Here is a 72,089-nt window from a genome sequence, read left to right on the forward strand (position 1 = left end):
AGAGAGTTTTCAGTTGTGCATTATCATAACTCCTACTCATGCAATGAGCAGCACTCAGTACAAGATCAGGGCCAGTACTTGGTTTTGATTCCTTCCCTGAACAAACAAATACCGAAGACTGTAAGGTTGGTTTTTTTAATACAATAAAGATATATTTTCCCTATTGGCACAAGGAAAACCAAACATTAGTCCTTAATTTTGTAGTAAGATTAAATAACACATTTAGGCTGGTGAGTACTCAGACAGAATACCCTGCCAGCAGCCTCTTTGTCTTTTACAGTCAACTCTTCAACTCATCATGTGTTGTCTCAACCACAGAGCCCTAAAAGGACCACATACTTCCAGGTAAAAAATCCTAGCCAAGGCACTGTAGGTTAAACTTAGACCCTAATGTCCTACCTAGGACTCCAAAAGCAGTACAAGCCAGCAGAGCTCTAGGAGTATTAGTTGCAGGAACACATTCTTTAACAAATGAGCTTCCATGTTCTGAACCAGCTTCACATTTGTGGTGTGTAATGTTGAAACATGGTGTACGTGGTAGCCCAATTATGAGTGAGAAAGGTCTGGATGTCAGCTGCAAGGTCTAGGAAAGCAACGAATGCAAGGTCCTAATTGTATCGAGATACACAAAGACACTTTGCTGGTTGTAGCAAAGTTTTCAAGTCTGTCAAGCTGTTTTCAGCAGCAAGTAATCCCAGAGGCCATATCTACTGTTTTGACACTGTCCAATTACTATGGTAGTTTGGCTGTAAGGCCAAACTTTCTGAGAACCTGCGCTGTCAGGGCCTTAAAGGCCACTGTCATGGAGCACCAAGGGTGGGCTGCTCCACAAGGGAAGGCAAGCCAGCAGCTGAGTGACAACGCAGGTAGGGCAGTGACCTGACTGGTGAAGGTGCAGTCCCACAGTACCTGAAGAAGAGCAGAGCAGGTCTGATGATGGTAACCAGGTTCACCCAACAGTCCTGCGATCGCTGGACAAGTCTATGGCGATGAGGGATATCCCAGGTCAAACCAGGAAGTCTAGTCAGCAAGGCAAGGGCAGAATCGGGAAGGTGCCAGGCTGGGCACAGGCATACCTGCAAAGTCAATTAGGCAAGGACCAAGGGCAAGGACCTGGGCTTAAATGCAGCTCATGAGCCAAGGGGCAGAGGCCTCCCATGAGACATTTCACAGCTCTCTCGCACAGGGCTTTCTCACACACCAGCTGGATCCAAGCACAAAACGTCATGGTAACCCTACACTCTCAAGCATGATATGCCTACGTGGCACAAACAAGCCAAGGTTTCTGCTTATTTACGGGGCTGACCATGCTTCTATATCATCGCCAAAAGATACTCTCTAAGAAGGAGGCTCTGCATCACAGAGGAATCTCCCATCAACCTTCCTAGGGAAGGAGCATATACTAGCATGCCTCCCAGCTTAGCTGACAAGAAGAGGTCAATGGTTAAACATGAACACTTAAACCTTTGATCTTCTTCCCCAACATTTCATTAAAGACCACCTTTGCAAAATAATACCATGTGTTTGATTATCCTTATAACTTTGCCCAGACACCATGGCACAAAAAGGTTTGTAGAGCTTTAGCACTGCTGTTTCCCTCCGCCTCAGTGCAGCGCTTGCTAAGGTATTAAAGCAATTAAAACTGTAGTTTCCTGTTTTACAGAACAGGCATAATCTATATATTTTGATACTTACAGTGCCACAGCATCATAAGATTAACTCAGTGTTTCAGTGTTTTCTGCAGTCCAAAGTCAGATTCCCAGTGTGATGGTGTCACAAATGAGGAAAGTAATGTAAGATGAAGGATACATAATAAGAGGAAAGTTGACAAATGTCTTCCTGTTGGTCATTCTTTCTCTCACAGTGACCACATCATGATTTCTGTTCAGTCACAGTTGACTAAGTTATTGCTATTAATGAATGTTCTCTGAATCCCCTTCCAGAAGGGCAATAAATAAAGCTAATAAATAAATCTGCAATTTCAGTGAACATCTGATGAAACGCAGCTACCCAGTGCACAGGCTAGAGAAGACAGTGAGCAATATAGCCAAACAAGACATAAGAATGCTTTTCTTCACAAACACAGGTTCCTTCACTTCAAATCCGCATGTCTGTTTTTCCTCTGTCCTGTACCCATTCAAAGTAACCCTGTAGTCCACATATTAAGTAAACCCTGTTAGACTGGAATCTTTAAGGTCATGTTCTTGTATATGATTTCCTCGTACAGTCCAAAAGCTTTATAGTACTCTGACCAATTTAACATTCAGTGAGACAGGAAAGTAGCACCTCTATGTTGCGACTTCATGCTTCTGCTTTTGCTCTATGATTCCTGGTGGGAAAAAAAATATCTTTTGGCTTGGAAATAATAATAAGCAGCTTCTGTTTATGGTCTAACATTAGGAGGAAAAAAAACCTCACAGAGAAGCTAACAATTCTTCAGTAGTCAGGGTAATTATTACCAACAATTCATAACATACCAGAACTAGCACAGCAAAACTCCCACTCTAACTGTATTTAACTTTGTTTATTGAGGCCAACAGAAATCTTTTCTCATATCAAAGCCTGAAGGGGGAATTACCAACAAATCCTGGCACACATTTACATTCTTTTCAAATACACTATTATACATCATGAGATTCCTGAAACTAGAGAACTTTCCATAAAACTCAGACCACATTATTCCAAAAGGTTTGGGGGAAAAAAAAAAAAGAAAAAAAAAAAAGTGGTAGTACAATTACAGTCAGTGACAAATCAATAGAAAAAGGAAGCAGGAATGCCCCTATCGTGACAGGATCCCTGGAATGCAAATCAGACAGTGTCGTGTAAAAGTTATGTCTGTTCAAACTTTTAATAGAACTAGAAATACTGTATTGCCGCCAATTTATTTGATTAGCTGGACTGTTGCTACATGCAGAGTATGAAAGAATGTATTTATTGGGTTACAAATAGAAAAATACATGCGAGGAAATTATAGTATTGAGTTATGTATGTCTGACAATACTGTTCACTTTGACATAACATGTATACTAAATAGGAACTAAGTTCCACTGACAGTTGACTCAAAGGAGTTATCTGCATGAGGCCTAAGAAACAACATGAACTGAACAATAATGGACTAAAACCAACAGAATTTAAATCGGTAATCATTGTACCATAAAGATAAGTGCAAGTTGTAAAATAGCTATAATACTTCTTCTGAAAATAGGTTTCAAAATTAGAGCTAAATTTTCTCTTTAGAATATAAAAATAATACCTTTCCCTCATGCTAAACACTTCTAAAGATATTTGATTTCAAGTGTACTTATGTACTACTCTAAAAACACACGTATCTCCAAAGTAGTAATAAAGTCTGTGTGATGAATAATAGACCAGTGAAAATTAACACAGGAGATACCCGACTGCCCTACCTGTACTCTGTCCATTTACTTAGATGTCTTGGGACTACCTTATCAGGATGGAGTGAAATCACAGTGCCACTAATATCTGCAAAAGATGCACCAGTGATGTCAAAAGGGAAAAAAATTTACCCTGTGTGCTTCAAACAACTGCCACTTCAGAGAAAAAAAAAAAAAAAAAAGAATGCATTCAAAATGTCTGTTAGTTTCCCATTGATTTAGAATTTCCTCCAAAATTATACTGGCCAGAGGCTCACACTGACACCTTTACTTTGAGGCTAAAGACAGATGTAAGGTCTGGCATAAACCTTAAATGTTTCACAAATGACTCACTACATATGGAGGAGAATTCTAGATATTCCAGAAAAGGACTATGCATTTGACTCACCTCTGAAAGGCCCCAGAATAATAGGATATTAAAGCTGTAGCAGTTTTGTACACAGAAACCAATTTTATAACTTTCTGGAATGTTTTAGCTACCCCTTTCTCATTCTCTGAGACTGAGAAACTATGAAAGTAAGCCACATGATGGAAAAGTAACATTTTTTAACCGTCATATGATTGTAAACACTTTAGAAGTACCCTTTTTTGTCCGAGACTGAGCACTTTCAGCCTCATCTACCATAAACATTTAACAGAAGAGACACAATAGATTTCACAACAGAACCAGATGAATTAATTAAATTTTTGCAGCCGCCTTCAACAGCTAGGACTGGTCTCTACTTTTTAGACATAATTTTTTGATGACCATTTTTCATATCTGTGTCAACAAGGTTTTTGTAAAGTGCTCCAAACAATACTATCTGGAACCTAAATTATATAATAATTGTTTCACAACATTCCATAAGCTATAGGCTAGAAAAAAAAGTATACAAAATAAAATGGAACTGAAGATGAGGCATGATAAATTTCTGATTAGAGCCTTTCTACCACCATTTTTAAAAACACTGATGAAGTTTTTATGATCTTCAACATACAGCATTTCATAAAAATGTGTCTTTTCCTATCCATTTTCATCCACTTCAGTAATGAGTACAGTCACCTGGGTAATTTAAAAGACAAACAGTTGTGAGGAGCCAAATATGACACATGAATATCAACACTGAAACATTTTTAGAAGTTACAGCCTGTTGCAGGGTAAGATTTTGTGATCTGTATTATGCAGGTGATTAAACTACCATAATGATGTGTTCTGGGTTTAGTGATCTATGTATTAATTATCCAGATCAGCACTTATATTTTGAACCTTAAGTTCTGCAAGGCTTAATGCAGGCATTAAGTTTTATAGCGTCTGCTACTCTCTATTAGTATGGGTGATGAGATAGTTTTCAGATATAAATTTAATTTTCAAATGCTTATAAAACCAAATAATCCTGGCAGTAACACAATAAGAAGCCTAAGACTGAGATACAGTTTCCATATCGAGGATAGTGACTATGAGAACTACACTAACAAGATACTAATCAATATTATTCAAAACAAAAAAGAAAAATAATCCAACAGAGTGGATTTGCCAACATTATAAACATTAAGGCCACAGTTCTCTGTAAATATAAAGTTTAGTCCCTCTGCAACACCACTGACTTCACTGTTTTGAATAGTCATCATCCTCAGTAACTAAACATGCTCTTATGGAAATCTGCAAACTCTCTCAGATTTCAAAACTTGCTCTTAACATTTTGCCTCTATCTTAGGATATCCTCTTTTTCTGCTGCTCAGTCTTTTTTGAGAGCAGGAAGAGGACATCAGGCTTTCACTTTTCTTTCATCATACACCTTCTGTATGAGAAGAAGAGAGTATATTATATAACTTCATGTACTGAAAATGCTGAAGTACAAAACTAACCATACTGTGATTCCAAAGCACATAAACAGACGAAAACCCATCAGTTCCATAAATATCCACTTGAGCCAACCCCATCCAAAAATTGCTAGAAACCTCAGAAAAGCATGAAATTGTTGAAGATTACATAGATGGAGTCAATTTTCAATTAGGTTGAGATGCAGATCAGTAAAGAGAGAAACATGTGTGTTACCCACTTTCTATGTGACATAAGTGTTGTTGACACTTTTTTCCTCTGGTACAATTTTTACACTTCATGATTTAAAATGGGATTTCTACATAACTGCCTCATTTTTTTTCCTGAAGACACTAATTAAGTAAAGTACCTCTGATTATTTTTAACTGAATGGGTATGCAAATGGAGGACATAAGAAAGCTGTTGTAATCTCTAAAACAGTTTCTTAAAAAACACAATGACTTCAAGAGGGGCTTTTGTGGTACCAATTTACCAATGTACGATCCTATGGTGCTGTTAAAAATTGCATGTGCTCTGTTATTTTACATTTCTTTAGTATTATTTATATTAACTCTATTTAAAATGAATTAATTTTATAATTAAAGAAATGCATACATCACTGAAAATGAATCACAAAGTGAAATATATCAGTTTTAAAAAAATAATTCTGAAGAAAAGAGTTTAAATTAGAATTCTGGACAGGAAAAAATACTTAGTTCTCGTAAGTATTATTTATTACAGAGGTAAAACATGACAGATTCCTGCTCTCCTCAGCAGTGATGTGGTTCACTCCACAAAGTCAGCTGAGATAGATAGAAAAAGTTGCTTAACTAGAAGTGCCAAAAGTAATAGCAATTTTTGGCTCTTGTAAGGAAGCGCCACATTTTGCAGGAAGTAATTTTGTTTCACTGGAAGATGATGTTTACATCAGTAATGTCACGTTTCAAACTTTTCAACAGGTTTCAGTAACAATGGTATAACCCCTAAGATAAAGATATAATCCACAATGAAGACACAAACCACAATTCAGCATGGGTATGCCACATTATTCACGGTAAGCAAACTCTTGTAAAATACACAACTATAGCAAAAATATGCAAAACTTATAGTTTAAGTCTTAAAACTTATAGTCAGGAATATCTCACGATGTTGTAAAAACGCTTCAGACTTCCCAGTGTCAAATGGACAAAACAGTGTAGCTATATTGGGATGCTACTGTGCTTCAGCTGGTTTCTTTAACTTAAGTTTTAGTGATTCCGGTCTCATAGCAAGCTTAGACCTAACATGAAAAGTGATTAACAAGCTGAATAGCCTCAGCTTTGAGTGATTTCCTCTGCAGTCACATGGTTCAGTTACTCTGTAAAATTCATAAAAAGATGCTCTCATGGACAAAAATTATCTCAATGGTAACTCTCCCATCATCTCATTTTGCTATGTGTACACACGTATTCTTTACCGAGGAGGAAGGTGGAATCTTCTCCTCCGGTCTGGATGTCCTGATCTATATTCTCTACCTGGAGAGGGTAGAAAAGAAATTAAACATTTTTAATTAGCATTAAAGCAGGAAAACAAAAGCTTATTCGGATAGTCTGCAAGAAAAATTACATTTATACATATTTTGAAAAAAGAACATGTCCCTCTCAAGTTGGTGTATAATTACAGCTAGTATTTTGAGATGTTGGAGGATGAAGTCCATGGTGGCATTGCTCTTAAAGCTCTTGGGCCACATAACTTTTAAATCTAGTCCAATTAATGGGTTGGGATAGTGAATCATATAGGTCATACACTGTGGTTGGTAAATCAGACTGTGTGAATTCAGGAAAGGAAAATACACTATTTAGAACCAGAGCTACACTACATTAACAAACATTTTCATACTGGTTTAAGTGTGCCTGTGTACAATACTGCTTTAGTTACAGATTCCTGTAAGCAAAGTAGTACTCAAACTGTAAATGAAATATTTTTTTCAGCACTGAAGTTCTAACAAGTCCCACCTACGTTACAGTTCTATCAAAATCCTATTAACCAGAAACATGCTTGAACACAGAGTACGCAACACGAGTGTGGAAGCCTTGATTAAATACCTAGCAAATGAAAACTTGCTACAAACTCAGATCCTTCAGTACAGTTGTATTATGTTCAGCTATATGGTTAGCAGTGTGCTAAGACTGAAGTGAATGTACCCTTCTGATGCAATTACATTCCATGAAGAAATGGGACTCTGGATAATTCCCTTTTGTCTTGGACAAAAGATGTTCTCTTGAGTGAGACATACCTCTAACAATTCTATTTTTAGCATATCTTTCCTTGACACTCATCTTTCCTTTCCCCTGAAAAAACTGCTTTCAATTTTCCATAAAAGCTTTTCTCCAAGACCTTGTTTTAAAAGAAAAATAAATCACTTTTGAAAAAGTGATATTTTCTAAACTGAATTCTTTAAAACACCCCATTTCCCTTTTTCTCTTCTTTTCCAATAGAGAGATGGAAGAAAAACAAGGCAAAGGTGGATAGAAACAAAGAAAGCAAAACTATTTTTTTGGAGAGAACGTAAGTTTCTTAGGCAGAATATAGTTGACCCCCAAATCCAACAACTTCTAAATGCAAGCATGAAATTGCCAAAATGCTTCACCATTTCCCCATCTCACTGTTTATGATTCTGGTAGTAGACGACTGGTAGCCAAAATTATCATCCATTCCTTCTAGCTCTCTGACAGCTCTTACTCATTATGTTCTCATCCCTCCTCTAGGTCCATCATACAGAGAGTTCTGATGTTTACCTTATCACTGGCAGAAATTCTATGCCCTTGTCAATACCTTTCACTATTTCTAATGTATTAGGGTATCCTTGATTTCAACCATTGATGTAGCTGTTACAACCAGTCCCACAGACACTCTCTCCCCTGTCTCCTTCCATTATCTTCAGCTCACTTTTCAGACAGGTTTTCAAATACTAGTATGAGAACCATTGTCCAAATCACTGAAATTTTAAAATATAGCTATAAAAGTATATATGACAATGCATAGATAAGGTTAGACTTACTTCTTTATTTTCTTTTTTTGCTATCTTTTGTATGTTGATTTAGATCTAGGTGGTAACTTGTATGTTTTGACAGACAATCTCAAGCGTTTATCAGTTGGACTGCTGAAGAGAGTGACAGACACATGATACTCAATAGTGATTTCCATAGTTCTTAGTGCTCAGTTTATTTTTAGCTATTTGTAGAATGAGGTAACAATGTGACTCAAAACAACGTATTAGCGGTCTTAACTGCTGATTAATGAAGTTTTGTCTACCAATAGGCTATACGGCATGTGGTGTGGTGTTTCAGCCATGAACCTAGAATGCATGAAGTCATGCTTTATTACAGACATCTATGCTACCTCAGGCAAGACTTTTAAACTCAAAGCACACAGATTACAAAGTGCTGAATGCAAAGTTTTATATCTCAATAACAGAAGCCTTAACCTTAGCTTTAAATTAGACTCCTATGGTCTGTTTAATAAGCATCAGAATAGACAGACACTCAGAATGGGATACACAAAAGTCAGTGTGCGAAATAGGAAGTCTTCTAAATTAACAAACAAGAAACACTAAGGGAAAAATCTACCTCCCTGTGAGGCTTAGATGTCCTGCTCTGAGTTACATGGATGCACTCTCCATTTGTGATGCACAGCCAAGAAATTTATGAAGAGAACTTAAATAAATAAAATCAAACCAAACAAAAAAAAAAACCCAACCCCCTGAAAACCCAGAAACCCCACAGCTGAATTCCCTCCTCTCAAAATACAGCTAGAGGATGAGATGTTAATTACAACAGATCAGTGGTTAGTATTCACCATAAAATGAGGGATGCTTAAGTTCAATTCTTGTTCTGCCTGAGGGGATCCAAACCATCGCCTCAAAGAAATACCAGTGCTTCTTAGGTTTATGCTTTCTGGGTGGAGGCACTCTTTCCTCCACTGTTGAAGTTGAGACATTGTCATGGAATTCTTAAACATTAACTGATAAGAGAGAGCAAAGGCTGCCTAATCATTAGGTACACTCCTGCCACAGAAGATACGGGTCCCGTGGTTACTGTTCCATTACTTTTTAATGCATTTAATCCAATGATTTATATATAATATGCAACAGCAGGAACCATAACAGTATACCATGGGAAGGTATATAAAGGATGGAATAAACAGATAGCAGTAATATTACTAGGAAATTTTATCACATCAGCTATCACGGAACACAAAATCGCTACTTGTTTGTTCTTCTTTTTTCTCTCTCTTTGGTGAGACACACACATATAGCAGAGACAACAGCTACATAATGAAGGAACCCAAATACCTGTCTTAATATTAGCAAACTTAGGCATAAGAAACTTTGTCAAAACAAGTCATCTTGGCAGATCAGTTTAAAAGGAGCTCTAAAACATTGTAGGGCTCTTTTGTAAGGACAGATATATTTTTCCAATAAATCTATTTTACTTATAACAGAGGCAATTTAACTGCAATTATGGGATCATGTTTTAAGAGCGTCCTGAGGGTAGTAAATAGGACTAGTGTAGAAGAAGCCAAGATGTTTTAATAATGCTACTGAAACACATTTATAACACAGCTCAGCACAGTTACTGTGGAACACACTTTGTGGAATACATCTAGTTATAAGATCTCTAGAGCTCGTCAGAGATGATTTGACCCCTGAGTAGCAGGCTTCTTGAGATGGTCACAGTAACAACGACTAGTTTTGGTTCTGCTCACGGTCAGCATACACACTCTGTATTTTAGCATTACATTTTACATACACAATCAAACAATCTTATCTGTGAATCAAATGGTAGTATCTCACTCTCAAGCTTACAACAGTGGCAGCTGAAACACATTAAAGATTTTACTGTATCTATTTATCATTTATCCTCCCTAATCACATCACCAATATTCTCTGAAAACCTCACCTGGAAACAGAGAAGAAATTTAGGCTCTGCAGACTTAATAAAATAACTGGTCTTTCTTAGGCACTTCTCTTCCTTTTGCTTATTTTCTTTGATCTGCGTGTATATGCTTTAACTCAATGAGGAAGTAAAACTGAATTATGTCAGCTCAACGTGTCATCCACAGTGATGCTTCATTGAAATGTCTGTTCTGTTCAAGAAGTGAGATTGGTGAATGACTTAAGTTTAATGACAAGACAGAACTTGCATTTCTATTACTCAGGCAATGATCTGGAAGCTGAGACCCTGATCTAGAAAACCACTTGAGAATGCGTTTAGCTTTATTCATATGCTTAAGTGTTTTGTTGAAGTATGAGGTAAGATCTGCAGCTAAAGACTTCAGACAGACATTTCTGTGCAGCCGTGTCAATTTGGTTTAGAACTATTACAATTTTAGACACAGTTCAGCTGAGACCAAGCATGGAAAGTTTAAATACCACATGAAAGTTTTTTTCCCAGAACACTGTGAGTAAAAGATGACTCCAGATTATAATGCTACACTCTACCTCACCTTGCAGAGTTAGTTTTTGCTAATGGTAATACAGAACTAGAACTGATACAAGTTTTGTTACTGACTGCTGTGGCCACAGGGTACTGCATATAGACACAGAGCTGTTATATTGTTGATAGAGACAATTCCAAATATACACATGTGCACACATTTTTTACCTTGTGGTTGAGGATTTCTCCATAGAAATCCCCTCATCTGGTTATGATATGGAGGAACAAAAGAACTTCTATGTGTTTGTTGGAACCTGGGATTAAATTCTCTTCGTTGTGTTCCTGAAAAACAGTATTTACTAAGCAACGCTGACTGTATATAAGATTAAATGAAGAAAAAGAGAGACAGCATATTCTTTTTCGGGAAACAGCATCTCCTAGTTTTATGCCAAAATACTTATGCACAATTACGATTTTTCCAAACTAAAGTCAGCCAAATAAGCATGGTTCTTGTCCTCATTTCCATCTATGCACATCATGATTACAAGCTGTTAACAAGTGTATTTAGAAACCAGATCAAAATTTTATGACACAGATTTGGAGACTGTAGTCATTAAAACAAAACAGAAATCTCTGTCCAAATTGGAATCACAAATCATAATTAAAATGTTAAGCACAGCTCTCAAGCAATAGCAGATGCTAACAAGGTCTGGTATCATAAATCACCAACAGATACCCTTAGTTTTGAATGTCCAGCACCAGTACAGTGTAGTACCACATCACAAGTATTGCTGTCACATAATGCAAAGTACTGAACTATCAGAAAATCATTCTGTCTGTTGTAATTTGCTCAAGGAATTCTGGAGGGGTAATTTTTATCCTCACAGACATTATAACTGATCAGGTATTAAGCAGGTAATAAACATAATACAAGCATAAAAACTGAGATTCAGTGTGAATTATTTCAAAGCCTCAAAAGCCTCAACATTCAGGCTGATCTGTCAACGATGCTGAAAGCCTTTTAGATGTTTTTTTCCCTGGAAGTCAGGCAGATCAGTTGGGGAAAATAAATGTCTTTAGTAAACGAAGCCATAAAGTTTGGGGGGAAAAAAGCAAGGTCTTAGGCAAAAAAAAGCTGTTCTCCAGGTTGCCCAAAAACTTTCTTGTATTTTGAACTATATCAGTCAGTCCAATAAGAAGTATTCTCTCTTCAATGCCTCACTCAGACCTTCAACTATCAATGTTAAAATAGCTCCCCTGAGAGAAAGGAAGAAAAAAAAACTCTGAGTCATCTAATTCCTCCTATAAAAATAACTTTAGTCACTGAGTAAATAGCAGTGATGTTTCTGTAGTGAATTGTATTCACTGCATAGATCTCACTAACTATGTAGCGAGATGGAAATATTATTCTATCCAAACTTGGGTAATTAAATTCAAATGAATTCCTAAAACCAGGAAGTATTTTCTTAGATCTCTCCTTTGGTTTCTTGGAGAAAGACCTTACGATTTACTTAGCTTGATGGGATGTGTATGTAAATGCTGCTGCTGTTGAAGGATAATTGAACTCATCAATATATTGACTTTAGTGAGAAAATTAACACAATGCCAACCTGTGATAAACGCATTCCCTCTTGGTCTGCTCTGTATTGTTCTTTTCTTCGCCATGCAAACCTTGCAAATGAAAGACTTCAGATTCTGGAAGGGTGTATACAAAGACTCCTGCAGACAATGGGATTAAAAATTAATGACTGTTCTGCTTTTCTCTCTTCAGGTGTAGCACAGATCAATCACATATACAACAACTAAAAGACTTTTCTTAGCCACACTCATACATATATGAAGGTGGTAGATCTGGTTCGCATTTTTTCAGGAAACAACGTTCAAACATTTTATATTGAAAGTGAATCCTTGGAGGGATGATTAGGAGTGCAGAAAGAATGTTTTCCCCTTTCTCAGTGAAGTTTGTTTTTCTTCTCTGCTCACATCTGTAAATCACTTGCCTTCTTATTCTATTAACTTGCACCTGTAGATATACTTAACTAGACTTCTATCAGACCTCAGGCAGAGATGGTTAAAGCCTCCAGATAAGGACTGATAAACTCAAGGGAAACACACCAGTGAAAATCAAAGTATCTTAATCTCATACATTAGAAACAAAACTTAAAACAATAGTAATACATCAGCGCCAACTCCTGACTAATAAAACATAAGCAAGCCTCAGGAGAAATGGGGGAATTAAATAATAATGTTTACCTTGTGGTGTGATGAAAAGTTCTACTGTTAAAAGGACAAACTGAAGCTATTTAAAGACACAACACTGAGACATGTGATATACCCTTAACTTTCGCTGATTTCAGTGAGCTTTGAAGAAGTGTCAGATCTTAGAATCTTTCTCTCTTTTATTGATTTGTACTGGGCATGTGGGCAGTAGTACACATTGAATTGAAAAGAATTATGAAAAGACAGATTTTAGAGCAATAGCATAATTTGTGATTTTCATAAAGCTGAACTGATTTTTACAGGAAGACAACTCCTTTTTGTAACCACCAAGGCAGAGGGGGAGCAGCAAGGAGGGGAGAGGATTACAGCATAAGGTAAAAATCCAATAGGTGGCAAGACTGCAGCAACTAGAGAGGTTTCTTAAATTAGAGAGAGTCTGAATCCCTGAAGCCTCCCGCGAACTTTCCCAGCACATTTTTTCAGTTAACAAACCTCTTTATAGAGCCTTAAGCAAAACCCACAGATTTTTTTTTTTCCTCCACACAAGCTGAGTACAGTCTGTGAAGAACACCCACTAACGGGAAAAACCTTTCATTGTATTCTTGGGAGAATAAATTCAGAATGTGTTATGAAGGTTGGATGAAAGGCATGATCAGAAAAGGACAAAACATAGCACTTATGCTGACCCCATTAGGTAATTTGGTTTTAATTTAAAAAAATTGATCATGAACATACTCATTAGTGAGAAGCACAATAAAAAGGCTAATAAAGTGATAATATCATTGCCTCACTGCTTTATGAGACTATTATATCCAATTTTCTGTGTGGATAAACAAACTAATATGATTACTGTTATTAAAAACAGAGAACTAGCATAATATGAGCTTAGCATATTTTTTAAAAAAAACAACATGGCTCTATTTTTGATTCTTATCAGAAGCTTTGCATTTTTTATCTTTAACAGCTGCTAGGCTACAGAGAGCTGAGCTACACAAAAACTTGCCCACAAATATATCAACTGCATTTAATTCATACATTTTCTTCTTTTGGTACAAGAATCTGTGGGAAGCAAACCCTAAAATGTTCAAAATTTCTGGATTACATGTAAATATTTAACCAAGATTGTACTTCTATTGTAATTTTCATAAAGCTATTAACTGTATTTAAGCCCATCATAATCAAAACAACACTGATTCTGAGATGTCCTGAACTCCCTGAAGTAATGTAGCTGTCCAGGTCATAGAGAAGGGACATTAGGAGTTAGGAGACAAGCATCAAACACCAAAAGGAGTAACTTTTTCCTATTACTTATCTTTTCTGTAACAAAACATCCCATGTAGAATAACTTTTTCTGAATACAATGCTGTCTCTATCATCAGATTAGATTTATGGTGCTCAAGGGTAGATTGTCAACAAACAAGTGCTGAAAGATCTTGGCTTCCAGCAATACATTAAGGTCTGCCAGGAACTAAGTACCAGTTTTATTTATTAAAGTTGAACTTATAATAATAGGAAAAACCAATCACATATGCTTGTTGCCTTGCCAGTGTCCCCAGCTAAACTGGCATCTCTTGGCAATTCTCCCCAAAACAGATTCTTGCCTCAAACTGATAAGCTGGAAAGCTATTTTATTAGTCTGGGAGCTATCTCTGCCATATATGTACCATAAAATTGTACTGAAAAAATAAAAAGGTATTTAAACTACTCCAAAAATTCACAGGGCTAGACAATTTTTCCCCACAACAGAACAGTTTATCTGGGTAAAGTATCAGGTTTTTAAAAACCCTAACCTAGATATTTTAGTTGATCAAGCAAATATCCAACTCTATTCTAGGGATCTAAGCATCTGCCTTCATCTTCCTTCTAAGACAGGTTACAATATAACTTTAACCTGACCACATCAAGATTTTCAAATGTTAGCTAAAACATACTACCTAACACATTTAAAAATACCTCTCAGCCAATGTAAATTTTGTACAGATCTAGATACATATTGTAAAAGTTATTCACTAACCTGAATTCTACCTATATAGAAAAGAAGTATCAATCTCACATAGATCTGTATAGTTTTACATTTTCCCATTTATTCTGTAGACCCTCTATTGTTCTGCAAAAGTCCTACACAAAAAACTGGATGAACCACTGGCCCAATCCAAAATCACTGAAATCAATGGACCAATTAATGGGAACCACAGGATTTGGACAGAGGCTATAGTCCCAATCATATGATTGATTCCATATGGAAAGGATTATCCTCCACCTCCATGCTGAAAACACATACATTCCACCAACCCACACGCGTTCCACTCATCACTCCAGATTAGGATGGTATGTAATTGGACACAAAATTAGAAAAGAAAACTAATTATACAACAACTGATATTGAATGCATGACATTAAAATCATTCAAACCTAAAACTTTTTTCTCTGTAATCACTTTTATTTATTTTAACCTCAAGTGATATATGTAACAGCAGGTAAAAACATTTCAAAAGTAAAATTTTCAAAAGCCATTAAACGATACAGGATTTTCAGTTCCACATTGAAAAGAGACACATTAATTGAAGGTCTTAAGAGCTATCTACATAGAAGAGCACAGATCTACCCGAGCATCTCTCCACATATTCTATGCTGGTGGGGCACAAGCCAGGTGTGGTCCAAGGCTTCACTAGTGCATTAAGACAGCCTTGCACCCAGTCTAGCAGACCCTGCGTCTGAGCCTGGATGTGATGCCACCCTCATGAACCAGATATGGCCCACCCCCAGCAAGACTCTGCTGATATCTCCCTGCCCTTGCCCAGGCAGACATGTTTTAAGTCACACTGGTTTTTTGGTAACATAGCATTCAAATTGCACAAATCCCCAGCTTCTGAAAAGGGGGACTGAGAACTAAATAAGTACTTAGAGGTACAGGAAGGTGCTTGGTGAGATTCTAAAAAAATACCTAGATATATACCTTCCTCTGATTTCCAGTTCCTCTTTGAATTCACCAAACCTTCATCTCAAAATTTAGGTTCCTTAATACCTTTAAAAATATCACTCTTAAACACTTGAAAAATTATACCCAGGATGCTTATTTGAAAACATTCTTAATATGTTGCCTAAACTCTTACTGGAAAAAGATGTCATTAATATCTTAGTACTAGAAAACCATTCCAGGCATTTTCATGTCTTGAAATTGACAACCATTTTGACACTACCTTATATTATCTTCTGAGTAACGGAAACAAAAAATAGAAGTAAAATTATAGCTTCCTTCATAGTCTCAGTATTTCTACCTTCTTAGTTTTCTTGGTGGAGAGGATCAAAAAGGAATAAGGAAGAGAGGAAAAATACAAAGAAAGGGGACTAGTGTAAACATGAATATTAAAACAACAAACAAACATGGACAGGTACATTTTTCAAAGAATATAGAACTGTCTAAGAGGATGCAATTACTCACATTGCCTTCCAAAAGCTCTTCCAAAGAGCAACCTCGGTGTGACTGCTGGTATTTCTCTTGAAAAAGTTTTCCATCAAACTGTTCCCAAGGCATCAAATCATCCATTCTGAATGGAAAGCCACAGGTACTATTGGCCATGAGCAAAGTTGTAAGGCCACGAACAAAGACGGCGCCAAGATGTACAGCTCTCGAGTCCACTTGTGCAAGCTGTTAACACACACAGACACACACACAAAAAAAAAAAAAAAAGAAAAAAAGGTACACCTCACAAATCAGGAAATATAAACAACTTACCATCACATATAACCACACAAACAGCAAAGCAAATGATAAACAGTCCCAAAGCTGTGACAATGATGGTCCTCTATTGCACAGTAGAATTCATCAAAGGATTCTGTATCTAGTTTCATTCAATAAAGTGAAAGAAATGAAGTTTGTTTTAACAAATACAGCATCTCCAGTTTTTAAGATGGATACATTCAAAATGAAAATGAATAGACAAAATAAATGGCTATTGTCCATAGTATTTCTCAAGCATTTGCAGTTCCCCAGAAAGAATTCTGTTAGTGGAATGCAAAACATGAACTGGGAGTATAAAATGATATGTACAGTGATCCATTGACCTTCCACAGTTTGATCAACTGGGAAATGTTACAGCACTCAGAGATCATTTGAATTACAAGATTTGACGGAACAAAGTTTATTGTGCCCAGGCTTTTATTTTAAACACTCTAAAATTTCCTCTGACTGTAGTCTGAAAGTCAAATTATTTCACTTCAAGATGGATGTCTCCAGAAGAAATACTGGAATGGTAAGACAACATCCAGAAAATGCAAAATGAGAAACTCAACAAGACAATTAAAACTTACTGCCAAAATAAACTTCATGGGTGAATTTAACATCCTGCTGTGGCAGAGCATAGCAAACTATAAAAGCCTTGAATCCAATATGGGGAAAACTGTGATTTTAAGTATTGAGTACAAAGCTCCTCAGTAGGGAATGCCTTTTCCACAGTTTGTACCGAAACAGTCTGTCAGGACCAGGAGGGATTCATAACAGTGTGGCCATCAATACTGTAATCCATGGCAGCTGTTACAGTACAGTTTTTCTTACAGTATAAGTTATACCAGGAATGGAATAGCATCCAAAATAGTCCAGAACAGAAAGGACAAAAATGTGGCTCAAATTTGTCTTAGCCCTAGCTCCTGAAGAGCTGTGAATTGTTTGCTTGAAATGCAATGGAAAGGGTTGGCCCATTGTTACTAACAACAACAACATCTTACACCTTGAAAGATCCCCAAAAGCCTTAAAGGTATGCACATACAGCATCAGTGCCCTATTTAAAAAAATGACAAGTAATAGCAGACAACATGAAATGTTGTACTAATGGATCAGAACTTTTTCCTCCCTAAGGTCCACATAACAAAACCAGGAAACCTTTGCTAGCAACACAGAGCTACAAAGCTTCTTCCAAAAGAGACAAACACAATAAATCATTTGGAGAATACAGCTAGAACCTGGTCAAGGACTTAGGTTTTCTGTACTATTACGCAACGAGCTGAAGTCTGTTGCATAATTTGACTACGTGAAACTGGCTTGTGATAGGGTTCCCCCTAACCACAGACAAGAGCAGTAGGGTTCTGTTAAGCCGACTTGAAGATATGAGGTGTGCCTCCACTAGCTGTTTTTTCTACAGTGCAAAAGCAAAAGAGGACCTATAGATGATGATGCAGGCAAAAGATACCAGGCAGGGTGGTACAGAGCCCTCTGGGAAGAACTTTTTCTGCCTCTAGTGATTCCTGGAAAGGCATCAAGCTGGCCACCCAGGCACTGACCCAACACGACACTCAGTACTTGAAATTCACCCAATACAGACAACTGAAGACAACCACTGACATCTAGAAAAATGCAGACAACACAAACTAATTTGAGCAGTCATTTAGAAAATGAAAGGCTCATCCTTTTCTGACTGTGACACTTCATACTTGAGTAAGGGAGACCTTCTCCCTTTCCTTTAGAATAAAGTATTTTCAGTATGGGATTGGGCTATTGAGTTTCAGGAAGTTATTGCCTCCAGATGTAAGCTATCATTTTGTCAGCTGAGACTAGTAACTACATGCACACTCATAACTCTCTTGCTCTGGCAAGTAAAGCAGGTTTTTGCAAACTATTTAACAATGCTGAAAGGTACTTGAAAGAGGAATGTGGTTTAAGTGAGCCAGTATTATTTGTACTAAAGTAGACTGTAAGAGTGCACACAGCCAGTGATCGTGTTGCAGCCGAGAGATTCTTATATTGCACTAACCAGATTGTTTCTGATCACCTGATCAAATCTTAAGACCTGCTATGGAAATGAGTCCACATCATTGCAAGCTTTAAAATGGAATCCGTTCGGTTTGCAATCACAAAGTCAGACTTTATGAGCAGCAAGTACAAAGAGTAAGAACTGCTGGGAATCCTCAAAACTCCCTTTTTTTGTAAACTAATCCAGCTAAGGAATTCTTTCAGAATTTACGCACCCTCGTCTTGTTCTCAACGCAACAATAAATTCAACTTTAAATAACCTCAGTAAAATACCTTAGAGCACTTTGACAAGGGGTAAAGTCTTCCTCTTAAGCTATAAGGAAAATGGACTTGTCAAGCTACAATTAGCAATAGAGGCCAAGAGTGACAGTAGCACACCAACCAACTGAATCAAACTTGGCCAAATTTATATCAATATGATTTATACCACCAATAGTCTCTTTATTATAGATCTGTACAAAACCAGACTGAAATTCCCTGTCATACAAATCAATATCTTCTGTCACTGAATTATCAGTAAGTACTGATAGCGCCAAAAGATTTAATCGCTGAAAACAATCTTTCATGAAGAATAATGAAAACAAGTATTTAATCTGCTGAAAAAAGTAAATGCTTTCATCTGCAGCAAGCAATTTCCCATCTTCTAATTTAATGGCTGTGTACTATATGACTATTAATTCATACCTTTTTGTCATTTATTAACAAAGACGCTTTTACTGTCCTTTTTAATCCCACTGGTACGAAGGATGTAAGACAGCTGTTAGAACAGATTACTAATACTATATGTGGATGCTGGATGCCATCTGGGCCATAAATCTTAAAGCTTTTATATCTTTATTTTATTCTGAAAACTCTAAGCATATACCCAACACAAACATGTGATTAACCCAACTTTCTTCAGTGATGTTATTCAAGTTAGTGCAATATGTATTTGCATATGCAAATGCATATGTATTTGCAGAACAAGTATCTAAATGAGAATTTGAAAAATTTTGCTTTTGATGGTGATGCATACAATAGTAAAATATAGAAAAGGACTTTTGAGTGCTGCCTCAAGCTGGAGATCACTGTAGTACTGTCATTGATGCTAGTTGTTACTTCTGCCTAAGTGAGTATGAAGTCTGAGCTACCAATACAACCCTGGTTGTGCTCTTTTCAACTACACTCAAGACACACTGGTTAAAAAGAAAAAAAATAATGTTGCTGGTGACAGGTTTCACAGGTAGAAGACTTCACTGTCTAGGGATATCAATCCAGAACTTTCCTAAAGCACTAAAGTAACGGTGGGGGTGGATATCAGGTAAGGCTTGTTTTTTTAATGGAAATCAGTACTGGCAATACCAAGGTGAGAACAATCAACAGTGATTTCTTTATTTTAATAAGACAGGAAATACATTCACTAAAGGGTAGTTTCTATTTTCCATCTCTGGCAATGAAAAACAAAGAAAATGAAAGCACAGTGAGTCTATAACAATGAGCCTGTGCACATGGCAAACCACAGACTTGCTTTGCCATGGGAATGCTCACAACTGCTTGGTGTCTGCAATGCAAAGACGTCACGATGAGAAGTGGAAAATTCCAAAAGAAAAGAAGGCTTGCCTTCCAGGGCATTACACCCTAGAGATTACTTCTTATTGGAAATTGTGTCTGTTCTTTTTACTATTTTTATAAACTCAGGACCCCAGTGAATCATGTGAGATACACCCCTGTGATCCCGCTGCTGCTACTCCTGCCACCAGCTGATGACATTTGTGTGAGAGAGACAGGGAGTGCGTGAGAACTGCTCCTCCTGCACCAGCTGCCTGTGCTGTGCCCCTGCTGCTGCTCCTACCAACAGCAGCTCCCCACCCTCTCAGCGTTTGGGGAAAAAGATTACTTTTCCTATTTGCCAACATTAGCTGAAGACTGAGATGAGAACTCAAAAGTTCACAGTCCTCTAGTATCATTGTAGCAGAGGTTACTGATACCGTGCTTAGAAGGCCTGAGCTGAACTGGGTAAGCCCGCTTGAAAAGAGCAAGAGAAGTGCTACAGCACCCACATCAGTGATGTATCATGGTTTTTTCTAACAATTTGAGAAATGTCTGCTGGAAGAGCCATCATCATAGACTTACCTCGTGCCTTTTTCTGCTCTAGAAACACGGGGCTTTAGCCTGTGGACCACAAGTTCAGGCTGATCTCTGTGCTCGTGTGCATCCTCATTGACCACAGAAAGAGGCTTTGCGAGAAGGAAAGCGTTTGCTCACAGGAGCAGTTTGCAAATCTAGACCCAGAGACTATATCCTGCTGAAGAGTTTTTACTTAAAGGAAGAAAAATAGATGGATCTTGTACATGAAATGCAAATTTCCAGTTCAAATTACATCTAATTAAACAATAATCAAAAAATAATCAGGATGTAAAAATACCTTTATGTTTTAAGGAAATACTATTAGTCCTCTGAGTCTTTGTGGATTCACAAGTGATATTTTGATACAGGTGTAAACTTTATCCTATGCACTTTGAAAGCTGCACAACCTATTTTCAGGAACATACTAAAAAACCCCACAACTCCTTCACCACTCTACTCTATGGAGTTTAGAGGGTTCAAATTCTGTTAGAAGGATGAAGAGGTTCTACTGCACTTGAAATGTAAGGGCAAGTATCTGAATATGCCAGATGTCAGCAGACACAAATGGAGGGCAGAACCGTACCCACTGGCAAATCCGCCTCACTATCTTCATTTCTAGAAACCAAGGAGAAAGGTAAAGATATGATAATAATTTTACAGTTCTTGTGCTACTTTATGCGTCATCTGTATCTCAATGCACTAAATACTACATTTCATTTAGGAACTGGTTCCTCTGGTACAATTTTCAACAATATTCTGGGGACACACTTCTTCAATGAAAAAAATTTGTATTAATAATTGTTATTTAGGTTAAAGTTGTTCTTATGCATTTAATTTTTTTCCTACTCTGTTGCCTTCTTCCTGTGGTTGAGCTGAATACAGAAGATATGACTATGGCTAACATTTTGAAATACAAATTTAAAAAGAAATAACTTAAAAATTACATAAGGCATTTCCATCCTGCCCCTTTCCAACCCACCCTCAAAAGAATGTACCTGTTTCTGTTATAAACAGGAAAATGCAACACTCAAGGACAGGTTAGTATTTGCTAATTTCTAGTTAAAATTAATCAACTGAAGAACAATAACTAAAAATCAATGAAATTTGACCCAAGCAATAAACTGCTGAAATTCAAGTGATGGTGATCAAAATCTGAGTACTTTCCTAGTTTAACCAGTTCTTTTTAGATCCATTTGAACTCAGTCAGTATATTATCAATATACTACTTCTTATATTACCTCCCTCAAACCCACTTGTATCTTAAATGATCAAATATTTAACAATAGGCAATTCATGCTTGAGCAATAAAGGCAGCAGGTAGATCCTATCTCAGCTACTTGTCATTAAAACAGTAAGGCTTAGCTTTGCCTGGGAGAGGTAAGGCACACTGTGTTCCAGATATAAAGAGATGAACTGTCAACTGATGACAACTTCACTAAAGTTAAATTCTCTGCAATGGGAAGTTCTTTCTTGAATTCCAGATCTTCCTGTCTTCGGCCATTAGTATAAATTCCCAGTGTAAGTTGTCAAAAGATGCTAAAACCTCTGTGCACTGGAACTATATGCTCTGTTCTTGAGCAAAGATAAACTAAACTGGTGCAACGGTGGTAAATTTAAGGAGTGTTATCCTACAGAGATGGGCTGGTGAAACCGTACATTTACTTGGCATCAGTCAGCTTTAAGCAATAGGCTGCTGGGAGTGTCGTACATCACCTGCTTCCTTGACCTGTCAAATTGAGGGGGGAAAGGAGCACCAGTTATTTTGAAAACAGGACTAAGGTTTATTCTGATAAAAGATTACGGCTTAAATTAAGCTCTTCCTGCTTAAACAAGGTGTGTGCAAAGGAAAATGGGGATTGAAAAGAGATCCTGTGAGGGCATGTGCTGCAACAGAAACTAGAAAAACCAGTTTTTAAACACTTCTAAAGCCTCGCAGTAAATATTTAGCAGTAAACAACCCAATTGTTTAGTGTTTATATGTTGAGGAAAGTTTATTTACCCGGTTTTATCAGGAGTTTGATGTAAAATGATACCTCTCTGTGAAAGAACACTTTTATTTACAGTAAGCCAAAAATTGCAATGAAGTCAACCTAAAAAAAGCTTCAAAATAGCTTTTACCTTTAAGCAGCCTACAAAATAATGACACGGAAGTACTACTACTAACCAATCTGCAATCAGATAAAAATCTCCTTCAGGTCCAAAAAGATTGCTCTCATTTCTTGTTTAATTTTCAAAAATATCAGCCTTTATCAGAGCTCTTAATCACATCTACAACAAAACCCAGCATAAATGACATTTCTGTGATGACGAATATCAACGGTTAAAAAGTTTAGCCCCTTCAGCTTATTTGTACACAGTTATGTAATGGACAGCACACTAGCACCTGCAAAAAAGATTAAAATAACATTATTTTTCTTATTTTAGCCACAACTGCTCGACTCTGATCTAAATGATTACCGGGCTAATAACAGTCCATAGTACATGTGACTTTTACAGAACATTTGCGTAAATTTTGAGTTATACTCATCAGGCTAACTATCTGACTGTAGCCCAGCCAGCAGCCACATTCTTTCTATAAAAGTGAATGAATTCATTCAGATTTTAATTTTTACTGTCTTAAATACGTACCTGTGTTTTTGGTGACATACTTATCTTTAAACCTTCTCACCTTTCCCTCATATAGATAATATTGGATTTACTTGGTAGCAAAATATATTTTATTTGTTTGGAACTCTGAAAACTCTTATGATCACGTCTTCTTTCCTCCCCCCCCCCCCCCCCCCCCCCCCACATTAGTTAAATGTTGTGGAATTACGAGAAGGGGAAGTATTGCCTTGCAACTAATAAAATTTGTCCCTGATGGGGGACAAACTGCTGACAGACTCCGGGTACATCCGCACCAGGAACTGATGGGCTCCTGTATGTGCTATGTCACTGGCATCTGAAATGGTTCAGTAATTATTTGAAATTTTTTCCCATGCCTGTAGCAATATCTCCCTCTCACATGGATGCCCTAATAATGTGATGTCACATTAAAGCTTCCTTCTTTTGGGCAATTTAGAGTGCCTTCTCCCCAGCTGTCTACTTAAAACAATCAGCAGTAACTTATTTTTCTCAGACTCCTACATCTCTGTCAAATGTGGCTGAAATTAGCCAACATATTCAAAAGTTATTAGGGGACATGGAGAAAAACTTAAAAAATGTACAAAAGGTCACTTCCCTCTCTTAGTTCCAGTAACTTTCCATTGTAAGCCTTCAAAGATCAAACTTCTTCCACTCCCTTACTTTCTGACACGCACTATATATTTCTGTATTCTACTCTACGCTGACTAGCTCCTTTACCAAAATCTTTAAAATAAGGGGCTTCATTTGCCACCACCTGCAACTTGACCATACTCCTGATCTAAAGTCCTAATCCACACCTTACCCCAGGCCCTTTCCCTTTGTTTAATCATAGGACTGGTCCATGGAACAAAGTTTTAGGAGTAAAATCCTGCCACCAACACAACTACTCAGCAGAGTGTGCTTGGCTACCTTTGCTAATGCAGTGTTGTCCTTTCACAGCCGCAGACTGTATTGGCAAATGATAGCTGGTTAGGCACGCAACTGCTCAGTGTGCTGCTGTCTGGTGGCCTATCTTGTGGGCATTTTTCACAGTCTGCTGTGAAACCGTTGCTGTGGATTAAGACATCATTGTGACTACAAAGAAATTTTGATAGGTGGGAGTTCACTGCTACAACTGCCCGGGGCTTAATTAGCCAAACTTAAAAATCAGTTTTGTTTTCTCCCCAGAGTAGATGTTCAAGATCTATTTAATTGTCCTAATGTATGGCCATTCACTCTCTTAAGCTGTTTTGAGTACAAACTTTTTAAGGGCCTGATCTATTTCCCACTGAAACCAACAGAAAGACCAGTGAACTTCAGCAGAATTAGATGAGGCAAAATTTAATATGTCTGAAGCTCTGCAGCTCCCAGAAACACCATGACAACTGTTACTAATGTCATGTCTGGTATATAAGCTCTTCAAATAAAACTGTCATTGAACCAAGATGGTTAGTATAGAGAATTCCAGGAAAATGAATACTATTTGCCAGTGCAATATAGGTTTTGTTGTTGGGGTTTTTTTTCTCCTAGGGTTTCTTTGTATTGCAAAGCAGCTGCACAATAAGATTGTTGACACTACCGTTCACCTTTTGAAGTGATATGGTCCAAGGTAAACAGTTCTGGCTAAGGAATTTTCCAGGTGTTAAATCCACAGGTTGAGGAAGAAACGAAGAACTGGTCTGCCTCTATTTCACTACAATCCCGAACCATGAATCAATGCAGCAGTATCTCAGATGACCTACGAAAGGAACTGCCAGCCTGCAACCTGTGATCAAGTATGTTCAGGATACTAGGAAGTGATTTGTAATTAACCTGCAATAGAGTATCCACTTCCAGAACACCTATTTCTTTCAGAATGAAAAACTGCCATACACGGCTTGAAAGTTGCTACCTTTTGGCATAAGAACATCAACCCCACACTGTAGTTTAGATGAACACATACAGTGAAATTAGACAATACTTGTTTGGTGCACACAACTTGCATAAAGATGGTCTTCTGAGCTATTCAAGAACTGACTACAAATAAAGGTTTTAAAGAAAATAACATTATGTACGTGCAATATTCTACATTTTCTTGTATCAGCACTATGTCAAAGCAAATTGCATATAAACAGGCAAACAGTTTCTGTGAGAGTAACTTGGCTATTTTTAAAGGTGTACTTAACATGGAGAAGAATGCTGTTTAAAAGAAAATGCATGCTCTGTAATAAGCCAAAATGGGATCTCAGCGCTTCAGCCAGCATTGGACTCTGCAGGCACTTTGCTGATGAAATAAGCATTCACTGACATTCCAGCCTCAGGAACTGATCCACAGCCATTTTAAAACAAAAGGTACCTATTTTGTTTGGCACAAGGTGCTGTGCCAAAATAAACTTCCTGCAGAACCACTAAGCTTTCAGCCTCCTATAATTGAAAAATATTACTTGCCATTGTTGCTAGAGCGAAGTATGCCTCTGTTGTGTTGAAGCCTCAGTGTACAAATACAACATACAATTGTATAATTTTGCTAAAAAGTAAATAACACTGATCAGATTGAGGGATGGTTTTTCAAAAGTGTATTGGCATAGCTCTGTTTTTATTAAATTCAGTAGTAAAGCTCTCATTGACTTCAGTAGGAACTTATGGAACTTCAGTCCTAGCATAGAAATATTTTCTGCCAAGATGTATTTCTGTATCCTATACACAGAAAGTAAATAGAAAACTATTGCTAAGTAGGCATGCGTTAACTGCCCTTGCTAAAACCAATACATAATTTCGTACTTGGCAAGGAACTGAATGCCTCTTCTTTTAAATCTATCAGGGGAATATATAGCAGCCTAGCTGAATGTAACACACCTTTTTAGCTAATGTGCATGTGCTTCCTACTAGTGCTGGTGTGACACTAGACACATTGATTAGATTCCTAAACCAATTAACTAAATCTCCCCATAAATTTTGTTTGGAGGTAACACACAACCACCTTTACACATCTGGTATTTACTGTCCCTGTGTGTTGTTTCTTCACTTGTAACACTTATAACAGTGAACATCAAAGGAAGTAATCCCAAAATAAAGGTGAAGGGGTGGAGAATATATGTGACATCAATATTAATGTTAAGAATATATTAAAAATTCACATTTATACAGCACTTTTGGGTAAAGAACTTCTATTATTGGACTACTGGTGCATGAGTGTTACAAGTAAGAACTAAAATGCAAGAAAGAACTGAACAATTTGACCAAAGTCATAGAGGAAGCAATAGATAGGAACCGGACACCATCTTGACTTTTAACCCCTGGACAATGATAATGTCAATCAAGAATACACTTGAAAAGAAAGCGAACGAATCAGTTCTTGGTTAGCCTGGCTGTTTCTGATATCTTCAAGATGAACATTTCTACTATGGTAATTTGAAAAATTCCAGTACATCCTACAAAGCACTGCAACCATATGCCTAAAGGCTTGTTTTATCTTTTTCCTCCATTCACCTATAAATGTCTCATTAGGTCATTTCAGGAAACACTTTTGCTTCTCCGAAGTTACACATAGCCATCTGCTTCCCCAGGGACAGCCTAGACAGATGTGCAGCTTGCATTCCTGCTCAGGCGTGACAGGGGCATGCAGGTAGGTGCAGGCAGCCCCGAGCAGATGACAGGCAGGTGCCACCGCTTCCTGATGGCACACTCCCTTCCCTCCCTGGCTCCAGCCCCTGCACGTCACCTGCCCTGAGGGGACACAGGTCAGCCCTTAAAGGCAAGGGAGAGCAACCCCACCTACACCACGCAAACACCACCTCCAACCCGCACGTACTGCTTGTTCCTTCTAACATACAATATGCAAGGAAGTGAAAACTATTTACCTGATGAGTAAACGTACACTTCGACCAACACTAACTCGGCAGGAAAATGTCAGCTGATACCAGAAATTATTATTTTCCCTCTCTGTAATAAGTTACCTCCGACTTTTTCAAAGCTATCAGTTTGCTTAATATTTTGGGAGAGCTTTATTACCTTCACTACCAATAACTACATTTCACTTTCTGCAATATTATTAGGCATGGATTAAAAATTAACAGTAATTTTGTTATCTGAAATTCCAGAGTGTCTTTTACCTTGAGAACATCGTGAATAATTCTTCATGCTATATAAAGTCTAAAAGCAATTTATAACTGAAACATTGCTGCTATTTCTTTGCTGTTGAAACCTTGCTAATAATGAGCTACAGGGCAGTAAAGGGGAAAACTCACAGAAAAGCAGAGCAAACTTACACAATTATGGAGAAAAATGCATGATTGTCTTCCACAAAGGAATACAAATCCTCTCTTTTAAGGCCCTTGCTCAAAATCTTACTCAAGATTTTCTCCACAAGCAAACTGAATCCAACTAAATGAATGCGTTTTTCTCAGAAGGTAGAAGAGCTGATCTAGTCACCCTGGGGTTTGTATTTGTGCCAGTGACACATAACAGAATTCACACAGTTATGTGAATTCTGATACTACAGCTTATGTCAAATGTAAAAAATGTTCAGGGAAATAGACTCTAATAATACTAATAAATATACCATGTTTGGTAAAGAAGAAAATGGGGGAGAGCAAGGCAGAACAGCAATCTTGTCTGGAAGTTGGTATGTTAGCCTAAGAAATTTTTTTTATGTGTTTATGAACCAACAGCAGCAAAGAAAGGTAGAGTCGGTTGACTATGCAACAGGACCAAGAAAACTTGCATTTCTTCAGACCTTCAAAAGATGCTTACGAAAACAGTAACAGATTTTGAGATGGGACTTTCAAAAAATGCTGAAAGCAGTGAGTAACTTCAGCTCCTGAGATATAATTGTATTTGCACTAATGCTTGATCTGTGCAAGTGCAATACTTCACTCTCAGTAACAGACCAGGGGAGCCATACCCACCACTTCAAAGTCATTACAGAAAATAAATAGGTTCTGCAGTACAAAAGCAGCACAGTGAACCAGGCATGCAGGCCCAAGAGGCCAAAACACACTTATTAAGAGAAAAACAGAGTCTAGATGCCTGATTTAATATAAGCAGGCTCATTTAACGCAACTTTCTCTTGATTAATCATTTAATTTTTTTTTTTTTTAATATTTAAAATGAAAACTAATTTCACTACTTGCAGACTTGAACTGTTTCTATTTGGACTAGTTCATTTAAGACTATCTTGAGGACATGAGAAGAAAGTTGTATTTCTGAGGTTGAACAGGGACTGAACCAATCTCAGCTTGAAATCACATCCCATACTGCTGCACTTTTGTTCCAGATTAGCTCAGAACACTGAGAAAACCTAAAGACTGCAGATGAGAGAACGGGCTGAGAATCAATGCCAAGATCAGTAAACCACCTCAATCCCCACCATTCCCCACCCCCTGCCAGTTACAATCTCACCTACCATTTTAAAAACACTTTTGACAGATGCAAATTTTGTGGGAATATAAACCTCGATTCAGTAAAGCATTTGGGAACGCACTCAAATTCCACTTTAGTTAATACTAGCGTAAATCACAGAAGCAGGTCCTAAGTATGTGAGAGAGGTTTATCTGTGAGATCTTTACAATATTCTTACTTGTATTTTATGTTTCACTCAATCCAATTAGACCTCAAGCAAGTATTTATTAGGAAACAGTCACACAGGCACAATAAACATACGCTCCCGGGGGGAGAAAGGATTTTTTTTTAAACTATTTTGAAAAATATAGATAGCTCACAAAGGCTGTTTGGAGTCTGTCTGAAAAGTATCACATCTAATGGTGTTGACAAACGTAGCTTGGCTTGCCAAATAGGTCAGAAGATTGAAATTCTGGAATGTTCAGAATCTGGGTATTATTTATGCTTTTCTGTCTGCATGGCAAGGGAGAAAGAATACAGAGTTTAAAAATACAGAATGGATTTAGCAACATCCTTCTGAAATTTGAGGGACCCTAACCAAGATACCTACACACTACTCTCAAACATACTGCTTTTTTGCATGAATGTGGCTAAGTATGCCTCAGGAAAACATTCAGAGAAAAGTATCTTGTGTAATATTGGTATAATACTATTACCAAGCTGATTTTGCTTCCATGACACTGTACAACGGAAAATATTTGAAGGTTCCATGCAACTACAATTCTTGCTAAAGCTATTTCTGCCTGTCAAACTAGTTAACTAGCTTGCTGAGTATTTTACTATTCCAAAAGCTAATTAAGTAATACTTAAGTAAGACTAAATATGTATTTTGTGAAAGTTCATTTGCAATCAAATTGCAAAGACTCTCTGGAGCTTATAATTTAAAATCTAAAATGACTGCACTCATTTCACATCAGTAGTACTTTTTAAATAACTGAAAGCACTTGAAAAATTGAAGGAATACACTTCAGTGCTTGACTTTCTTATGCCGCGTACACAGCCAAACTGTTCCTTTTACAAGTGGCACAAAAGATGTAATTACTCCAAAGCAGATATTCTGGCATAACTGCCTATTTTATGGCAAAGCTATTGTGGTTTAACCTGGCAGGCAGCTAAACACCACACAGCCATTTGTTCATTCCCACCCCGGCAGGACGGGGGAGAGAATCAGAAAAAAGGTAAAACTCATGGGTTGAAATAAAGACGGTGTAACAGGACAGAAAAGGAAGGGGAAAATAATAATAATAATAATGGTAAAAGAATATACAAATCAAGTGATGCACAATGCAATTGCTCACCACCCGCTGACCAATGATGCCCAGCCAGTCCCCAGGCAGTGGGCCGCCACCCCCCAGCCAACTCCCCCAAGATTTACTGTTCAGCATGATGTCATACGGTCTGGAATATCCCTTTGGTCAGTTGGGGTCAGCTGCCCCAGCTGCGTCCCCTCCCAGCTTCTTGTGCACCCCCAGCCTCCTTGCTGGCTGGGCGGTGTGAGAAGCTGAAAAGCACTGCTCAGCAACAACCAAAACATCAGTGTGTTATCAACATTATTCTCATCCTAAATCCAAAACACAGCAGTTTACCAGCTACTAGGAAGAAAATTAACTCTATCCCAGCCAAAACCAGGACAGCTATAAAGAGGTTGTAAATGCCATAAATTGCAGCAGTGATGTGTATGTCCACCTGTGCATCTGCTACTAACTTGGAGTTTGTATTTTCTGACATACATTTCACTTTTAAAAGCATTTAACAGGACCCAGATTTCATCGACCGATTTCCAGGTGTATTTTCTTTTTAACCAAATTTTCCCATCTCATCTTTGGCCACATCCTTCAGAAAAAATGTGATTCACAACTTTACACCTCCAATACAAATTTTTCACATATTCACATATTTAGAGAAATCTTAGAAAAAATGTATTTGTATTTCTAAGTCCTTATGGCCTCTCCTGTTTGCGCAGTATTTTACATGCATTACAGGTGAACAATGATCTATAATTGCACTTGTAAACAACAAGGGCAAGCACAATATAAGAAACAAGACTGCAAGCATGACTGCTGGTGCCTCTTTTTCTCTACAATGGCCTCAAAGTTAGACTGATGGCTCTCTGGGCTTTTTGCCAAAACCGCACACCAGATTAAAATAGAAAGAAGGGAAATAGGCAACCTGGGGTCCAAAATTTAATTCTGACCTTATGTATAAGCTCTATGGGAGGCTTGGGCAAAGCAGAATGTTAATCTGCCGTATAAGGGGGGGCACAAGGAAACTAGAAAAAAAAACTTACAAGAAAAAGAATGTATAAAATCTCTTCTCTATCATGTGCACATTTTGGCATTTTGAAACCATCGATCTTGAAAAATAATCAAATCTTCATGTATAAACATTGTATTATTCCCAGAAAGTAATACTTAGTGTGCATTTTAGTTACATGTCTACAGCCCACTTTCTTTCAGCATGAGATAAACTGTATTTTTTATGGCTTTAACCCACTTTATTCAAACCATGGACATTTCTGTTTCATAAATTTGCAGGTTTATGGATCTCATTAACTATGAAATATGGATAGCATATCAGAAAGCAGATTTGAAAGTGAAGTCTGAAAAGTTTGTTTCATCCTATCAGAAGAACAGGTTCTATTTACATTTTCTTTCATACTTCACAGTGGAAGTTAAGTTTTCTTCTGCTAAAACATATTTGCTAAGGGACTCCTTTGCAGAAACAGAGCAATTTTTTTTTATCAAACCAGTGTTCTTCACAGAACTGTTTACAAGCAGTAAACATTTTTTCTACATTTAAAATAATAATACAGTGTTAAGTCCAAAATTGCAAATGACCAAACATTTTCATAAAATTTTGCAGATGCTGACTAAGTTTAACATAACTTCCTTGAAAGCTCTGTTATTAAGTTGTTTCTAGCGATCATGTTTAACTTCTCAGTGGAGAAGAAAAAGTATGGTAAACAGATTAAACTCTATTCCTCTGGTTTCCTACTATAAAACCCATAAATTAATTAGCTATGTACTAGTGTAATTCACTGCACTTGGATCCTTTGATTTGAAACAAAAATACCTAGAAAATTAAGCTGTTAAATACCTATTGATACCTTATTTACTAATTGTTAAGATAACAGCATAGCTTAATTTTGTAAAACTACCAAATCAACATAGTAATGAGTAAAAACAGTTTAAGCTATTCTGAGATGGACTCTTGAAAATGAGATGTTTGAATTACAATGCTCAGAAAGCTTGCTTTATTGATAATTATTTTTAGAATATTTATATAAGATATTCTACTAGTTTAGTCTCCTGCCCTTCCAAGAGAAAATTCACAGGACATTATTAAGTTCATCTACACACCCTATTTCAGAAGCACACAAACAAGAAACAGACCATTTTTTACTCTTCTTGTGAAGTGAGATTAACCTCATATGAATCTTCACATTGCTCCTGGCGCTACCACAAAATTACAGGTGTCTTATATATGAAGAAAAAAATTATTTTTATGGCAATTAATACAACATAACATCTTCTCTTGATATAGCTTGACAAGTCAGAGATACACAACAAACTGAGAAATAGCAACTATTTTCCACTGGGAGATCAGGTCATCAAAACACAGGAAGGGACATTAATTTGAAGGCAACGGGGAAAGCTCTGAAACTGTTATTCACCTATTCACAACCTTAGAAGGGAAAGGGGCCAAAATCTTTCCTCACTACTCTCTTCAGAGGGATTTATTCTAGCTCAAACTACTACCAAAGGCACTACTGTGAATTTCAATAGAATAAGACAAGGAAGTGCTCTACAAAATAGCCTGATACAAAAATTTCAACTGTGTTATATCAATCTTTTGTTGGTTTTTAGCACAGCAGAAGGCATTCTGCATCAGTGCATGAAGTGCTGTAACAGTGCAAGAGTGATGTAACTTTGGAAAGTACCTGCCAATAGCATGCATAAGTCAATTCCAACAACATACTGTCCACTTCATAGCGATATACCATGCAGTGTAAGACCAGCTTCAAGTTTCATGTACTTTTATGTCAACAACAGAAAAGCAGACAGTATCTGATCTGCCATAAGCTTTGTGGGAAAGTTACAAAATTTTGTGAACAACTTCGAATTAGTAGAATGACTGCTAAGTAGTGTATATTGATTAATATTACATGTTTGGATGCAACACTCAGACTTAAAATTTCACAGAACCACAACACAAATCACACAAAAACATCCAATTCAAACAGAATAAACTTCCAAGCACTTTAGAAACTTACATAATAATACCTGTAAGTGCACCTATAAACAAATTGTTTCAACACTTCCCACTTATGCTTGGCTTCCTTTATGGTTTTACTGAATGACTGCCACAACAGACTTGATAAAATAATGATACTCTCAATGTTAAGTGCAACACTATGTGCAATCATATCTTCAACAGAAATAAATCCCACATTTTTGCTGTTTTCCATATTGCCTTCATCTCATTGCCTCCTTTTTGTGACACAGATCTAACACTTGATCAGCTGCAGAACAAATTTGTGCTGAATTCAGAAAAAACTGACAGGAGGCTGGGCTCTATCTGTTAAAATGAATCAAATAATGAAACTGGAATCACACTGGTTTTGTTATTTTGGTCCCCGTGCACTAGAAATGGATGGATAGTAACAGGAGCGGTCAGTTTACCTCGCTATCAGCAAAAAGTACTTTTAAAACTCTAACATGGACTGTTTAAAGTAACAGAGAGTTTATTGAAAATATAAGCAAGATTTTCAGAGGGAAGATACGTTAAGGTTCCAACCATTTCTAACCTTTTCCCCCTTACTTTTAAGTAAACCCACAACTCAAATAGCCATCGACATTTGCAGTCTGTGCTGTACACTGCTAATACTTTGAATACAATCTCAAGCTATGAGACTGAAAGTACTCTTGTATAATTAGATATGCAAGAAGAACTATTTAGATGATTCTACTGCATTAACAATGTAGGATCCTGCTTTTCCACATGTAGATTCAAGAAGATAGGAAAGGAAAAAAAAAGTTGCACAGAGTATATAAAAATTTTAAAAAGAACTCCTGAATAATTACCGAATAGTGTGATCCAAAAAGTCTACACTACAGTGGGCCACATTATGTAACAAGACATTTTTTCTGGTTAGATTTATGTTATGTTTATGTTCTCCCACAAGTAGTAATACTAAACTTTATTTAATGTAGTGATTTTCATTCAATTTATGTCCCAAAACACCATCCTCCTCAGGAAAAGAGAATAAAGCAGTGTTGCAAGACAGGATTCACCATTACAAATTTTCCATCAGCTGGAAGTCTGGAAGCCAAGTCAGGAAGAAATCTGAGACTAATTCGCTCACCCTAGGACTGCAACCACTAGAAAATGTCCTTTTTTTTTTTTTTTTTAAGTGATTAACAAATGTAAGTATTCACATGAACTGTAGCACATTAAAAGCCTATATAGTTACCAAGACCTTCAGTTCTCATATTTGAAAAAAATTAATGTAGAAGAATTTTCCCCCACAATATTTATCGCAAAGCTATCATGAACATTTTATGTTACTCAGTTATTCCAGTCCATACCTGCAAACCTGCCAGTTGAGCAGCTGACTTCCCTTTGAGGCAGAGAATGAGTGCCACAAACGCATTTAAGTCCTCCAGAGAGAGGCTACTGACCTAAAGCAGATGAAAAAATAACATATTATTTGAAGGCTCTGAAGAGGAACTTTCTGAAAATTGACTCTTCTTGCTCAAGCACATCAAACTTAAATCAATGACTTCCTGAAGTTATGACCACCATGAATGCATCACCTAGGAAAAGACACTTCAAGGGAACAAAATACTTTCACAACTTGAATGAAGTGCATACCCTAATACCCGTGTATAGTGTATATACATGGATTTCCACATACCAAACAAAATGCCCACCCTTCATGTATTCCTTTTTCCTCTTCCCCTGGAGATTTTTAATAACAGGAAATTTCATCTCCATAACACTAAGCATAGTAAAACAAATGAGATTTAAAAAAATATAAAAATTGCTTTATAATCAAGATCCAGAATAAAAACCACCTCAATGAGCCACAGATGTGATGAGCATTAGGATTTCTTTCAAATGCTTACATGGTTATCTGCTAGAAACTTTAAAAATAATCTAAAATATTTCAATTACCTATTTTAAGCTAAATTTCAGGATTTAACAAAACATATTTGGATTCCTTTAGGTTTTTAGGCTACATACTGAAGTGGGAAGAACTCAAAACTATAAGAAAACTAAAACTAAAACGTTCAAGTGGGAAAACATAAAGAAAAACTCTAAATTCATGTAACAGTTCACTCCAGTACTTCTATCAGAATAGGGAGAATGGGGGCATTTACTGTTGTGAAAAAGAATTCCGAGATTCTACAGAGGCACATCATCACCTCAGGAGAGAGACAGAGGGACAGTGCTAAGATCTGATAATGGCCCTACTTTACCCTGTATTTCAAGTCAGGTGTCACCTTTGTGTAGATGGCAACAAGAGAGGTTTACTAAACCTGCACATTTTACACACTGCAGTAACAGAAAAAGTGACATCCATCTACGAAACAATTCTTAATACTTGCACAATTTTGTCCTAAGAAAAGTCAGTCAAAGGTTGCTTGCAAGTACAACAGCAAGGAAATGCCCCTAACAGAGCAGATGAGCCAAAATGTTTACTAGTATCAAAACACTTCTTTACAGAAATATTTTATTCAGTAACCGAACTTGGTGAGTTATCACACTTCCATTGTCAGATTTCTTCCAAAACTATAACAGCTTGAAAGAGAAATTTCCCCTTTTTCTGGAGACTCCACAGTTTGATATTTGAACTCATTCACTCCTTTCCCCTACTTTAAAGACAGACCTATTATTTTGTAATTTTTTCACTATTTTGTTCTTAATTTGGAGGATATTTGAAAAGTACCCTCACTGAAAAGATTACTTGTCAAATTGACAGTTTCTTTACATAGTTAAGATTTGCTTATTGGAAATTTTTTCTCACTTTAAAAAAACAATGTGTCTGAAATTTTCATTAAATACTTGCACATAAATTTTGAGGAAGCCAGGTGGGTTGGTCAGTATGTTGGTTCCTGCAAAAACCTAAGCTTTAGGTTAGATTAAATGATAAGTAATGAAATTTTTAAGAAGCTTATTTCTCCCTCACATGAGCTGAAGGAAATTATGTTAGCCTGCTTCAAGGCAACCTACAATTGCTCAAGTTAAAAAACCTCTGCGGTAACAATCTACTTTCCCTCTCTAATACAAATGTAGGACTGAAGTGTAAAGACAAGAATTAGGCCAGTTAGACCAGCATTGTTTTCTCAGCTATAAAACAAATGGAAGCAGTATGGCCAGCTCAAAGCATGGCTGCTGACACTCTTGCTCTCATGTTTTCCTCTCAAACACCCCAAGAAAACAAATGGACAATATCAGAGAACTAACGAAAGTTTAAAACAACTCACCAATGAAAAACATTTCAATCCAAATTAGTTCCCTAGTCTGGTTCACAGGGTAGATTGTGTCAGTGCAACTCAGAGGGCAGAAGAGAATCAGAAAACAGGACAGGTGTTGTGAAACTGGCACTGCCATGAAAAACCTTCCATGAAACTAAGACTTTGCATGATCTCTCCGCTATTATTCTTGTTGAAAACATGAGCTGCAAAACTATTTTCATCTCTGTTTTTAATGTTAGACATTAGATAATTAAGTTCTGAACACCATATCCCTAACAAGCAATTTTTTTCCATTTTATTAATATGCTGTGATCAAGGCTCAGTAAATTCACATTTCTGTAGGTGTTCTGTCCTGTTACTCCTCTTCTTAATCCCTCTAAAGAAACCCTTCTCAAGTAATTTAGTAATCATGCTATGAAAGGGTGTACAGGATAGCACAACAAATAAACGAAGCAGTGAAAATAGATAAATAAATGGAACTGTGATTTCATATCCAAATGTGAAAAACACTTAAAGCATGTTAAAAACTAAGTACATGATACGTATCTTGCTGAATTGAAACCGCAAGGCATGAAATTATGTTTAATGATTTCATCTTCAAAAATCTTTCCATTTATATTCTGCTATAGAAAAATTAAAGAAAAAAAAAGAGCTATATGGATCATTTGTATTATTCCCACATGTACGTCCTCAATGTATCATCTAGGTTTGAGCAAACACGTATGAAGGAAAAAGAAAGGAAAAGTCAGGGAGAACTTGTTTTCATGTATCACACAGCATTATAAATCTGTTATTAAGGAAAATGAAGTCTGACAAAGCAAAACAAAAGAAAAAACACAGCTCAGTATAAGTATAATTGCAACAGAGCTTATCAGATTAGATATTATAATTTTCTCATCCTCAAGAGAGGAAAATCTGCTTGTGAGATCAGCATTTGAAAGGTGGCAAGTACAGACAATATATTAAATACCTAAGATAAATGTAAATAATGAAGCAATATTGTATTTAATCTTGTGTTCCTTTTTATTACAGTTAAGGTAGTCTGCAGGCTGCCAAATGTTTGGAATTATAACAGAACTGCTACCTAATGATGCCCTATTACTCAGAACTTAATGAGAAGAGCCATATCCTCAGTTCTGGCTTGAAACTGAGTAGCTTGACAAGATGGTGTGAAAAAGTAGTGAGAGCTGACTAAATATTTTTATTGTCTGTTTGCACAGCCTGCATAGTCACCTGAGGGAATATCTTCTTTTGGCGACACAAAGGAAACACAAAAGGAGCAGCTTTAATTTGCAAACAGGTCCCAAAAAGTGGGGGAAATCCCTCAGTTTATACTCTCTCTGTTAAACTGCCCAAGGGGCTTTGTCATGGGCATGTGAGAGTTATGATTAACAACTGAAAAAACCCAAGTGTTTCTTGAACAGGATGATGCATGTTAAATGCAGTAATTAAAAATACTGTAATGCAGTACTATTATATTTGATCAACTATGCCTACAGTAAAGATTAAGAGAAAAATCCAGCACAGTCTAGCAAGAAACAGTTTATTAGCCAATCACATCTATCAGGAATGACAGCTGAAGAAAAAGCAACTGTCCCCATTACCTGCATCATAAGATAGGCCAGCAAGCAGCAGAATGCTGCAACAGGTGCTTCTAGAGCTTGGAGCTCTTCCATCCCGTCCTGAAGGTGAAAGCATGCCAGAAATGTACTATACCGTTGCTTTTCCACGTCAGGTCCTTTGGCAAACCACAGTGTTTTCAAATTAGGTGTTCCACCTACAAAAGAAACCCATTCTTTTATCTTGGCAGCAGCAAGATAAAACATGCCTACCTCATTACAGTCTGAAAGGAAACAACTGATCTGTTCTTGGCACTTGCAAGGACCACAGAGTTGAAAATAAAATATATTTGACAAAACTTGGCATTTAAAAAAAAAAATTAACAAAAAAATTATGGCCTGTAATTTAAACAAATTGTATTGAATACAGGCATGTTTAAGCAGAGTGGACTGAATTCAGTTGTTACAACAATATAGACAACTCTGAGACAGCAGGCTTTTACCCTTTGCAAGAACAAAGTTTGCCTACAAGTGTGTCCTCTCCCTTGGGGATCCATAGCATTAAATGTGGTTAACTTCATCATAAAATAGCGATTCAGCAGAAAACAACCATGTCTGTTTCTTCTCTCTCTCTCTCCCCTAGAGCTAGCGTATCAGCTCCCTCATAATCACCTGTTTTAATGAACAAACTGGTCACCTATGCCATTTGCTGGCAAACATGCATGCTCCACAAAACACTGTGCTGGTATGACTCCTCTGCAGCAGGTTCCATTTGGGAGCAAAAAACATGGCTATCTGGTATTTTGCACTCCCTAGGCTACTTTATGAAATGCTGTTGCAAACACACACAAAAGAACTGTCATCAGTTATGTATAATCTATCTTTCCAGACCTTCTATAGTATCATTCACCCTGGTCTCTAAACCCTTAATATTTACCCTGTGTTGCCATCTCCCAACTTGTGACACTTGTGAACTAATGTAAAATTTGCTCCTCACTTAAATTACATTTAATCCATTATCAAAATAAACACTAATGCATGTGAAATAATAGAACAGCTAACTGGTTATGCCTAAGAATCCCAATTAAAGACAGAATCCTCCCATAAAGTACTGCTGCTTCTGTAGTTAAATAAAATGAGGTGTGAATTTTAAATGTGGACTAATTAAGCTACATTTGGTAACACCTTTTCCTTTTTTGTGTGACATGCAGCAGCTGTAGTCCAGTTAGGAACACTTGGTGATAATAAATGGTTAAAGTGACAAGGTGCTGAAATCTACATAGACGATGTTTATTTAGCCAAGAAAGCCCATTAACCAAATGGTACTAATTCTCTGGAGATCAGGGAAACTAGAAGATAAGTCAGTATTTTCTTTCTTCATCTCCCTGATAGATGTTTCTTTTACTATTTTTAAGACTAACTCTCCCATCAAAAGTTTTAACCATGTAAAGAACTACCATCATACAATCTGTAAGTTTCTAACCTTATTTTGTAGGGAAATATATATATTAAGAAAAAATACCAGTTGCTTGATTGGAGTTAGAAATGCAGGTTAGTGGTAACACAAATACTGGCACTGAGTGGGCCAGTACAGACAGCACAGTAAGACTCAGATTACTGGTTTTGATACTGGTAATTGCTGCCTTAAGAAAGAAAAAAGAACAGCAGAAACTGACTTCCAGGAAGAAAAGCAAATATAACATGCATAAAAACAAAACAAAGCCAACTTTTCCTACCAAGGCTAAGCAACTTTAATGTGCAAGACAATTTTTACATGCGTAAACTCAAAGAGTTTTGATGGTTTCTGCTTTCCAGAAGGTTCCCAATCAGCTGCATATGAAGAAATACACCAAGAATCAGTTAAAGAAAAGTACTCTTTCCATCTCTACAGTTTTTTTTTTAAATGAATTGCATCCAGGGGTATACCTAATAATAGAAATTTTTCTTTCTTCAGAGTAAACCCATGAACTACATCAATAATCAAGATTACATATCTATATTGAGAGTGCTCAACAAAAAATTCAAGACATCTTTTCCATAAACAGTTTCTTACACTTTCAGAAACAACATCTACTTGCGCCTGGGAAAAAGAGGTACTCATGAATTATGAGTTATTTACTCTGGGAAAGAAAAATTGACGCTATCTCCTTTTGGAACATACCAACCAAAAGCCTTATTTTTCTGAAGGGATCTCTTCTACAAGTAATTAAATTCCATGTAATACCCATTATATTAACCCTTAAATGAAAGATAAGTAAAACAAACAAATACGCTGAAGTTTAATGACTCTCCTATCATGCATACAGTCAGCAACAGACCTAAGATTCATATACAGTAGACCCGCAAAACTGTTCTCCGCTCTAGTTACATCCTCACTACATACTTTACAGCAATTAGAAAACACTCTTGAAAAAGAGAAATTTACTTGGATAGGGAGGAGAAATATTTTAATTTCTGAACACATCTAAATATTTACTAAATTAACCTTAAAAAAACCCCAAAACTGAGTAACAAAAGCAAAACAGAACAAAACATACTTAGATATATGTAATTGGTACATCTTTACTGCAAAGATTAGTCATGAGAAAATTGTCTGTCTTACTGGGGTTGTAGGAACCACAAGTTCCTATGAATTACAGAGAGATACTCAAACAGTGCATATGCTTATGGTTATTCTCAACATGCACAAAACTGTGTGAAAACCATATTCAGTACTATGTAAATTGTAGTCCTTGGGACTTGGAACTCCAAGAAGAGCATCGCAAAGACCTCCATGGAGGTCAAGAGGTACTACTTGCCTAAACACAAAAATGGACAACCAACAAATTATGAGAAAAAGCATTGATTAAATTTTTTTTTTCCTTTTTCCTTTTCACTCACACATTTAAAGACATTGTCATATAGAAAGCATCACGATAAACAAGAGCACTTCAAGGGAATACATAAATATTTCATTTGTTTGAACTTCAATAACTGGTTTATGAATATGCAATGCATGCAGAAGTTGTGGAATGCATTAATACTATGGTATTGTTGAACTCAAGGCTTACAGAAAGGTGATCCTCACATTCATATCAACTTAAAATATGTCATCATTATGTATATAGATATAAATGTATAATATTAAATGCTCGTGTATATTTGAAGTAATGACCATTGAAATTTCATTTTATAACACCAATAATAGAACTTTAACACTTCATCGTTTTACATGCTCATGTAAATACAGAGCAATAAAAATCAGTTTGTAAAAACGTACTTGCTAGGAACACTCAATATTAACTTGTCAACAACTATGGCCAATTTTAAAGATGCCATAAACCCAAATGCCAATTAAATTTGACCATTAAAGCAGCATTCCAGAGACAGCATTTTGAACATAAGCGTATTTATGACATATTACCGTAAGATGTAATCATTAGCGTACTGAAAGTACATCCAAAGTCCTGTGGTATGAAGCTACAATATCCTACACATTTTCAGAAATGAAATGAAAAGCAGAATCCATACATTTCTAGTAAAGACAAAACTTCCTCTGTTCCATGTAAACTGCACACATATCAAATAGATCAGCTATGTTCACAAGACATGGACGTTAAACAGTATTTCCTTGGGTCACAGATCTTCTAACAAAATTCATTTCTCAGAGACGATTTTTATCAATTTAAGTGCTGCTCTGTCAATGTGTGGGAAACATCATGATCACATTCATTCAACTGAAAGGAAACATTCCAGAAGGGAGAAAGAGAGACAGAGAATGAGAGCAAGCGCAGATGCTAATTCAGAAGACTGTCTCTCAAGAAAAATATATATACATAATACACACTATATTTTAAATATATTTTAAGCTATCATCTTACAGCCTTTGGGATTCAATATTTCATTTTTTTTAAAAAAGCTAGCATTCAATCAATCACCTGCAAGCTTTTCAGATACAAGACAGTTCTGCTGTTTTATACACACACAAAAAAAAAATCAGTGGGAATTCTACTTTTTTTTTTTTAAGATCAATGTGAAATTTAAAATGTTTATGGTTATGCACATTACAGTTCAAAGTTCATATCAAATAGTCTTTCTTCAGACTTTTTAAATCTAGATCATATTCAAGAGAGTCAGGATTTCCCATATATTCTTAGTACACTTCTAAAGTAGTTGTGATAATGAGGTTATAATTTTTTTCCCAAAAAGATAAAACAAAGAACCTTCCCAGATTAATTGCACCTGTGATTTTTGAAATAGTTTCTTGTTAGTTTTTTTCTCTTTTTGAGTAACCTTATCTTGATTGACAGCTTTGAACTCTAACTTCCTATAACAACTTCTTTAAATTTAGCTCTAAATATGATCCCTGTCTGAAAAACATGATGCGCTGTTGAGAACCTTATTTGGTGAATTAGAAAGTCATGCTGTGGAAAATAAAAGAGGCATGAGTGAATGTAAGGCATACAAATATGGACTGCAAAAATTCTAGAAAAATATTTGTTCGCTGAAGGAATGACAACAGAGCACTAAAAATAAACACTAGAAGTCCTCCTCCCCTTTTTTAATAGTCTGCTTGAACAGCCTTGCATTACTGAGTTAGTAAAGATTATGGCTGAGAAGATGCTGGTTTTATAAATTCCTGTTATGTGGTTGCTATAAACAAACACACACAGTGATTTTAAATCCTATTTATTGTCAACATGAAGGTGGGTTCTATGTGTAGCATGTTTGCAGAGCAGTAGCACCAGAGTACATGAGACTAAGTGAATTCCTCTCCAGGAAGGGAGGAAGGTACTACACTATCTGGGAAGGAAAATTTCACAACAATAAATACAGTATATTTGCCATGCAAACTAACATATAACTACATAGGTATGGTTTCATTGAGTTTTGTTTGCTTGTTTTACGAATGCATGTTCCCAGACCATTGTATGCTGAAATAAAACAGTTGTACAGGACAGACCAATCAATTTTTACCCTGCATATTCATATCCATTTGGAAAATTTCACAGCAATTTCATGCTATCATCAAGTCAATGAGATAATCACCCTCCCAATATCGTATCAGGGGTACTGGACAGTAAAACAACTGTGTAACAAATGAAACCTTGTTTGTACTTTGTCTATATAACTAATTTCTTTCCAAACAGTTCCTTTCAAAAGGATTTTGAAAAGGCTAGTATCTAAAGAGCAATTGTTTTTACTTCATCCTTGAATTTGAAGACTCATTAAATATACAAGTTGCAAATATGAAGATAAACGTACAATCTTAGGATACCTTAAAAGAAAATTTACTATAACCCTAGAAAATTAAAAACAAGTAGGTTCTAAAGCAACCCCTAACCAACAAAAAAAAGAAAAAAAAAAAAAAAAAGGTGCATGCATTTCATCTCCTTCTGAATTTGGATTTAGACCATATCCGAACAAGGACTGCTACAGAAAGCTCTGGGTACTGAGGGAAGAGGCGCTGGTAATTACTCTCCAAAAGTTGAGTAGATAATAATTTTTCTTAACAAGATATCAATAGTATTGTATATCAATGGAACTATTTCATTTCATATGAAAGAATAAAAAAACCCACTGAGCTCCTGATCCACATGATAGCAGATGATGAGAGAGAGAGAGAGAGAGCTGTGAGAGTAAACATGGAGTGTTTATGACTACAATAGCACGGACAAATGAACAATTAGAACAATTTTCTCTCTGAAATTACAAAACTGATACCGTACTGTTTACTTCCTATCCTAAACTTGTATTGCATCATACAATTTAGTGATAAAGAGATGAGTGACATATACAGTGCCCAATCTTTTCACTAAAGTGTATGATACTTCCTCGTAAATGTAACACATTCCTCATAACGCTAACTTCACTAAAAGTGTTCACGAATGTGTCCTTTACCAAAGGATAGAAGGTAAAACCACACAAAACATTTGATCCTTAAGACAGTAGAAACAGCTTCAGAGAAACAGAGAGCCTACTTGTTCTTTTTATTGAAAGCTGGATTCTCTTTTGGGGTTGTCACACAGGTGATCTAAAAATGACCCTTTTTTATATTCTCCGCCAGTCTCATTAACACATTCTCTCAAACAGCTTAACAGAAGAATTTTGATATGGCCCTACACACCACTTATCCTGGCCTCGGAGCGGTATTTAGAACCTCTAAGAAACTGTTTGCCTTTTAGAACTGATGTTTGAATTAGCACTGGGTTTAACAAGATATAGTAATAACATGTAGCTCAAAGCTGAATCCTATTATAATTACAGAGGGTGATTTAAAAGCAATTATAGGCATGCACAGTCATTTTGGATTCCATATCAAACATGTGATGATGGATTGTCTAACCTGATTTTAGTGATGTCATTATTTCAGCTCAGATTCAAACACATTTTTATTCTACCTGGAATAGAAGGTTGTACAGGTTGTATCAGCTCTGGCTGCTGGAGAGGATTTCCAAAATAGACAAACCACTCTTTTACCACAGGATAGGCTCCACCTAAAAAAGACAGAATTGGATCAGTAAGTCAAATGCAAGTATTGCCACTAGTGTAGAAGTTGGAAGCAGTGATGATCAGGATTCTAAAGTAATAGAAGGTACTTCATAATGACTTGTTTGCTCAGCTTCTCCAGAAACAACCCAAGAAAAATCAGTTTTAGTATCTTTATGACAATTCATCAGAACAAACGAAGAGAGTTTGAATTATGTACTATAAACATGAATTTGGAGTTGGGAACTGCAGCCAAAAATGTAAGTATAAGAGTCTGTGGAAAGCATTCTAAAATGGCTTTCAGCCAATTTTAGGCCTTCCCATTCCAAGGCAGTTCAGGAAGCTGTGGAGGCATACGGCATAGCTTAGGGACCTACGTGAGCTATCTCAGTCTCTCAGGGCTGTCACACTGCCACATATGCAGGCAGTCCTTAATATGATTCTCCTCCCAACTTGCCCTGACATTTCCTGTGTCAGGATTTGAGACAAAATCTTTATAAGGAGGCCTTGATGGCTATTTGAAAGCTGACAGCAATGGAGTCATCCCACCGTCAGATGCAGAGCTTTTACAGCCCATTGTTCCAGACCTTTTATCTAGTATAAAGGGATTGTTTATGCATAATAGCTCAAGTGGCTTCCTACCCCCTAACCCCAACTCTGCCCCGCCCCCCAGTAAAGAGTAGGGTGCCTCTTAAATTAAAAATTCCACTACTTGAGTTGTGCATCTAACTACTTGATGCTTTAAAAATAATAAAAAAGAAAACACCCTCAGAAAAAACTCAAGCATTTAGGAATTTTTGAAATGCAGTCTATCCAATTTCCAGAAGTTAGCTCACAATCATTCCAATGCAAGTCTTCATAAAAAACCCCTAGAATCATTATTGTTGTTATAAATGATGCTTCTGCATTCTGTCCAGATTTTGCTTATGGTAACTATGTCATAGTGCCCTAAATTTCCACCCTCTGTAGTCTAGTAAACAGTATGAAGTAGACAGATTTAGCTAGTTGTGGGCACTTGGAATAGTGTTTTCAAATCTTTCCCAGGCAAATCTCAAAGCTTTTTTTTTCCTTCCCTTGTCCCTTTCCAGATTCACAGAATTGCATCTCTAACTCCTTCCAGGTCTTACCCAGTGCTGAAGCCACTGCTCTTAAAAATTCCTGCCTTTTATCATAAATTCCAATCACCCTGTGCTTTACTGCACAAGATTTCTGCTACCACATTATGAACCCTAATCAAAAACTTCACCTAGCTTAAAACAAACCAAACCAATCTCTCCAACACTCTCCTTTCCTTCCCTCTACTACCCCAAAAAGTTTGGTCACATTAATTTCCTGATCTCGTTTGTAGCTCAATGCTGCAAATGAACTGTTGGCATGAATGAATGAGTAGTGTGCTATGGTGCAAGGGCAGAAATTCCTCAGATGGAGTTCTAGTGTCAGGGATAAGAGAGGGGGAAAAGAACACGACAAAACCTCTTTTACAGCCCTGGTTCTTCCTTCCTTACCCATGGTCCTGCAGCACAAACTCCCAAAAAAGGTGAGGGACTGAAGGACCAGCAGCTGGACTTTGAGAGACAGCATTACACCTGGCTTGCCATGCTTCACTGTTCAAAAACTGATGACATTAAGAATAAAATGAAAAATGTCTACACTGCAGGTGGGGGGAAAGTAGTCTCACATCTTGATTATAAATAATTGCCTATGATAACGCTATTTTAGGAACAAATCCCTCCAATTTAATATCCCAAAGTCACTTTCAGAAACATCCTGATGTTTTAGCATTCTGGTTTGAGATTTATTATGTAAATTACTCTGCTTTATTCAATCTATTCAGCTCATTCAGCCTCCCAAATTTTAGCCTGGCTTCTTAAGGAAGCAAGCCTAGTACAATTATGACATCTGTCTTATAATTAATTCATGGATGCACTGCTCTGTTTCAACTAAATCTGACAGAGGAGGAGAGATTTCAAACACATTAAATTCCTAAACATTTTGTGCAGCTGGTGACTCAGCTGACAGAGGGATCAACTGAAAGAAAGGCAGGAAAGTCAAGTTACCTGTTGTATCCAAAATGGCAAATCTGGACAGCAAATCAATACACAAGTAGCTATGGAAGAGCTAGAGCTGAATAAAAAGCTAGATGGCATTTGGGGAGAGCAGGAGGCAAAAGGGAACATAGTCGAGAACACCATATATTGCAGGAGGGAGTTGTCAGGGACACGGGAAGAAGTTAAGAGCATGCTAGGAAGAAGCATGGAAATATAAAAGCTTTGCTGAGGGGAAGCTGGTGGGGACAGTCATTCTTTATGCGTTCCACAGCTTGCAGAAAAACTTATCAAAATGTCTCTCGATTCCAAATGCCAGAGAAATACTATTTTTACATCACCCACCGAGCTCAAGCACAGTAAAAAGAGAAGTCAGTAGGAAACCTCTAGTTTTGTTCTTTTAATGTATGTTAATGTTGGTACAGGGCATAGCACCACATCAGCTGCATGCTTTTCACTATTATAGTCCATTACTAACAACAGTTGTATTACTGTTCACGTAAGTAGCCAAATAAATACAGCTGAAAGCAAGGTCCAGCAAACTGACAGCACATTAACATACCAAGAACAAAATGGAGACATGATCACTATATGCCAACCCTCCCTGCAACGAAATATCTCTGGAAAAAACCAACAATTTTTCAAACTTTTTTCTGCACAATGCACATACAGAATACCACCAGTGAAATTCAAAAAATAGCAGTTCCTTTGTTTAAATAGATTCTGAACGACCTGTGGAAGCACTGCTTAGGCAGCCCAAGGAAAATTTCAACTATGTGCAAAACACGAGACAGTTGGAAACGCTGTTATGTGTGCTCCTCTACACCTGCAACAATGCCAGCCCTCCTGAGTGGTCACTGGTGATAACTGGCAAGAATCCTGCTAACGGACTGTTTCTGACAGTGCCAAAGCAAGGGTCAGTCTGGCCTGCTAATGTTAGAACTGGGAGTGATGCCAGGACTTCCAGGAGTTGGCCACCGGCTTAGGCTACATTACATAACATCCTAATTGGCAACAGTCATGCAGGTGCAGGTACTTCCACAGACTGCGCTAGTGCCAAAACCTGCCAGCTTTGTTCTGAACTCTTTGCACGCAGAAGAAAGAGCTTGGCTGGCCTATCAAGGTGCATTATTTACTGTTATTTTCCCCTCCTTCTTGAATTTTCCCAATAGTACTGTTTTCCTAGGAAAGATGATAAAAGTTGACAATTTATATATCACTATATGCAATATTCCACATAATGATCAGAAATAGCTCTATTAATTATAAAGATACTTTTAAAATACACAGGCAACAAAAGCCATGTCATCAGGATCACCATCAACCCCCTATTTATTTTTGTAGGGTCAAAAACAAGGCTGTGATTCTAGCAACATTTCCAGGAGTAAAGGTACACACATGCTTACCATATACCAAACTGTACCAAAGGCATAGCTTCATGAGCAATTCTTTCAACAGCACTGCTAACTTTTACAGGGGACCACTGATTTGCTCACTCCCACTCCCGGCCATTCCCTCAGGCTGTTTCACCACAGTTGTTTGTGGCTACACAAAGAGTCAGATGGGGAAACAGAACCAGGTTAGTGACCTGACTGCAAGAAAGGGAGGGAAGAGAGAGAGGGGCTATTTTCAGTTTCTCAAACTAGGCCACCGTGCAGCTGCACAAACAGCTGCACCAGCACAACTGAAAGGTTGCACAGGGACTGAAATGAGTGGCTGTGCAAGAGAATTACTTAAACTGGCACTGACAGCAAAAGAAACACTTATCACATTACGGCTTCAGGCAAAGTGGCATGGTCTAGGCGTGTGATTTCAAAGTATAAGACAACATCCAGCTCCTATGGATTCTTGGGTCTCTCAGGCACCCTTGGAAATCTCAACCTAGACATTCAAAACTAACCGTTTCTTGTTTCAGGGTAGAGGAAACAGTTTACATTATTTTTAACCTGTTCTTACTAAAACTGTAACCGCTGCTTTTACTAAATGTTGGCTGCTTTGCTATCCCTGTTTAACAGTAAATAAGCAGATTTGCAAACTGCAAAGTGGTCAGTTTCCAACACAGGAATCTTGTAATTGAGGGCTCTTGCAGAACAAAAAAGAGAATCACTAACACATACATCTCCACTGCAAACTGGAACATGGTGTAGAGTTAGCCAAGTTAGCTTCAAATGAGCTACATCAGCAACTGTATCACAATGGCAGCAGACTCCACATGGACTAATTTAGTTAGTTGACTCCTTCCAATAAGCTCCTTTTTAATACCAATCCAAAGTAATTCTACATTATAATACAACCTACATACAGTGTAGGTTACTTCTTCCCATCCTACCCCTCATCAAATTACAAAAACCAGACAATTTGACCTCATCGGAGGGAAACTGGCAAAGGATTCTACTTACTTTGTAAAGAACAAAACTTCCTTGTAGGCCTAGCAGCAAATTCATAAAAAATAATGCTTACATTTACTTATGAATTCCCATACAGGCTCTGATTAATGATCTACACTGTTGACCTAGAAGCAACTATACACTGGAATAAAAAAACCAACCCATGAACTACTAGGAAGTGACATGGTTAAAGCAGTTAGAGGTAGATACATGCACTAAAAATGCAGATTTAATAGGGGTGCCCATGCAGACACACTCTACCTACCTTTCTAGAAGGGTTAAGGACTGAGGGTGCACTATGATTTACTTTAGAAAATTATCTCTGGAATTTGAAGCATGAACTGAGAACAAATAATACATGTTATCTGTGGTTTTATTCTAAAAATCACTTTCTTAAAAGACCTCATTCACGTTCAAATTTCATTTTCAATAAGATTCTAAATTAATGTTTCTGTGTTTCAATTCTAATCTTCTTCATCTGAGTACTACAAACACTGTAACGCAAATGCAAATCTGCCTACTACCCTGCCATCTCACAGCGACAATTGTTAATTAGAAGGTTTGGTCTGGGTGTTTCTGAAAACATCAGTGAATATCCTGCTGCTAGAGGAATAAATAAAACCCAACCAAGTTATAATTGTCTACAAAATTTAGAGGCAGCAGGCCGAAAAATGAAAAATGACAGATGTGCATGATTACTGCTGAGATTTTTGTTACTCTCTCCAAATGACTATGTAAACTCTGATTCAGTTTTTCCTATTTTTTTTTCCTATTATGGTACAACTTCAACCTCTACTTGCTGAAGGAAGTCAGGTACTTAATTACCTTTCTGTGCCTTTCTAAGCACATAGTCTGTATAATAGGTTTGATGGCGGTGCACTTTCATCAATAAAATGTAAAGTGATTACCAAGGAGAAATGAACATATTAAAAAGAATAAAAGTTCAGTACATTTTTAATTTTCAACTCACTGCCTAAAAGACACTGTAAAGATAACATTTAACTAATGGAAGTCTTAAGAACATAAAATTTGTCCAAGGATGTGAATAAAGAATTCTCTGTCTTAAAGCAGAAGAATGGAAGCACAGATATATATATATATACCTGGTACACAATCTGTTTATACCACTGGATAAAGAAATGCTATTTTCTTGCACTTTGATGAAAGAACTAATAATCACTGGCATGACTACTTGCATTTGTATTACTACAGTAACTATATTTGACTATCCACTGTTCTTAAAATTGCAGACTTAAAATGAACAGAAGGTAAAACTCTAACAGTGCATTAATGTTTTGCAAAAGTATATTACAACTAATTCATCAGGAGCTACACTTACCAAAGCAAGATAAGGTTTCATATCCTCTCAAACTTTTAAAATCTTCTAAATGTCATTGTTTTGCTCAATCTTTTGATCATTAAGAACTTTCACAACTTCCCATTTAACAAGGAAAAAACCTCAGTTTTTAAAAATCTCTTTAAAAGCACTGATATTGAACAGCATGTAGAAAAACTGCAATTTCATTGTCACATTTTCTCTTGATTCCTTAAGAAGTACACTTCAGCTGCCCACAGTTTTTATCCTAAATGCCATGCTGATGTAGCCACTGAAACAATGAATTCAAGGTTTCATATTTCAAAATTGAAAGTATACTTGAAAAATGGTGTAAGTAGTTTAATCCTTACCTTTTTCAGATTCCAACAAGACAGAATAAATATGCTGACGAGCAGGGCGGTAAATAAGTGCCTGTCCAGGAATCTCTGTATCACATTCATCTTCCAAAGAGTTGCTGCACTCAATCTCTCCATTACTCAGGATATTGAAGATTGTATAATTTTCAGATTGGATATGCTGTTCTTTAGCTAACTGTTTGTTCAAAGAAGGAAGAAGGCATTATCTCCAAAATTAAGAAGGATCAAAAAATAACAAAATGTATTCACTGTTGAGGAAACAGTACTTCCTCTACTAGTGGAAATGGAGGGAATGGCCAGGGAAGGAATGAGTGCTTTTTCAAGTAACACCAGTACAGTATATTTTCAGACGTCTAACTTTTTGTGGACAGGAATCCCCAGGAAACCCATCATTGCCTTTCTTAGCCCCTCCTTGAATTCTTAAACCTTGGGGTTTTTAATGACAGTTTTTAGGAGAGTAATTATTCTTAAAATGAATTCTGAATTCAGATATAGAAAAATAAGCTGCCCTCCTTTAGTCACCTGAAAACCTATCCTCTTTAAATAGTGAGTGAAGGCATGACAAAACCCAAACTTTTAATTTTATTTCAAGATGAACTACATAAGACAGCTCCATTTCTTTCCTGAGCTGATTCTGCATAGTTTACATTGTGGTGAAATTAGAATACTGAACCTCACCACACTTTCACTTTGCAATAACTCGTCCCCAAGAAAAGAAATACAATCTACTCTAGTGCGGAAAACCAGGTCTGCAGGCTGTTGCTGAAAAGCAGAATCACAGCATCACCCAGGCTGCACATTAACCATACACAGGGTGCGGATGCAGCTGGCAACAAGCAGCCTTAGTTCCAACAGGGACCGTTGGTCTGGAGCAGCTTAGATGCAGAAGCAATGAAGCTGCTCTCGGGCAGCGCAGAATTTCAACCAGTAACTTGTAACCCAGACTGGCCAAGTGCAGAGCCGGACTTTCTACCTCACAACCTCAGACCAAAACTATGGAGGCATTCAAACAGCTGAGCCGAGCCATTTCCATGGGGTGCCACTAATAAATCCTCCTGGACCCATGCCGTATGGTGAGCAGGCACTGAAGTTTCCCGGCTCTGCACTCCCTGCGTGTGTCACACTATCTGTATTATTTGGGTTGTGACATCCACGCAGCTATGTCAGCGTCTTTCACTGGGAATTACCAGACCACTGGCTAGAGCCAAATTCACCATTTCTGCAGAATTCCAGTATTTGCAAACCTGGGAACTCAGCAGGTCAAAGCTGCAGTCAATCACTGGGTCATTACTGATCAAAACTAATTCTACTGAAATGTCATACTTTTAGAAGAAATTCTCACCTGAGCATAAAATCAATGGTAGGCTTCTGTATACAATGCCAAACAACAGAGCATTTTCTTATAGCAATAAATTAATGGTTGCCCTGAAAGAAATACTTCAGTATTCCTAATATACGGAAACGTTATCCCCCAAATCTACTTTTGTATAAAATAAAAACAGAGAGTTAAGTATTTCTAAGCATGATTTGAATGAAGCATTGAACTATTTCATACAAACCACTGTCACAGATACAAGATCATTTGAAAATACTAGTTTCTTGCAATTTGCCAATAATCTACACATCCTTATGAACCGAAAAAAATACAAGCTGATTTCAAAAGTATTGCTGTATTCAATGCTGTATCTCAAAAAATATTTCTGATTTACACCTGCAGTCAGCTAGAAAGTTATGCTTTGCTTTTCTGAGAGAAGCAGTAACATGAGGCTATGTCTTCAAGGTTGGAACTGAGCTGTGTATGTCATTTACGTGCAGTTCAGATTATATGCAAGGTAAGCAGAACTACATATGGGTTTCAAAATAAGAAGCAAAGCACACATATTACATATACAAATATTTAAATACCTGTAACAAAATCAAAAGACAAGTTAACATGTCTACAACTTTGACTGTAATGTCCTTGGCCCAGGGACTGGCTTAACATAGGATTTATGCAGCAACAAACAGTGAGGCACTCTTCGATGGAGTTTCTAAACATTATTATTTTATTACAGCAGTAGCTCAGCATGACGCTAGAGAACTGCAACCCTTCAAATGAAAGATCAAGCCAAGAAATAATGACCACTTGTCATAAAGACCGCATGATACATTCTCTTAAGGAGTAAGGATATTACCACTATTGTCCTGGCCATAATCCAACCTAGATAATTACATTCTGGCTAATTTTTCCTTGCACTTCAAGCATAAACAGTATTTTTCAACACTTTATTAGGATGAAGTGTTGTTGGGTTTTTTTTAAATAATGTCTTCTGTTTAACTACTACAGTCAAAAGTAAAACATATTCTATGTATGGTTAATAAAAAACCCCAAATATATCTGCAGTTTAGCTGAAATTAACATTGCATAGGTTACAACGTAGTTTTAAGATGTTTTAGAGTCTTTTTAGAAAAGGAAAATGTAAATTACATGATTACTTTAGAGTAATATGAGGAAACAGAAAAAATAGTTTTAAAGAAAATGCTCAAGACAAGTAAGAGAGATAAAAAAATGGCACTCTATTTGAAGTCTATAGGAACCTAGCAAAATAGGGAGTAACAGATGGCTAATATAGGGTCTAAAATATACTACCTTGTATAGATTTTTCTTTTTATTAAATCTCAATATGTTATCTTAATTGCCATGAATTTACAGAATTGTACTCTAGACTTACTACTATTGCATAAACTCTGATGCAAGGTAGCTCAGTTTCTATTAGCCAGGTAGGCTACCCTAGCTAATATAGTCAATCCCTCAGAGCGACCCAATCTGACATACCACTTCTCACCCCAACGCCAGCACATCTCTGCCCATGTGGGAAGCCGTAAGTGAAACTTGCTAGTGCAGCCCTGCCCTTTAACAAGCCACTCGAAGTGCTTTTGGTTCATTCAGGGACAATGAATCTGAAGGATAATTAACCTGATCCAAAAATCATGAAATACAGATTTATAGGAAGTTTCCTCATCTCCTCCACAAGAGCAATTTCAACTTCTGCATTCTTAGCACAGCTCCCTTTGGTACGTTGACTGCACGTGCCAGGCACAGCCAAGCAGAGCACTAACCAGCTGTAGCTGACCTGTGGGTTCTCAAAGCAAAAAGCAAGTCCTTACATCGTGCAATACATGGGAAGTATATCTCTATGCCCAGCGACTGGCCTATACAGGAGCTGCTCCCCATTATTTGACCTGCTTGATGCTTCAAAGAGAGGAACCACTTTTAATTAAATGTGCTGCATCTGCCCTCATTGTGATGCATGTAATAGTTCTAACCATGGCTGTACTTAACAGACAAAAGATTTTGCTCAAGCAAATTTAAATCAATAGGTTCGGTGTACTCATTACCAACTTCCACTAAGTAGTCATGGCAATAAAGTGACCATTAAGCTTTAAAAAACAAGGTACCTGAAAGATTTCTTTATCCTGACACATGGCTGTTTGTTGTTGAAGGGAGAACATTTGGCAATTTCTTGCGTTGGGAGGAATCCATGGAGACTGCTGCCCGGGCAAAAGATAGGACTCCACTCCTCTGCAAAGTAATGTCTTGTCTGATCGCAAAGGTAGCATCTCTTCCAAGTGTTTCAGGCTGCTGTATGAGCATGGAACTTTTGAGATGTAATTTGCTACAGCTAGAAGTACGTTTGTTCTTCTGTTGTAGCTGTTATTCTTGTGGGGACTGGTGACTAAACATTTCTGCCAAAAGCCTCCCAACAAGCTTTCTGGAACAACATCATTGCCAAGCAAGCAAGCAAAGAGAGGGAGGTGTGTCAAACTAAGACCCAACACACGGCAAAGATCTTCTCGAGAGTACATAACAGTGACCAGTCTGTCCAGACGGAGCTTCTCAATGGAAAAGTAGGGGCATGTATTATAGATGAGGTAGTCACTATCTTGCCCAAGAATTCCTATGCAGTTATGTTGCAAACCATATGCAGCCACCTCAAAGTCTGCCTCTTGCAATGTGCATACTGTTTTTTGACCAAGCGACTTCAGGGCAAAACGTGTAAAAGTAGGCAAAGCTGAAGGAACAACAAACATTTCTCTCTCTGGTTGTTTCCTGTGAGTCTTGATAAACTGAAATATTCTGGCTATTTCCTTGTTATTCTGCAGCCTCCGCTTGATCCACTCATCTCTCTTTTTCTCTTCTACCACTCCATCAAAGTAAAACACCAACTTGATACCAGCTGCCATAAAAGCTTTAATAAAATCCTCTAAACTGGCAAGGTATTCCCGCCACTGGCCGCCGCATACCCAGGATTCTGGAGTGTACCAGTATCTAACACAACTCATGGCATCTACTACGACAACAGGTGGGAAATCAGGATGATCGATGCGATGTTTTTCTGCCATCTCTCTCAGATCTACTGTTCTGCATGCATCAGGGCAAACTCTTGCCACAAACCCCTGCAAACCTTTAATGCCCATGGCTGATCTCTGAAACTCACAGCAGCCTGAAAGAAGAAAAATAAAAACAACATTCTAAAGTGCAATATTGAGAAACGTAATGAAATTCTATGATCAAAGAAAAGCAGCTTGGAAACTGAAGAGTCAGTTTTCTGCTTTTGCCGACAGCTTGTTGTGCCAACCTGGCCTTTAAACAGTTTGAACCAGTTTTCTTCCCATCGACAAACTGGACATAAGCGCCCATTCACTTTGCCTTCCACTTCTGCTTTTTCATATAAGTGAAAACCGTAAATATCAAAAGGTTTTCATAAATAAGACTTTAAAAAATTCAGATTAATAGCGTAAAATACAGAAAAGTATGCATTGCTAGAGAAACAAGTATAGACGTAATTAAAAGCTTTGTAACATCTTAGCTGACAGCATACAACACAGGAATTAATGGCTTGATTTTCACACTAAAAGTATATGAACATCTTTAATTGAAGTCAGCGGAAAAAGTACTGAGTAACTTTGGAAATCAGTCTTGTACCTTGATTATGCAAATAGCTCAGTTACCATCTGAGTTTACAGACAGCAGTCCATTGATACGGCATCAGTTGCAATACCTCTACTTCTGCAAGTTTTGATAGTATCAGTTCTGCTTTGAATCAGAAATTCAACCCATTTTACCATCCTGTCATTTGAAGACATAATTTTCAAGACCTGTTTAAAGAATTAGAGTTTTACCTATATTTTGTGAAACTACATATCTGACTATCCTTGACAGCTATTATATTAAATGGGATTTCTAACATGCACAGCAATTTTGAACCAATCTATTTTAAAAGACACACATGCAAACATTAGCTAGAAATTAAATAATTAAAAATGGAATACGCCTATTTTCAGTTTAGGAAATACCAAAAGATTGAAGAAGAGAGTCTCCAAATTCTGTGGCAGAACTTAACAGCATGCCAAATGAACAAATTTACACGTTCTGAGAGAGTTGTGGGATAAAATTAAAACCATTGATGACCTCTATTTTTATCTCTAGAAGTCTCAGTGCAAAGAAGTTTGGCACAGTGTCTACGGTAGATGTGCTCTTTCCCCTACTACAGCATCAATTTCCTCTACCACAGCACCATTTTATTTTAAAGGACCTTGCAATGAAAAATTGAGGTAACAAGCTCCATCAAGCTTTGTTTTCTTCTTTATTCTCAGAAAATCTGTTTTGTTTTCAGTTTGATTTTACTTGAAAGTCAGATCCCTTCCCAGTTAAACAGTGAATAAGTTCACTATGTTTTAATTAAACAGGTACAATTTTTCCTGTTTTTCACACTGCTCATTTCTGACATTTCAATTAGACTGTCTCTGGAGTGTTACATTACCATATACGTGCTTACAGTATATAAAAAGAAAGAAAGGAAGTTGAATTCACAAAAGTATTGTGAATTGACAGCTTTTAAAGGTATTCCTGAGTCCTTGGAGTTTAAATATCTAATACCCTCCAGGCACAGTTTTTGAATACCATCCTCATTAATCATAGAATAGTTTGGGTTGGAAGGGACCTTTGAAGGTCATCTAGTCCAAGCCCCCCTGGCATGAGCAGGGACGTCTTCAACTAGATCAGGTTGCTCAAAGCCCCATCCAGCCTGACCTTGAATGTTTCCAGGGATGGGGCATCGACCACCTCTCTGCACAACCTGTGCCAGAGTTTCACCACCCTCATCATAAACAATTACTTCCTTATATAATGCAATATGAAATAAATATGAAATACACAAGAAATAAAGCTGAGAGCATACAGTAGACCTCATTGTTATAAAATCAGAAATAAATGTGTATGAATCTGCTTCATTGCTGCACATGGATACAAGGTAGGGCACTGCTCTCTCTACGATGCTACTTCCAGCATTACCTGGGTACCCTTAAGACTCCAGCCATTTACTTTTCCAGGAAAGCTGCACCTCCAATTCCAAACGGTTTGAGCACTGGTAGGTTATGGTTTTTTATTACTTTCCATGGAGACCTAGCAATGGGTGTGAAGGTCTTCATCTTTCAATCACTAACACACGCGGTCAGACTAAATGATCTGAGATGATTACACAGATGCAGTATGCCATGGCAAGTCTTAACTTCTGCAAAAATCCATTGCATCCAAGCAAGTTTTAGTTATGATTCAGTACAGATTCTGTCCATAGTGTCTACAATCCTAGAGCAAGAAGTGTGGTAAACAACTTACTAGCTATACTGTACTGTAATAAATGGAAAGAAACATTCTCCCATCTCCTCACACCTGTATTTGAAGCACTCCTCTTGCCTAACAATTTAAGCAAGTCTATGATACAGAGATTATCAGAAAAATTTCCATTACCAGTACTAGTTTAGCTTAATCAATAGCAAGTTCACACTCAAACACATAAATGAGCACCTTGGCCCCTACCAGCATTTTAGTATTACTATCAAACACATTCACTGAAAGCATAATAAAAAATAGAGAGTTTATACGCTGTCAACCATCCTGTTTCACTACTAAACAGGAACGGTTGTGTTAAGGAAATCACTCTCTAATCCATCACAGTAGCAGAAAAGAGAACAAGTAAAATCTACTGACTTGTGAAGTACTTTCATCAGAGGCACCTCAGTAAAGTTGGCGGAATCAGGACTAAAATGTTTGATGTTGTAACGCTAAGCTTCCCAAGAGCGCAAAACATGCACATTCTGTGCAACAGATGAACAGTTTAAGGCTGGACGCTTATTTCTGATGTTACTTGTGCAAAACGGAGATCTCGGGTTACCAGAGGATCTCAACCGCACTACTATCAAGTGCATGAATCTGCTCGGGGGGGGGGGGGGGTTTCTCCACAAACTGAAATAATAAAAAACATTCCCCTTCCCTCCTAGTTTTACACAGAAACTCAGATGATGACCCCTACAACAGCCGACGATACCACTAAACTTCCTCCTGTCAGCGAGCAACTATCACGATGCAAATTTTATTATGCCCATAGTAACGCGCAGCATTGCAAAGGGTTGCTAGCAGAAACGTTCACAACCACGGCTCCAGCCCTCACACGAGCCCTCCAGCCGAGGCCCGCAGCACAACGGACCGGGAGCAAAGTCCTCCGCCCCTGCCATGCAGCAGCGCACAGACAGGCCCGCAGCCCCCCGCTGCCTTGAAGTGCCGGAGCCCGTCCCAGAGCGGGAGGCGGCGGGCGGGCAGCCGAAGGGCCGCCGGTACCTGCCCGCCGCTGAGGCGAGGGCCGAGGCCTGCACCGGGCGAGCTCCGAGGGCCGCCGCGTCCCTCGGGAGGCCGTGCGGCACCCGGCCCATACTGCGAGCGAAAACCGGGGCTCCAGTCGCCCTCACCCCCGACGAGCCCCCCCACCCCCCCCCTCCGGGGCCGTTAAACGGCCGCCCGGCCCCTCCTAACGGCACCCCGCCACTGACCCGAGCCTGCGCTTCCGCTTCCCGCCGGGGCGGGGCTGCGCATGCGCCGGGCGGCCGGGCGGGGCCGGGCCTGAGGGGACGGGGACGAGCCTGAGGGGACGGCGACGGCCCCGGCCCCGTCCCCTCTCCCTCTCCCCGGGCGCTGGTAGCGCCGTCCCTGCCAGGGACAGCCGGCCGCAGCGGGCCCCTTCGCATGGCAGCAGCAGCAGCGGCGGCGGCGGCGGCGGCGGGGGGGCCGGGCTGGTTTGAACCGCGGCTGTCCCCTCCCGCGGCCTGGTGTCCCTCGGCTTTGTACGGCCACAATAGGGCCGGAGGGGCCATTGTGCCCCCGAACAAGCCCAGCCGGGCCGAGGCGGGGCGGGGGGAGATGAAAGCGTTGCACACCGAAATTGCTTGAACACCCCCCCACACTCCCCCAGCCCAGTCGTACATGGGAGATTTATGTCGCCCCGTGGCTGCGGGGCCTGCTGAGCGGCGATGGCCTTGGGGAAACAAAGCGGCCCACGGCAGGCTGGCGGGCGGCTCCGGCGGGACATGGCCCGCTTGGGGAGCGGGGGGGACAACGAGTTTGCTTTGCTTTGCTTGGTAGGGGGGACCCCCTGTTTCCCTGGAGCGCACCCCACCGCCACGCAGCCCGTAGGGCTAACAGCCTGGCTGCCGCTCCACCGGCAACAGGTGGGGACCTGAATAACTTCACATCTTTGTTTTTGGGGGGGGGGGGGGACACAGGGGAGCCGATGGGAGGATTAGATCAGATGTTATCGCCGGTGAAAAATTAAACAGAGCAGTGCTCTGGGGAGCACAGATTAATATATTTGGTGACTCCGTGTGCACAAAGCCTCACCATTGTAGCCGTGTCTGAATGCCTGTGAATAGGATGGAGCATATGTGGCCTGTCACCGCAGGTGCCCACATCTGTTCGTCTCCGGGCAGATGCTCTCAGAAAAGGGGAGAGCGTTTCCAAAAGCTCGGGCCCGCCCCGTCCATACTCATCCTCTTTCTCATAATCACCTTCTGCAGAGGAGTTTCTGCCCCCTTCTTCTTCCCTCCTCCTCCCCACCTTCCCTGCACGTAGATGTGGCAAGAAAGAAAAACGACGTAAATTGGAAGTGGCTCGGAAAGCCCTGGAAACATACAATCAAACGGCTCCCCCCCCGCCAAGTTTATTAGCAGCAGGTTTTGCGCTGCAGCCAGCGCACAAGATGTGCACACCGAGCAAAGGGGACTGCGGGCCGCGGGGGGGAACAGAAAAACCCTTCAGGCATGAAACTGGGTACAGTACAGCAGCACGCCATGCTGGGGGGAGAGTGGTCTATGCCGCTACTGTCCAGAGTGATAGTTTGCAGCTACTATTTAGAGTTTTGGCTTAAGGTGATGATTAATAAAACCGGGGAAAAGAGAAGAGGGTTTTCCCCACGAGAACTGGCGAACACAGAGAATATTGCTACCGAAGCCGGTAGCAGAAGGGAATTTTTCCAGCCATCCAGCGAAATCTCGTAGCAGGAATGCCAAACATTTTTGTGAGAAGTGCTGATGCGTTTTTTACCCCACATACATGATCTGAGCCCGATTGCTCGCCCTCCCTGCTCTGTGACACCCCGCTGAGACAAGCCAGGCCTCAGTGTTGCATGGGGTTACGCTGGGCTTGCCTGATGGGACGGATGGGATGCTGGGGCGCGGTAAATCTCAGGATCACGGGATATTTCAGATTGGAAGGGTCCTCAGAAGGTCGGCTAGCACAAACGCGATCCATGGTTTCTAGCGTGGCGAAGGTCCTGAGTGTCCTGGGAGTTAAAGGGCGGCAAAGACGCCAGTTCCCCAAAAGTGAGGCAGAGCTGCTCCCCAGAGGGGCACGGGCGGTGGGAGCATTTGAACCCCAGTGTCCCAGAGCAGAGACCGGTAGGGTGGGGGAGGCAGCACCCACGGGAAGTTTGGGGGGACAGGTGCTGTCTCGGACCAGTGGGGAGCCCGAGGGGCTGGGGGAGAGCAAGGCGGGGGGAAGCCTCCTTCGCCCAGGCCCCTGATGTCCCCTCATCCCTGAGAGCCCCGAGGGCAGCCTGCTCCCCGCGGCTCTGCCCCCCCCCCTCCCCCCGGGGCGGGCGGTGCTCGCCCTCGCAGGGGTACGCAGCCCTTCACCTTTCCCACTTTGGGGACAGCTCACGCACACGAGTGACCAATTTTATCCCTCGTAGTTTCCCACAAGCAAAATCCTGTCGGAAGCAAGCCAGGGAGCAAACCCAAACAAACAAGTAGGGCAGGGGAGCGGGACGGGGGGGTGGGATGGGGGGGTGTTCGCTTTCTCCTCGTGTGCAATCAGTAAAACACATATAGGGGCACTTCGGGATTTGCCCAGGGAAGGGTTGGAGAGCAGCTGGCTGCGGTAATCTCCTCGGGAGACAAAGGAATGCCCCGTCCCAGGATCACAGGTAAACACACAACCATTGTCATGAAAATGAGGGGCTAGGATAGGGCCGGAGCAGATGATTTGCGATTTGAAAAAGGGGGCTGAGGGGGGGGGGAAGGCCCAGAGCTGCTTATCTATCATCTGGCCTCGCTGTGTGCCAGCTGAGCCACGCGACTGCCCTTTCTTATTCTAATCAGCACATGCCTTTGCAACTTTGGGCTAACCTACACGCTAAACTTCTTAATCCCCCTCCCCGCACACGGCAAGAGCGGCGGAGCCCCTCTCCGGCACCGGCGGCACCTCCGCGCCCCCCACCGCCCACCCTCCTCGGCTCGGGGGGACCCTGCGGCGGCGGCGGGGTCCCGGGCATCGCCAGCACCCCGCTCACACCGCCGAGCCCGGGGACGGCGGGGGAGCCGGAGCTCCGGCCCGGCCGTGTCCCGCCTGCCCTCCCCTCCCGGGGATGGGGGGCGACGGGGACACGGGGACACGGGACAGGTGAAGGGGGCGTGCGGGGAGGGCTGCGGCGGAGGGGCAGCCGCGCACACATACCTCCGTAGGGACTATAGACCTAATTAAAATATTATGCACACTCGGCTACACATAGCTCCACACGTACGCGGCCCTCCGCCGACGCACCGTTCGCCATATGCCCGGAGCCCGCCGTCCCGGGAAAAATCAGGGTTGCGCGCCAGCGATGGCAGCGCGTCGCCCTAATTAACAGAGCCCCCACGACCCCCCCCCCCCCTTTTTTTTAAAGTCATTTTTTCCCATAATCTGGCTCGCCTAGAAATAAAAGCCGCGGCTGCTGGAGAGCTCTCGGCCGCGCTGCTGCGCGGTGGGACCGTAAATCCCCGCCGGGGCAGGAGCGGGGCCGGGGGGGGGGCGGCATTGCGGGATGGGTATCGATTAGGGGCAGGGAGGGAGAGTACAATACCCCCCCGACACCAGCAAGCCGCTGGCAGGCGGGGCCGCGCCCGCCGCGTCCCGGCCGTGCGGGGTCACCGTGCCCCGGGGGGGGTCGCGGGCACGGCCGGGCAGGGCGTCGGGCGGGACCGTCCCGTCCGTGCGTCCGTCTGTCCGTCCGTCCGTCCGTCCCCGGCGGCGGGGGTCGGTGGCGGTGCGCGGTGAGGGGGGCGGCGGGCGAGCGCGGTGCGGAGACACGCGGTTGGGAGCGAAAAAGCGCCATTTGGTTGGGAGCAGATGGCTGGCTGGGGGGCTGATCGCGTCTAAAGGCGTGTCATCCCCCTTCAGCGAGAATCCCTAAGGGCTCCCCTTGTCTTCGAAATCAATGAAAATTAAAGTGCAGAGAATGGATGAATAGTTAGACCTCGAGTCCCTCCTTTGTTCGCCTCAGCTACTGGTGGGCAGGAGTTAAACTACAACAGCCTCCTATAGAAACACTTAAGTTAAACAGTCTCCCCGTTAGCCCAGCATCTGAAAGAGAGAGGGAGAGGGGGGAAAAAAGCAGAAAAAGGAGCTTTCTGCTTGATTTCCCCAATACAGAATCGCGTGGCATAAATTAAGCCGGAGAAGAATGAGCGCCGTGGGCAGGATCCTGCCGGCTCTCACGGCGCCTTTCAGTCACGCTCAGCAGCGGTAATCGAGAAATCTGTGCCACGTCAATTTAACAAATACCCGGTACCGAAGGGGGGTTGTTAAGGATTTGGGGGCAAGTTTTTTCGGGTCTTTTTTTTTTTTTTTTTTCTATCGCTAGGTTAAAGCCCTCGCGCGTGTAACTTTTTATTTCCAGTATTTTAAGCAAGGGGATGCTAATGGACCAACTTTCTATCTCTCGCGGATTAAAAGATCCGCGCTGATATATCACTTCTCGCCTCCACCGAACGGGCTCCCCCCCAAATTTCAAGACAGATATTCCCCCCCCCGCCCCCTCCCCGCCCCACTCGCTTAGTAAACCCGATACGAAGTGATATCCCCCCCCCCGCCTTTCCCCGGGGATAACGCCGCAGCAAAGTTTACGAAGCAGCGGCAAGCCACTTGAAAAGATGTTGACGCTAGGTGGCAAAAGTAATGTACAGTTTAAAGCCGGCGTTGCTGCGGGGCTCGCCCCCCCCGCCCCGCTCCCCTCCGCAGAGGCTGGGCACGGCGGGGGCGGGCGGCCCATTCCGCTCCGCTCCCTCCCGGGCCGCCTTCCCTGCACCCTCGCACGGTGCCTGCGGGATCGCTGCTCCCCTCTCTGCCTAGATATAACTCCGTGGTGGGGAAAAAAAAAAAACCCAAACAATCAAAAAACCCCACCCACCCCCAAACACCAAACATTCCTGCACATTTAAGCTTTCGCTTAAGCGTCGAGGGGCGGGGAGAGGGGGGAAGAAGAATACCTGGATGTTGGTGGCTCGTTCGAGCAAAATTAGATGTAAAGGACACACGCGTTGAGCGGCGAAACGTTGCAAAAGTCTGGATGCGTGTTTAAGTCCCGAGGGTACCTGCCGGCGTTTGGGGTAGATGCCACAAACCCCCAGTAAATGAACGTGAGCAGCTACAGTCCTCGAACAGTCAAGAAGAGCTGGGCTGAATGAACTCATTAGTGATTTTCTTTTAATTGGTACTACCCAATGCTTTTACTTTAAGAAGTCTTTAAGATTTTTTTTTTCTAGCGCATTGTAAGATAATTTGTGATCAAGACATCTGCTTCAATGAAAGTCACATTTTGCCATGCAAATGCACGTTTCAACCCAATAAAGTCGCCATAATAAGGCTTTTAGCACGGCATACCTACAGTGAGGTTATTGTAGCCAAATCCTCTCCTTTCGCACACAAGCTTAATCTGTGCTGAAATGATCTGTTACAATTAAAATGACATTTACAGAGACAGTTACACCTTGCATCCTAATGAATCCGCCTGCGCCTACCGAAGGTGTTTAAACAGAGGGCCCGAACAAAGTGGAAAACCCTGCTTCGAGTGACATGCCAGCGTCGCCCTCCAACTTTTATCCCCCGCTTCCATCCATCATTAAGAAACTGCTCAAACGGTAATCATCTCTATCCCCTCTTTCACCGCACCAGTAAACTCCTTCCCATGTTTTTAAGATCAAAACAAAAGTTCCAGTGACTGATGGATATGTACAAAAATAATAAGGTGACGGTCGGTGTAAAGTTGGGTTGTGGTTTTTTTTTTTTTTTTTTTTTACGGATGGGGGGAAGTGCTGGAAGGGATTTCTTTAAAAAATGTGCGGACATTGTTGTAGAGGCAGTAGCGTGCGCCGAGGGGAGCTCTTTCTCTCCCTCGCATTGTGCAGGGAGCAGGTGCTGTCTACATTACCATACAGCTGAGAGCACAAAGAGCTAACTGATTCAGCCCTCACACAATAACAAACGGCCTTAATGACAGCCACGCGAACGACACACACCAAACTCACTTTTTACTAAGCTGAAGGAGGAAAAAAAGCGAGGGAGAGAGGGAGAGGTTGCTGGTGATGATGATAATAATCATAGAGGGGTGCGGGACCCGGGCGGAGCGGGTGGCTCTCTCCGGCAGCGGTGGTGGCGGGGACGGGACCCGCGGAGCCCCGCAGACGGGTCACCTCCGTGGGTCCCCTCCGTGGGTCCCTCCCGTGGGTCCCCTCCGCGGGTCCCCTCCGCCAAGCCACCGGCGACCTCCCCCGCCGCCGGGACCCCCCGGGACCCCCCCCTTTCCCTCCGCCGGCGCTATGAGCGGAGCCGAGGGACGGACGAACCCCGGCTCGGTTCGCGCAAATTCATCATCCCCCCCCCAAATTACCCCGGTTATGCCAGGGGAAATGCGGTGTGAACGTCAAGGGATCAGATTCCCCTTGTTGCAGCTCGCTGGCTCCCACCTCCCTCGTCCCTTTAAAGCCGAGGATACCCCTTTGGAAGCGGTCGGGATCACCGAGTGACTTTTTGGGGGGCACGGCGGTTGCTTTGCACGTTTCAAGAGGTAATTACAGCCCGCCGTCCCCGGGGTTGTTTTCTCGCCGGAGCGTGTTGCGCTGGCTCTCGCCGGTGCAGCGGGGGTGTTACCCTCTCGCCGGAGCAGAAGGGGGGATTCTTGCGGTTACCAAATTTGCAGGAATGTAAATGAGCACGTTTTGTGAGCGCGGAGGGGAGGGGGAGGAGGGTTGCACATTTTACAGCTCACTGACCATTTGGCGATCCATTGAGAGGAGGGTTTGGAAAAGTGGCTCCTTTGTGACAGCTCTAGCCAGATTGGGGGGCTGCTCATTTGCATCTCATTAGGCATGCAGGCGGCCGGCGGGATATAAGGGAGGCAGGCGCCCAAGGAGAGGCAGATCCTTAGCGCTTCACCCTCGGAGAGAGCCGCCGAGCCGCGGCACAGAGCAGAGCAGGGCAGGGCAGAGCAGAGCAGGCACCCCCCCCTTCCCTCCCCCGTAGGAGCACACCCGGACACGCTCAGTGCGCCGCTATTGAGACACGAGCTTATTTTTCTTGGCTGGGATTCCTCTCAAAACAAAAGTAAGCCCACGACAAGGAAAGAGAGCTTCGCTTCTTTTGCAAAAAAAAAAAAAAAAAGGAAAAAAGGGGATCAAGGCTCCGACGTGACCTGCCCGCCGCCGCTGCCGTCTGACACCCACCAGCCCCGACGTGCGCAGGGCGAGCGCAGCCGCGCAGAGCCGCGCAGAGCCGCTCCCGCATCTCACCGCACCGGGAATTATCGCCGCGTCCGCCGCTGCCTCTGCAGGGATTTTCAGATCGCCGATTTTTAATCTTCCTTGGGAAGCCTTTTCTCTGCCTCTGTTGGGAATTAAGTTGCCTTTATTTTTTTTTTTTTTTTTTCTTCCTGGAGGAAAGGAGGAGCACCGTGGATTGGGAAAGAAAAAGAGTTTAGCAGATTAATCTTAACCTTTTTTTTTTTTTTTAATTTTTTCCCCTTTCTTTTTCTTTTGCCATCCGAAAGAGCTGTCAGTCGCCGACAGGCTACACCTAGAGGTATCGACAGAGGGGCAAAAAAAAGTCAGAGACACTCCTGAAAGAAGGAGACCGTGACACTAACCCTTCCAGCTCTGCCGGGGCGAGCGGCTTTGGCCGCTGCGTTTTTCCTTTCCCCCGAGAGACTTTCCCCTTTCCCCTCCGACGAGAAGACAAGGGGGAGGAAAGCGAGGGCACCAGAGCTGCCCCTCCAAAATGGGAGGTCGGTTCCTGCTGACGCTCGCCCTCCTCTCGGTGCTGCTGAGCCGCTGCCAGGTAAGTGCCGGGGGGGGGGGGCGGTGGGCAGAAATATCTGCGGCGGTCCCTGCACCGGGGGGTGTGGGAGGGTGCCGGGGACTGCCTGTTGCAGCCGGGAGAAGCGGGGAGGGGGTGTCAGCCCCGGGAGAAGCGGGGAGGGGGGGGGGTGTCGGCCCCGCGGATGGCCGGCGGGGCTGGGGTCGGGCCGGGGGGGAGCGGGGGGGCCGCTCGGCGGGCTGACGGCCGCTGTCCCCGCCTCGCAGGTCGGCTGCTCCGGGGTCTTCGAGCTGAAGCTGCAGGAGTTTGTCAATAAGAAGGGGCTGCTCAGCAACCGCAACTGCTGCCGCGGGGGGGGCCCCGGCGGCGGCGGGCTGCAGCAGTGCGACTGCAAGACCTTCTTCCGCGTCTGCCTCAAGCACTACCAGGCCAGCGTCTCCCCCGAGCCCCCCTGCACCTACGGCAGCGCCATCACCCCCGTCCTCGGTGCCAACTCCTTCAGCGTCCCCGACGGGGCGGGCGGCGCCGACCCCGCCTTCAGCAACCCCATCCGCTTCCCCTTCGGCTTCACCTGGCCCGTAAGTGGGGGGGGAGCAGCCCCCATCCCATCCCACCCCACCCCACCCCACCCACCCGGGCCACCCCAGCTGGGCGAACGCCTTTCCAAGGGGCCACCGATCCCCCCCCGGGGGTTGTCTGGGAGCGATAACTCCAGGCACTGCTCCCCTGGCCCTGCTGGCTCTCACACTCTCCCGGTGGGTTGTCTCTGCTTCTTCTTTCCCCAGGGCACCTTCTCGCTCATCATTGAGGCTCTGCATACGGACTCTCCTGACGACCTCACCACAGGTAACTGTCCCGAAACAGACTCTTCCCCAGAATAATCCCAGCCTGGCAGCCCCACTCGGCCCCTCTCTCTGCAGTGTGCAGCACATTCCCCCCATCCCATCCCTGCTCTTCTTCGGGAGACCACGGGTAGAAAGGCCAACCTGTTGGCTCATGGCGCTATCCTCCTGCCTCTGCTGAGCCCAGCTCTGCCCCCCCCAACCCCCAGCTGAGCATCTTCCTACACCCCTGCCCACTTCGGGCTCCCTAATCACGCCTCTCCTCTCCGCTTTCACACAGAAAACCCCGAGCGCCTCATCAGCCGCCTGGCCACCCAGAGGCACTTGGCGGTGGGTGAAGAGTGGTCCCAGGACCTGCACAGCAGCGGCCGCACCGACCTCAAGTACTCCTATCGCTTTGTGTGCGATGAGCACTACTACGGAGAAGGCTGCTCCGTCTTCTGCCGCCCCCGGGACGATGCCTTTGGTCACTTCACTTGCGGAGAGCGTGGCGAGAAAGTCTGCAACCCGGGCTGGAAAGGCCAGTACTGCACTGAGCGTGAGTGTCCACCTTCTTGTCTCCCCTGGTGCTGGTTGCAGCTGTGTCCCCTGAGCTCTTGTGGGGTGGGGGTGGGGGCGGTTTCTTTGACATCAGGCCCCACGGGAGAGGGGAAACCAAGTAACGGTGGGCAGAGGTCTGGTGCTGTGTATGGGCTTTACTGGTGCAGGGGACGGGAGGTCCTCAGCATTGCCACAGAATGTTAATGCAGACAGCCCCTTCTCAAGCTAATAAAAATATCAGTGCCAACATTACACTCTTCCTCATTTGCTGTAGGCATCAAATCTGATAGCAAAATGTTCAGCAGTTGCTTGAGGATTTATTAAAATATATCAGGACTACTTTGTATACCTAGCCACCGCTTCAAACATGGTACATCGGTATCGTCATCTTACAGGGTACATGGCTTCAGGAGAGGCAGCTAGGCTGTGGCAACATACACACAGCCGGCCTGTTGGCAGGCTTGTCATGGTCTGATGTCTTGCCGCTTTATGTTGAGAAAAGTGTTGGGAGGTCCAAGATGCTCTCTGTGGCCTCTAGACCATACATTTCTCATTTGAGGCACTCATAAACTGCCACTAACAGAGATTGTTGCACCTGAAGCCGCGTTCAGCTTCTTCTGCATCTCTCTTCTGTGCCATTGCCATGGTTGTTACTACTACTAAAGTAGCGAGGGATGCGAGTTTTAAAGTACGCCTGAGCTTGAAGTTGTTGAGGAATGCAGTGTGTTGATACAGCAGGAAAAGCTGGGACAGTAAGCAGATCACAAAGAGGATAGCCAGGGATGTCAGATACCTGCAGCTTTGTACAGGATTGCCGCCCTTTGTAGGGACCCAGCGGTGTACACCCGAACATGCACACAGAGCTCCTGCTGCAGCATGTGATGGCATTCTCTGTTTGTGTGTATACACGGCTCTGAAGGACACTGGCAGATGACGTACTGAGTGAGTGCTCCTCTCCAGTCATCAAAGGGCCAGGCAGGCAGGGAGAAAACAGTTACAGGCTGTAAAGCAGCCTCTCGGTTTTCTTCTTGCTGTGTTTTTGTTTTGCTTAAAGCCCACCTACACTGTGGTCTCAGCTGAGCTGCTATCAAACAAGCCCAGATTGATTACTCACACTGTTAGTGACTGCTAGGATGCTTTCAGCAGTTCATGGCACAACGTTGCACAATAAACAGCAGGCAGAGGGGCTCGCATTTCCTTTGATAGTGTTTTAAACAGGAACTACAACCTTTCCCATGATCAAAAGTGCCTAGCCCAGTTGTGTCAAGGGGTGGGGAAAAAGGAAGCATTTTGATAATGAGCTCTTTCGGGGCTGTCAGCACTTTTGGATGCCTGTACATCGCTGCTCTTCCCGTAGCAAAGTAGAAGGCTGTCCGTCTGTCTTGACTCGTTACATATGCTTTTCCCTCTGCTTTCCCTCTTGAAAAAAACAAGCTTATAACAGCAACGCAAACCTACTAGGCAGGGGAGATGTGTTTATGTGTGCATGCAAAAAGAATGTTTTGCCGTTAGCGAGCGGAGCTGCCAGTCGCAGATTGCTTCCCGTCGCCTTGCCCCCAGCTCCATTCTTTCCAACTTGGAGGCGATCTGATTATCAGCGCCGATTCTTTCTTTCTTTTTCTTCCCCCCCTTCCCCTCGCATGCCATTGTCTCTGGCTGGCTTTGTTGAATTAAAACTTTGCAGTGCCTGCTTAATGAGTTCCATAACCAGGCAAAGTAATGAGCAGAAGTCCCTTTTTTCCCCTCCCTCATCCTCCCTCCCGCTGGCCCGCTTACCTCTTTTACCAGGGCTGCACCCACCCGCCTGCCCCTTTTCGGAGCGGGGCGGAGGGGGGGAAGGAGGGAGGAAGAACTTTAGACTTATTTATTTGAATAAGAAAAAAAAAAAAAGTTTTTTTGCAGCGAAATCACGCGCGTGCCATAGATTAGCTGTGGGCAGGGATAGGCTGCCCGGCCGCCGGCCGCCGGCCCCATTGGCTCCGGGGCCGGGGTATTGTTGCAGTGGGGCAGCTGCTGGGAGAGAATAGACAATAGAGCAGCTGTCTTGCACTGGCACCCTGCACACCAGCTGTCCACTCTTATCTGCACACACACTTTCGGGGGATATTAAGAGGTGGAGCTGTGTGCATAGAATTGGAAAAAAGGACTTCTGACCCTCACTGGGAAGGGAAGGGGGGTGAGGGGCTGTGGGGAAGGGAGCAATTGTGAGTCCTCTTTTGTCTGTGTGCAACTGTATTAAGAAGAATGCTCATCCCCGGCGATAAGTAAAGTGCCCAGTTACGGGGCGAGATCAATACTCCTGCAGACTCCAGAGATTAACTCAGCTGCGCTTAACTGCCCTGACCTAGTAAAAGGGACTCTCTCCCCACCTGCAAGGTGCTCTCGGGATCGGACTTGTAAAAGGGAGCCGTTTGACCCTGGTGCTGATGTCTCTCCCTGCTTGGTTTGTTTACAGCGATTTGTTTGCCTGGATGCGATGAGCAACATGGCTTTTGCGACAAACCTGGGGAATGCAAGTAAGTTTTCCACTCCCCTCCTGCTCCCTTCTTTGTCTTTAACATTGATGCTTTGGTGTTAAGTAAGCCATTGGTCATTTGAAGGGTCGCTTTAAATAACTTTCTTCATATTAGATGGTAATTTGAGAAATCCAGGTGATGCCAGATCAAAGTATTAATCTACAAGTCAAACATCAGTGCCATTAATATTAACCTAATGAGTTTACAGTGCTGCGTGTAAGGTTTAGCTGTTTGTTATTAGAGTAAACAAATTAACTACCTGTAACCATGGCTCACTCTAAGGAAGTGGAAGAAATAGCTGGGACCCATGAAAGCTGATGCTGTGGTTGGACTTGGTGACTTTCTCACATGAAGGATCACTGAGGGCTTTTAGGAAACTTGATCCCTGGCATCAGTGTGTTTGCAGAGTTTGTGATAGGGCTTCCAACTGTGAGAAGTCTAAATCTGATGAGAATTTGTTGGTTTGTTTTTTTTTTTTTTCAGATGCAGAGTGGGTTGGCAGGGGCGATATTGTGATGAGTGCATCCGATACCCAGGCTGCCTTCATGGTACCTGTCAGCAGCCGTGGCAGTGCAACTGCCAGGAAGGCTGGGGTGGCCTTTTCTGCAACCAGGGTGAGTTCTCAGCCCTTGCCTGAGTGTCTGTTTTAAAATGCAGAAAGCAAGCAGCTATATCCAGCTCACCCACCCCATGCAAGCCTTGCAAAGTAGCAAGTGTCTTGACTGCCCTTTTTTTTAAAAAAAAAAAAAAAATCTTTTACAGACCTGAACTACTGCACCCACCACAAGCCCTGCAAGAATGGTGCCACATGCACCAACACTGGTCAGGGGAGCTACACTTGTTCTTGCCGACCTGGGTACACAGGCTCCAACTGCGAGATTGAAATCAATGAATGTGACGCCAACCCTTGCAAGAATGGTGGAAGCTGCACTGTAAGTTTGAGTTGCTTGTGCCACCTGGAACCCCAAGGGAGGAGTTAATGTCAGTCTTACTGATTTTCATAATCACTTCTTGGATTTCAAAGCAACTTCAGCTAAATATTTTGACCATTTCTCATTTCTTCCCCCCAGGATCTTGAGAACAGTTATTCCTGTACCTGCCCCCCGGGCTTCTACGGTAAAAACTGTGAGCTGAGTGCAATGACTTGTGCTGATGGACCATGCTTCAATGGTGGGCGATGCACCGACAACCCTGATGGGGGATACAGCTGCCGCTGCCCACTGGGTTATTCTGGGTTCAACTGTGAAAAGAAAATCGATTACTGCAGTTCCAGCCCTTGTGCTAATGGTAAGGCCAAACATGCTACAGTGACCTTCTAAAAGGAGACCATCCAGTTACTTTGCCTTCTGGTCTGGAGTTCATAACAAGGCCCACTGATCAATCATGGTCCATGTCATGTCAGTAGTTGACTTGGTGGAGGAACTGTACTTAAAAAGTAATGGTGTGGTTCGGGCCATGCTGTAGGCTGCATTTTCTCAAGGGGTGACGGTAGCCAGGTAACTTGGCCTGAAGCTTTGTGCATAAAAATGTGGAGGGTTATACTTGCAAATGTTTTGCAAAGACTCTCTGAGGTCTGTGGATGCAAAATGCCACACGAGTGCTAAATATTATTACTTGTAATCTAGTAACAGTAATCCTCCTGTTTTGATTAAACCAGTGAAGACTTTCTTTACTGCAGTCCTCCTCATTCATTGCCACTCCAACTCTGTAACGTAAGATCGTGGTGTTAACCTGATCTGGACTAGCTTTGTTGTCCAAGCTGAGTGAAATGTTAAAAAGGGAATAGGATGGAGAATGAAAACCAGGTCTGGTTAACAAATATCTTCCTTAAAAAAACCCTGTACTTTTTATGGTGGATCAGACTCTGCAAAGGTTGAGCTAACCTCTCGGAAAGAGAGCTTTTCTCAGCTGCCGGTTGTGATGGTCGCCCCGAGAGCAGCAGGTGGGAGGCTGTCGGGTCTGGCTGCCCACCACTCAGCGCCCGTACCCCTTGATGTCTTGCAGGAGCCCAGTGCGTCGATCTGGGGAACTCCTACATATGCCAGTGCCAGGCTGGCTTCACCGGGAGACACTGTGATGATAACGTGGACGACTGCGCCTCCTTTCCCTGCGTCAACGGAGGGACCTGCCAGGATGGCGTCAATGACTACTCCTGCACCTGCCCCCCGGGATACAACGGGAAGAACTGCAGCACCCCGGTGAGCAGATGCGAACACAACCCCTGCCACAACGGGGCCACCTGCCACGAAAGAAACAACCGCTACGTCTGTGAGTGCGCCCGGGGTTACGGTGGGCTCAACTGCCAATTTTTGCTCCCCGAGCCGCCTCAGGGACCGGTCATCGTCGACTTCACCGAGAAGTACACGGAAGGCCAGAACGCCCAGTTCCCCTGGATCGCCGTCTGCGCCGGGATTATTCTGGTCCTCATGCTGCTGCTGGGGTGTGCTGCTGTGGTCGTCTG

General features: G+C 41.0%; 2 protein-coding genes across 3 annotated transcripts in view; one reads left to right on the forward strand and one right to left on the reverse strand.

The window, feature by feature from the left end:
* Positions 1-2,503: 2,503 nt before the first annotated feature.
* On the reverse strand, positions 2,504-58,206 carry FAM120B (family with sequence similarity 120B). 2 transcript variants are annotated; one of them, XM_052805907.1, is made up of 11 exons: positions 58,164-58,206; positions 53,736-54,781; positions 50,292-50,472; positions 44,086-44,181; positions 37,751-37,923; positions 34,254-34,346; positions 16,273-16,479; positions 12,221-12,329; positions 10,839-10,952; positions 6,650-6,707; positions 2,504-4,437 (listed from the first exon to the last, which is right to left on the reverse strand). In XM_052805907.1, exons 1-11 carry the CDS (start codon positions 58,204-58,206, stop codon positions 4,434-4,436), a joined length of 2,124 nt encoding a protein of 707 aa, XP_052661867.1. In that variant the 3' UTR covers positions 2,504-4,433. The 2 variants fall into 2 exon arrangements, with proteins under 2 accessions (XP_052661867.1, XP_052661866.1); XM_052805906.1 differs by having other exon boundaries at positions 2,504-5,173.
* A 6,868-nt stretch (positions 58,207-65,074) lies between these two features.
* Positions 65,075-72,089, forward strand: part of DLL1 (delta like canonical Notch ligand 1) — an 8,594-nt gene continuing 1,579 nt past the window's right edge. The window contains exons 1-9 of the mRNA XM_052806528.1: positions 65,075-65,751; positions 65,997-66,308; positions 66,516-66,576; positions 66,853-67,110; positions 69,568-69,628; positions 70,112-70,242; positions 70,391-70,560; positions 70,699-70,915; positions 71,633-72,089. The exon at positions 71,633-72,089 is cut by the window's right edge and continues 336 nt beyond it. Of these exons, the coding sequence (XP_052662488.1) occupies positions 65,692-65,751; positions 65,997-66,308; positions 66,516-66,576; positions 66,853-67,110; positions 69,568-69,628; positions 70,112-70,242; positions 70,391-70,560; positions 70,699-70,915; positions 71,633-72,089 (1,727 nt within the window). The 5' untranslated portion in view covers positions 65,075-65,691. The remainder of the gene's footprint in view (positions 65,752-65,996; positions 66,309-66,515; positions 66,577-66,852; positions 67,111-69,567; positions 69,629-70,111; positions 70,243-70,390; positions 70,561-70,698; positions 70,916-71,632) is intronic.

Source organism: Harpia harpyja, chromosome 13, assembly GCF_026419915.1.
Source record: "Harpia harpyja isolate bHarHar1 chromosome 13, bHarHar1 primary haplotype, whole genome shotgun sequence".
NCBI lineage: Eukaryota > Metazoa > Chordata > Aves > Accipitriformes > Accipitridae > Harpia > Harpia harpyja.

What these genes read in the sequence shown, in the direction of transcription:
- FAM120B (XM_052805906.1), bottom strand. Translation starts at nt 58,206, where the DNA reads ATGCGCAGCCCCGCCCCGGCGGGAAGCGGAAGCGCAGGCTCGG. An exon ending in CTCAACTGGCAGGTTTGCAG is followed by an intron (nt 16,480 to 34,253) that starts GTATGGACTGGA and finishes GTGTGTTAACAG; the next exon opens with CTTGCACAAGTGGACTCGAG. An exon ending in GAGAAATCCTCAACCACAAG is followed by an intron (nt 6,708 to 10,838) that starts GTAAAAAATGTG and finishes TACCCTCTCCAG; the next exon opens with GTAGAGAATATAGATCAGGA.